This window comes from Nelumbo nucifera, chromosome 7 (genome assembly GCF_055504915.1).
Source record: "Nelumbo nucifera cultivar China Antique chromosome 7, China Antique-T2T, whole genome shotgun sequence".
Lineage (NCBI taxonomy): Eukaryota > Viridiplantae > Streptophyta > Magnoliopsida > Proteales > Nelumbonaceae > Nelumbo > Nelumbo nucifera.
The window spans coordinates 11,429,174-11,490,121 of record NC_142655.1 but is presented as its reverse complement, the minus strand read 5'-3'; the positions used below and the strand labels follow the sequence as shown (position 1 = coordinate 11,490,121).

The following is a 60,948-nucleotide window of genomic DNA, read 5'->3' as shown; positions in this document are numbered from 1 at the left end:
AAAACCAAGGAGGCCATCTTCCCCAAAGAGGTTTCCAACCTTTCTGACATGCAGTCTAGTGAGCTTGGCGACAAAGCTATGCACTTCCTCATGATGGCAAGTTTCCAACTTCCTCATTGTGCTATTCTTGAATTGTGTTTTTATACTTAGCTTCTATTTTCCTTTGTAGATGAACACCATGGTCCACTCCCTTGTCAAGCAATCTAAGTGATATTTGGTGAGGGCTAAAATTGACGAGGCAGCGGCAGGCGAGTATCAGTCTCGGGTGGAATGAGCTGTAGGAGTCATCGGCCAGTTAAAGACGAGCTGATGAACAAGAGGAACCGTAACGGTGAGATGGAGCTTCACGTCAAGAAGCTCAAGAAGGAGTTGCAGGAGAAGGATGATCACCTCGCTAAACGCAAGGCCCAATTTCTCGACAAGATCCAAGCTTCCAAGGTCCGAGCCATCGAAGAGTTCAAAGTCTCCCCAGACTTCTTACAAGAGAGGGAAGAGTTCGAAACTAGTGCTTTCTGTCAAGGCATTAAACTTTGCCAAATGTTGGTGAGGTCAGCGATGTACCCTGAGCTCAACCTCTCACCCATCAAGTCCTTGGCCTATACCAATCAAATGTCAGATCAGGTCGATCTGGAGCCCAATTCCAAGGATGAAGAAGATGGGGTAAGTGAGGAAGCTGAGGTCGAAGTCGGTGTGGATGTTGCCGAGGTGGATGCTACCGAAGGAGAAGCTGCCGTCGTGGTTGGTGATGGGAATGAGGATCCCTAGAATGTCTGAGTCCTTTTTGCCTATTTTCTTGGACCCCCTATAAATGCGTAATGTGCCAAGCCTCCGAGCTCAGCCTATGAAATTTTCCTCTTTTTTCTATGACAATGCAATCACTTAAGCTCAATGAAGTAAACTTTTCTCACACCTCGTCTCTTTCTTCTTTCGAACCTAAACAAAAAATATACTAAGTATGGGATTAACCCGAGGTGCCTAGGTGCTAGAGCAACTAGGCATATCAAACTGCCAACATCATTGCCAGGTCGGCATAAGAGGCCTTTATGGTAAAAGTGACTTACCATACCCTTTAAGATGTAGTTTAGCCAATGTGCCCCCATAATGCAGATCGGCTCGACCAGGTTGCCGAGGCGGGTGGTCTTTTATACTTAGTGAAATTTTGAAAAGTTAGTGGCATTGTAGATGCTGAACTCTTGAGCTCAAAGGTAGTTCCTCCTTAACTTATCAACATTTCAAGCACAAGGTACCTGCCTCCCCTCCAACATCTCGAGCTCGTACGTTCCTTCACTGATCACCCTTAGTACTTTGTAGAGACCTTCCTAGTTCAGTCCTAGCTTACCTACATCGAGCTCAGGTACCATAACTTTCTGAAGTACTAGGCCGCTAACTCGAAAGTGGCATTTCTTGAGTCGGGCATTATAGTATTGAACTACTCGTTACTAGTAGGTCACGATCCAAATATAGGCCAGGTCTTGGACTTCTTCCACTAGGTCGAGGTTCGCCCGTGGCTTGTCGTCGTTGTCCTCCTCGTCATACGCCTCAAACCATAAGGTGGGCAACTCGATCTCAGCAAGGATGATTGCCTTCGTTCCGTATGTCAGATTAAAGGGGGTTTCTCCAATTGCCATTTTGATCATAGTCTGGTAGACCCAAAGAATGTTGGGCAGCTCGTCTACCCACAAACCCTTAGCTCAGGAAAGCCGAGCTTTATGTTTGTAGAGGATTGCCCTATCCATTACCTAGGCCTATCGCTTGGGGATGAGCTACTGAGGTGAAGTTTTGCTGGATCCCCATCTCGGCATACCAATTCTGGAACTTGATATCCTCGAACTGCTTCCCGTTGTTCGATATCAGCACCTTTAGGAGTCTGAATCTGCACACTATGTTCCTTTAGAAGAAATTTTGTACATTCTAGGTTGTGATTTACACCAGTGGCTCAACTTCCACCCACTTTGTGAAGTAGTCAACTGCCGTGACCAAGAACCTTCTCTGCCCGGTCGTAGGTGGGAAGGGACTGAGGATGTCTATCCCCCATTGAGTGAATGACCATAGGATGGTTAGGTACTTCAGGTCAGTGGTAGGTTGATGTGGCATGTTAGCATGCCTCTAGCAGTTATAACATGTCTGAACGAGTTTGAGTGTGTCCAATTTCATCATAGTCCAGTAATAGTAGGAGAGCGTGAAAGACCTGTGGTACAACTACTCTCCAATGATGATGTAGCGAGCTGACTGCCGCTCTACCCTCCGAGTTGCATTGCAGTCTGTTAGTAGGGTCTTGTGACATAGATATTCAATGAGTGAATCTATCCACCTCGATTCTACTACCAAAATAGGAGCGACCTCTTCTACCACCCTCTCTATACTTGGTCATGGTAGGTCTTCAACATAGACCATTCTCCTTGTGATTTTTGTTGCATTGGATAGCTTTGAAAGAGCGTCGGCCTCTATGTTCTCAATCCTCAGTATTTATTGAATATACCAAGAGTGAAAGTTGGGCAAGATTTCTCACACCTTGGCCAAATAGGCCGACAAGGCAGGCTCCCGGGCCTCATACTGCCCACTCACCTGGTTTACCACCAGTTGAGAATCGTTGCATACCACAATGTGTTTTGCACTGACCTCCTTTGCCAAAGTCAGCCCGACTATCAGTGCCTCATACTTTGCCTCGTTGTTTGATGCTTCAAATTCAAACTAGAGGGCATATTCCAACTTCACCTCGCTTGGCCTGTAAAGCAACAAACCAGCTCTGCTTTCACATTGGTTAGACGAGTCGTCGACATAGAGGATCTAGGGCTCCTCATTTCAGGCCGGGACTCCCAAGGCTGGGATAGGTGCTACACTGGTTGATGCCTCCAATGTGATAGCATGCTTAGCCACTCCAAGGGTCGGCGTGCTGAACATGCACTTGGCGACAAAGTTGGCCAGGACCTGTGCTTTAATTGTTGGGCATAGCTCAAACCGGATATCATACTCACTCAGCTCGATGACCCACTTCATTAACCTTCCCGAGACCTCGGGCTTCTAAAGAACATGCCTCAAAGGCCGGTTAGTTAGGACTACGACGATATGGGATTGGAAGTAAGGGTGCAACTTTCGAGCTGCCAAAACTAAAGGCCAACTTCTCAATGTTGGGCTACCTAGTCTTAGCTGCATGCAACACTTTATTTATATAGTAGATGGGTCGTTAAACCCTGTCTACGTCTCTAATTAGTACCGAGCTAATCGTCACTTGCCGAGAGGTAGAGTTTTAGCTCGTCTTCGGGTTATGGTCTGGTTAGTAGTGAAGGTGAACTGAAGTACCTTTTAAGCTCGTTGATTGCGAGTTGGAACTCCTTATTCCACGCAAAGTCCTCGTTTTTCTTTATGGCCTTAAAAGAATGGAAGACATTGCCCAGCCAACTTATACATAAATTGGTTTAGGGAGGCTATCCAACCTGTTAATTTTTGTACATCCTTAATTGACCTAGGTGGTCTTATATCTAGGATTGCTTGGATTTTATACAAGTTGGCTTCGATGCCATGTCATTGCACTATATAGCCATGGAATTTGCCCGATATGACCTGAAGACACACTTGTTCGGGTTGAGCTTCATGTTAAACTTTCTTAGAATTTCAAAAATAGAATTTAAATCAGATATTAAAGAGTTTGAAAATTGGGTCTTTATGACCATGTCATCAACATAGGCTTTGATTTTAGTGTCAATTAATGGTGAAAAAATTTTATTTACAAGTTGATGGAAAGTTGCTCCAACGTTTTTCAATAAGAAGGGCATTACTTTATAACAACACAAGCCCAGTTCAGTTACAAATCCAATCTTTTCTTGGTCTTCCAGGTCCATTTGGATTTGGTTATAGCCAGAGTAAGCGTCCATGAAACTTAGCAAATCGTACCCCGAGGTCATACTTACCGGGAGCAAGAAATTATCCTTTAGGCAAACTCTATTATGGTCGGTGTAGTCGATGCATATGCGCCACTTGTCATTTGCTTTTTTCACAAGCATTGGGTTGACTACCCAACTCGGACACTGGACCTCTCTAACAAAGTCTGCTGCGAGAAGCTTCCGATCTCCTCGTCAACATTCCTCCACCTCTCTTGGGAGAGGTTCCTCTTCGTCTGCCTGATTAGTCTAACTATAGGGTCCACATTAAGTCTATGAGTAATGACAAAGGGGTCTATGCTGGGCATTTCTAGTACCAACCATACCAAAGCATCTAAATTATTAAGAAACTTACCAGTTGTGACCGAAGTGGTTCTACAAGGTGAGCTTTGATCTGGACCGTCTTCTCAGGCTTGGTGTCTAAGACTAGGACCAAGACGATGTCCTCCATTGAATGGGCTCTTTCATCGATGTTCTCAGGAAGCAGCTCCAGGTTGACATCTTCTGCTAGTTTTCCCTTTCCTTTTAGCGACACCACGTAGCACTTGTGCGATTCCAGTTGGTTAACTCGTACTACCCCTACTCCATAGCATGCAGGATAGACTAACCTAGGATGGCGTTGTAAGGGTACGGAGTCGCGATCTCCAGGAAGTTATGCTCAAAATAGACTGAATTCGGCTCCAAACATGCTATGACTAGCACTTTAGTCCGGCCTAGATGCCTCATCATGTCTCCGTTGAAGCCAAATGAGTAAGACATCGACTAGATGTAGATCCTTCCTCTCAAGTTTCATCTTCTAAAAGGTGTCTAGAAAAAGGATGTCGACTAAACTTTTAGAGTCAATCAGAATTCGCTTTACCTCGAAGTCATTAATTATCATTTTGAAAATGAGGGCGTCGTCGTGTGGATAATGGATCTACAAGAATCATCCTTAGTGAAGTAAATAACTTCCTCCACACAAGGGCGCCTTGGTAGGTTCTCGTCCTCGTGCTCGAGCTCCCAGACTGAGTTTTTCCCTGCCGCATTGATGCATCTTTCCACAATCGAACCTCCGGTGATCATGTTGATCACTTTGCGAATAGGCCTCTTCGGTTGTGGTGGGTCCCGAGGTGGGTGATCTCGGTCTTGGTTCCTGCTTGACTATGGTACTTCTCTTTTCTAGTTAGCAGGTCAGCTCCAGTTGTCACATTTGATGAACCACTTCAGGTAGCTACGACAAATCAACTCCTCGATCTTGTCCTTACGGTTTCTACAGTTTTCAGTGTCGTGGCCTATATCACAATGGAAGTGATAGTACTTATTCGTGTTCCTGTTGGTGGGGTCGCCTTCATCCTGGTTGGCCATCTCATGTACTACGCCGTTTTTATTTGCATCAAAATTTATCCTCTTTTGGGATTGAGGGTTGTGTAACTCCGGTTCTGGACTGGAGGGGTTCTTAAATGCTGGCCCAATTTGGAACTCCGGTGGGGGGACCTGCTTCTCCTTCTTGGCGACCTACTACTTTATTTGGAACTCCTATGGGGGGACCTACTTCTCCTTCTTGGTGACCTACTTCGCCTGTTGTGGGGTGATCGACTTCTTCTCTTTAGTGACTTACTCTTGCGCCACTGCTTGCTGCTTCCCACCTCTTCAACTAGCTTCCTCTTCTTGGTCAACTCTAATTGGGATCCCATCACCTCCTCCGCCTTGGTGAACTTGTCGGCCTAGTGAAGGAACTCCTCCATGGAAGATGGAGGGTTCAACTCAACTTCCCAACGCAAGTCGAGGTGGTGGACGCCATTGACCATTGCGGTGAGCTGGACTACCGAGTCAAGGTTTGGAATTTGGAGGTGCTCCAAGGTGGAACTCTTGATGTAGTCTCGGAGCTTCTCGTCTAGTCATTGGACCATGTTCAGTAGGCAAGTTGTTGACTTCAGACACCTTTTGCTAGTGGTGAAGTTCATCGTGAAAAGATCTACGAACTAGTTCTAGCTTTTGATTGAGCCCCCGACCAGTCTCGAGTACCACATCCGAGCTATACCCAAAAATTCGTTGGGAAGGCCATACACAAGCTCACATCATTTTCTTGTGAAGCTGCATCAGGGCTTGGAAACTATCTATGTGGTTGACCAGGTTTGTAGTGTTACCGTAAGACTCCAGGCTCAAGGCTTTAAAGTCCTTAGGCTGTAGGGCCGTAAGGATCTCAAGTGCAAGTGGGGAGGTGCAGGTCACCATCTATGCCGCTGGACAAGTAGCAACCTGGCTCACTGATGAGACTTAGAAGAACCTTATTTTGTCTCCTTAATTTCATCCTTTTACACTAATTTAGCACTTAAATGCACTCATTACTCTTGTATTTCGATTTAGGGCAATAAAGAAGGCAATTGGAAGGAAACAGGCCAATTCGGGTGATTTTGCATAGTTTCGGCGATAGTCAATGATCTGGGCCTAACTCACAGTTCCGGACTCCGAATTGGGCAATTCAAAAAGCATTAGAATAAGAAAGAAAGGCCCACAACTATCTCAATTATTGTTATTTTGGTTTAACTGTTTTCACAAATCTTAATGCTATCACTGTTTAACATGGAACGCTATTGTACCCAATTGAGTGGTGATAAGTGTTGATCGAATGCTGGGTTTGGTCAACTGAATTAGGAAAACACAAGGTTTATTATGGCTATCCTAATAAATCTAAGGTTAAATGCTTGAATTGCGAGAATGCTGAAGTGTACCTAGGATCGATGGTCAATCGATTCAACCCGAACCCTTGAACCAAAATTCGGTAAGACTGATTTTCTCTTGTTTGTTTAGTTTGTTATTCTTTTAATTTTAGTTATTTAATTTTCCCACACAATTACTTTACCCATTCGGCTAAGAGATTATTGATTTGCTCCCTGTGGGATTCGACCTAGAACCACTTTTACTGCAAATATTTTATTGTGGGACTAGTAATAATTTTGAGGGCTTCGACAACCCGTCAAAATTTTGGTGCCGTTGCCGGGGAGCAACGTTAATTTCTTAGCTATTACCTTCTTTTTGTTAACCTTCTTGTTTTATGACTCGTGCTTCTCAACGAGGTGAACTCAAGTATAACCCTGAAATTGAGAGGACCACCTGTCGGTTAAGGAATGTGGCTAAGCAAAGGAATGATCATTCACCTAAAAGGGTGAACACAGATCTTGATCTACTCACTTGTGATTTTCCCATCTTTGAAGAAGTAGTAAGAATGGCTGACAGAGAGAGGACATTAAGGGAGTTGGCTGCACCAATTATGACCCAACAGCACTTATGCATCACGTACCCCACTCTTGAGGTAGCCTTTGAACTCAAATCTGGTTTGATTCAATTATTGCCTCTGTTTCATGGTTTCCCAGGTGAGGACCCTCACAAACATCTAAAGGAATTTCATGTCGTCTGTTAAAGCATGAAACCCCACGATATGACCGAGGACCAGGTAAAAGTCATAGCCTTTCTATTTACTTTAAGAGATAAAGCAAAGGATTGGTTGTATATTCTCCCTCCCGGTTCAGTACGCACATGGGATGAAATGAATAGGATATTTTTAGATAAATATTTTCCTGCATCCCGGGCTGCAAATATAAGAAAAGAAATATGTGGAGTTCGGCAGTTTAGTGGTGAGACATTATATGAATATTGGGAAAGGTTTAAGCAACTTGTTGCTAGTTGTCCCCACCACCAAATTCCTGAACAATTGTTAATCTAATACCTCTATGAAGGGCTTCAGCCCATGGATAGAAGTATGGTCGATGCAGCCAGTGGAGGAGCTCTAGTGAACAAGACACCTGAAGCGGCTAGGGAATTAATCTCCAATATGACCGAAAATTCTCAGCAATTTGGTACAAGGACAGAAGGTACCATTAGAAGGGTTAACGAGGTAAGCCATGCAAATTTAGAAAACCAGATTTCTGATTTAATTGCCTTGGTTAAGCAGCTCGCAGCAGGACAGTTACAAACTTCCAAGGTGTGTGGTATCTGTTCGATCCTAGGACATCCTACGGACATGTGTCCATCACTACAAGATGGCCCAATGCAGCAAGTCAATGCCGTGGGAGGATTCCCGGGCCAGCCTCAACGAAAGTATGATCCTTACTCCAATCATTACAATCCGGGGTGGAGAGATCATCCAAACTTTAGCTACGGGACCCAAGGACAGCAGAAATATCAGCCCCAGTTTTTCAGTCGACAGCTCCAGTTTTCAACACCCATCACAGCGCAAGGCCAACCCCCGAATTCAGGTATGTCTTTGGATGAAATAGTTAAGGCTCTAGCTACTAATACTCAACAATTTCAGCAGGAAACGAGAGCTAGCATTCAGAATTTGGGGAACCAAATTAGCCAACTTGCCACTTCCATCAGCAAGTTGGAGGCGCAGAACTCCGGGAAACTACCCTCACAAACGGTAGTTAATCCGAAAGAGAATGCAAGTGCGGTGGTGTTGAGAAGCGGAAGAGAGTTGCAGTCCCAACCAAGTTCACCATCGAAGGCAGCTAAGGAAGAGGAAGGACAAGGGTCAAACGACAACCCCATTGAGGTAAAATCGGACCCCCCTCTCCCTAAGGTTACTAATGTTGTACCACCTTTTCCTAGCAGGTTGGCAAATTCAAAGAAAGAGGAATATGAACAAGAAGTGTTAGAAACCTTCAGGAAGGTGGAGATCAACATTCCCTTGCTAGATGCAATAAAACAAATCCCTAAATATGCAAAATTTTTGAAAGAGTTATGCACTAACAAGAGGAAGTTGCGAATTGATGAAAAGGTAAGAGTGGGAGAGAACGTTTCAGCCATGATCAAGAGGACCCTGCCAGAAAAGCGTGCTGATCCAGGTATGTTTACCCTACCCTGTGTGATTGGTAATAAACGAATCGAGCATGCCATGCTGGACTTAGGTGCATCTATTAATGTCATGCCATACTCGATTTACTGTGCATTGAGACTGGGTCCTTTAAAAGAGACTAGAGTTGTTATTCAATTGGCTGATCGTTCTAATGCATACCCAGAAGGGATTGTTGAGGATGTATTAGTGCAGGTTAACGATTTGATCTTTCCAGCTGATTTTTACATCCTGAAGATGGAAGAAGACATAGCCACGAGTTCAGCCCCACTTCTATTAGGTCGTCCATTCATGAAAACGGCCAAGACCAAAATAGATGTGGACGAGGGTACCCTCTCCGTCGAGTTTGATGGAGAGATTGTAAAATTTAATATTTTTGATGCAATGAAATATCCTAGTGAGTGTCATTCGATTTGCTCTATTGATACTATCGATTCGATTGTGCAGGAAGTCTTTGGAGAGGAGGACATGGATGATGAGCTAGAATATAAGGCACAATCAGACAGGGAGGAGGAGATCGATGCATCCTATGATACTCTGGAACCTGAACAGGAGGTAAGGACTTCTGATGTTCAATCGAAGGTTTCTCACACAAGGCTGCTGCCCTCTGTTTTGCAAGCTCCAGAGCTGGAACGAAATACCCTACCTGATCACCTAAAATATGCCTACTTGGGCGAAAAAGAGACACTGCTTGTGATCATTGCAAAAGGGTTGACTGAGGAGCAAGAGGAGAGGCTCATCAAAGTCCTAAAGGACCATAAGGAGGCGATTGGCTGGACCCTAGCCGACATAAAAGGGGTCAGCCCCTCAATTTGCATGCATAGGATCCTTTTGGAAGATGATGCCAAACCAGTTAGAGAACCACAAAGGAAACTCAACCCGGTAATGAAAGAGGTAGTAATGAAAGAGGTGCTTAAACTGTTAGATGAAGGGATAATTTATCCAATTTCAGACAGCAAGTGGGTAAGTCCTATTCATGTTGTGCCTAAGAAAACTGGGATGACTGTAGTAAAAAATAAAAATAATGAACTAATTCCCATGAGGGTACAAGGTGGCTGGCGAATGGTAATAGATTTTTGAAAACTCAACTTGGCCACTCGAAAGGACCATTTTCCCCTACCCTTCATTGATCAGATACTAGAGAGGCTGGCAGGTAAGGCTTTCTTCTGTTTTCTCGATGGATTCTCTGGGTATTATCAGATTGTTATTGTGCAGGAGGACCAAGAGAAAACGACATTCACTTGTCCATTCGGCACCTTCGCCTACAGACGAATGCCCTTTGGTTTGTGTAACGCTCCGGGCACTTTTCGAAGATGCATGATGAGCATATTTTCTGATTTTATTGAAAAATGCATTGAAGTGTTCATGGATGATTTTACTGTTTATGGAGATTCGTTTGATGATTGTTTGAATAGTTTAAGTAAAATTCTGAATAGGTGTGTGGAAACAAATCTTGTCTTAAACTATGAAAAATGTCATTTTATGGTGAAGGAGGGTATTGTGTTGGGAGATGTAGTTTCAGCCAGAGGAATAGAAGTCGACAAGGCAAAAATTGATTTGATTGTGAGTTTATCTTACCCTACAAATGTTAGGGAGGTTCATTCTTTTCTTGGACATGCAGGCTTTTATCGCAGGTTCATCAAAGATTTTTCAAAAATATCCCTGCCATTGTCCAGTTTGCTGCAAAAAGATGTGCCTTTCGATTTTGATGATGAGTGCAAGAAAGCTTTTAACAAGCTTAAAAATTTATTAACCATTGCACCCATCATTCAACCACCCGATTGGAACTTGCCCTTTGAGATCATGATAGATGCAAGTAATTATGCAGTAGGGGTTGTTCTAGGGTAGCGAATAAATGGGAAGAGCCATGTCATTCACTATGCTTCCAAAATGTTGAATGTTGCACAGAGCAATTACACAACCACAGAAAAAGAGCTATTAGCTATTGTGTTTGCCTTAGACAAATTTAGGTCATATTTGCTTGGCTCTAAAGTGATTATTTTTTCTGACCATGCAGCTTTGAGATACCTACTAGCAAAGAAGGAGTCGAAACCGAGGCTGATAAGGTGGATACTCTTGCTCCAAGAATTCGATCTAGAAATCAAGGATCGAAGGGGAGTTGAAAATTCGGTGGCTGATCACCTAAGTAGGTTGGTGAAAGACGAGGACTCTTCTCCCATTTGTGAGTTGTTTCCTGATGAGCAGTTGTTCCACATGAGAGGTATGACTCCATGGTATGCTGACATTGTGAATTACTTGGTCACAGGAATTTTGCCTAAAGACCTTAGCAGATCCATAAAAAATAAAATCAGGTATGAGGCGAAATATTATGTATGGGATGAACCCTACCTATGGAAATTTTGTTCTGACCAAATGATTAGGAGATGTGTCCCTGAGGAGGAGCAGATGTCGATTCTAAGGTTTTGTCATAATTATGCTTGTGGGGGCCATTTTGGGCCAAAGAGGACTGCTCGAAAAGTCTTGGATAGTGGGCTGTATTGGGCCACCCTATTTTGAGATGCCTACTTGTTTTGTAAAAACTGTGAAAGATGTCAACAAACAGGTACACTATCTCGCATGAATGAGATGCCCCAAACCCCCATTCTTATATGTGAATTATTTGATGTTTGGGGCATTGATTTCATGGGACCCTTTCCCCCCTCTTGTGGTTTTTCTTACATACTTTTGACAGTCGATTATGTCTCAAAATGGGTGGAAGCCAAAGCCACCAAAACTGATGATTCTAAATGTGTTGTAGGGTTTATAAAGTCTAACATCTTCAGTAGGTTTGGCATTCCTCGAGCCATCATAAGTGATCAAGGGACCCATTTTTGCAATAGAACAGTTGAAGCCTTGTTGAGAAGATATGGGGTGCAGCACCGAATTGCCACTGCTTATCATCCCCAGACTAACGGGCAAGCTGAAATTTCCAATAGAGAGCTAAAGTCCATCTTGGAAAAGACGGTGAATCCAAGAAGGAAGGATTGGAACCTACGTCTAGATGATACTCTCTAGGCATATCAGACAGTTTACAAGACCCCAATAGGTATGTCCCCTTACAGGTTAATTTTTGGCAAATCTTGCCACTTGCAGGTGGAAATTGAACATAGGGCCTATTGGGCAATCAAGCAATGCAACATGAATATGGAAGAAGCAGGGAAGGAAAGGAAGCTCCAGTTGCAAGAGCTAGAAGAGTTGAGGTTAGAGGCATACGAGAATTCAAGAATCTACCAAGAAAAGACCAAATCATTCCATGACAATGCACTCTTAAGAAAACAATTTAAAATTGGACAAAAGGTCTTATTGTATAATTCTCGACTTCAACTAATGCCAGGTAAGCTGCGTTCCAGGTGGATGGGTCCGTTTACTGTGACTAATGTTTTTCCCTATGGTGTAGTAGAGATCAAAAGTCTCGACACAGGTAAGATCTTCAAGGTGAATGGACATCGATTGAAGTTGTTCCATGAGGATGCAAATGTCCCCTCTACGGTAGACATCTCGTTGGACATTCCACGGTATTCATTGGATTAAAGGAGCAAAAAGAGGACGTCGAGCATAACGACGTTAAACAATTGCGCTTCTGGGAGGCAACCCATTATGTTTAGTTAATTTTGTTATTTGGTTTTGATATTTGTGTTTAGCAGGAACCTCAAAAAGCGAACAAGGAAGTACCCCCAAATCCTTATACTTTATGCATAATCACATACATTGGGGACAATGTATAACTTAAGTGTGGGGGGATTAGGGAAATCTGATGAAAATTTGGGATACCTTACCGTCTTGAAATTTCTGCTCCCGGAAACTTATCCTAGAATGATTTCAACTTATCAGGAATCATGTGCTTAGGCTGAATAGATAAGATAGGATGCAAGCATGACTAACTAAATCTTTCTTGGCTGCATATGGTACCTCATGATTTTAATCGATCAATACGCAAGATGCATAAGGGTTTGATTGATTTTCACATAATTATCTGTCAAACATGGGTTGATTATTCTAGAACTTGCTGTGTTAGGCATATAGAGACCACGATCAATGAATTCATGGATCAGGCAATGAAACCCCATTGATTCGTGTGAAAAAAAAAGAAAAAAAAAGGAGTTTGAAAATAAAATCGTGACTAATGTGAGATGGAGCATAAAATGCACTCACATATAGAAACAAAAACAAGTGTGAGATGGAGCATAAAATGCACTCACATCTAGAAACAAAAACAAGTGTGAGATGGAGCATAAAATGCACTCACATCTTGAAAAGAAGGCAAGGGTGAGATGGAGCATAAAATGCACTCACCCTAGAACCCCAACCCCATTCTCACCTTCAGATCCTAGGAATTCACACTAAGTGGTGGAGATGTGATACATAGCAAGCTTATGGAAATAAGCACACCTTGTTTTGATTCAAAGAAAAGTAATTGCATCTGGCTGAATTGGTTTGTTAAAAGCAATGAGAACCCGTGCAGTCCAAGGAGTTTCAGCCCTAGAAGGCTTGCCTCCTTGACTATCGATTTAACTTGAGACCATGATGAATGATGATTTGCGATCACTCTTGGACAAGAAAAAGGGGAAAAGAGATGAAAAGGGAAAGGTTACCAAGACTGGACTGAATCATGCATTGGACCAGGCCTCGTGGAAAGGAAAAGAAGAGAGATTCATTAGTTAGGTTCTTCTGTTTTGCTTGAATTTTGCCTTGCTCGAGGACGGGCAAAGTTTAAGTGTGGGGGGATTTGATGAGACTTAGAAGAACCTTATTTTGTCCCCTTAATTTCATCCTTTTACACTAATTTAGCACTTAAATGCACTCATTACTCTTGTATTTCGATTCAGGGCAATAAAGAAGGCAATTGGAAGGAAACAAGCCAATTCGGGTGATTTTGTACAGTTTCGGGCCTAACTCACAGTTCCGGACTCCAAATTGGGCAATTCAAGGAGCATTAGAAAGAAGAAAGAAAGGCCCACAACTTTACTGTTTTGGGTTTTAATTGATTCGGCCCGCATCGAGTACGAAACTGGGCCCGAAGTTGGAGCAAATTCGTAGCCAAGCCCATTTAACAGCTGAAGCCCAACTCGCAGAAGAACCTGGAAGCAGTCCAAGTAGCAGAGAAGCCCAACTCGGATGCAAAAGTCTAGAGTTCTAATTCGAATGTAATCTCCCAAGAGGGAGAGAGTCTTATTAGATCTAAACTTTGAATGTAATCCTATAAGGATAAGAAGGTTGGGGATTAGATAAGAGATAGGATAGGATTAGTTCAAAGAAGATCAAGACTCCCTAAAGATAAGATGATCTCCTAGAAGGAGTTGGAAAACAGCCCTCTCCTTTGGCTATATAAAGAGGGGGGCGAACCAGCTCTAGCATCACTCATTCCAAGATCCAAGAGATCATCAAGAGGCCAAGAAGCTCAAGAAAGCAATTCGGCTATGGAGAAGAAAGGCATGGAGATTGCGCAGATCATGAGTAGCTAAGCTTCTTTTTCTGGTTCAAGGGGGGAGGTTCAATTGTGTCATTGTGAGGTTCTGTAGTTAATTTATTTTCTTGCTTTTTAATTCAAGTATTCATTGATTCTTGTGCATATTTTTATTGGATGTTGATGTTAATTAGTTTAACAAACTGAATTAATGTTGATTTTCCTACTGCTATCCATGATTTCGGTAATCCGTAATTGTCACGAATATTGGTGCAAGTAGCAATTAGGTTGATATCTTTTGGGGTCAATTGTTCGTGATAGCATTTGACCAATGTTTTAACATGATTCAATCTAAAGGAATCGATGGAACAAGATTCAGTAGTTGCAGCTATCTCAATTATTGTTATTTTGTTTTAACTGTTTTCACAAATCTTAATGCTATCACTGTTTAACATGGAACGCTATCATACCCAATTGAGTGGTGATAAGTGTTGATCGAATCCTGGGTTTGGTCAACTGAATTAGGAAAACACAAGGTTTATTATGGCTATCCTAATAAATCTAAGGTTAAATGCTTGAATTGCGAGAATGCTGAAGTGTACCTAGGATCGATGGTCAATCGATTCAACCCGAACCCTTGAACCAGAATTCGGTAAGACTGATTTTCTCTTGTTTGTTTAGTTTGTTATTCTTTTAATTTTAGTTATTTAATTTTCCCACACAATTACTTTACCCATTCGGCTAAGAGATTATTGATTTGCTCCCTATGGGATTCGACCTAGAACCACTTTTACTACAAATATTTTATTGTGTGAATAGTAATAATTTTGAGGGCTTCGACAACCCGTCACTGACAGAAGACACAAGTTTGATCCTGATTAGCATTAAAAAGTTTTGATTTAACAGGGAGGTAATAAAAAATTATGCGCCAAAGAAGGATTTGATAATGAGGGGGACAAGTTAGGCACCAAATCCATTTAATACAGGATTTAGTATGAATGGTTAGAAAAGGTAAACTAGCCTGCATTAAATTTTTGTAACTAGTTGAATTTGAAAATTTGCTTGTAGGATGTTTAGTCCAAATACAATTTGTGGGAGTATTTGGAGGTAAGATAGGGGTTTTCAGGATGGCAAAATCTTGAGAAGCATCAAACATTGAGGAAATAGCTGAGACATTCCAAGTTCCATGAAGAATTAAGTCATTAAACTTTAGATTGGAGATTTCATTGTCTAGAGGTCTCTGGCTCATATAAAAATTCTGATTAGTTTGGATCCAAGGAATTTGAGATATAAAATTTGTTGATTCTTGTGACATAGATAACCTACTTCATGGAAGAGAAGCTGAAGATTGGGGGCTAAGGATTTCTAAAAGAAGAAACTTGACGCAACGTGGAAGCAATGAGAAACTGGGCTGGCTATGCAAGCACCGGGCGATCGCTAGCTTCTAGCGAAGAGCACCGAATTCTCTAGGAGAGAGAAAAGGTGGCAAAAATAGGAAGAAGAGAACTTGAAGAAATTCTGAAAATCTGAAGTATGAATTGATTTCATTAACTAGAAAATAGTAGTATTTATAATACATCTGGAAATTGAAATTGTAAATGAGCTGGAAATTATAAAAGAGCTGGGAAAGAACAACTAGGATAGATCAAAACATCTAATCTAGATAGTATTGAATTCCTCTTTGCCTGATCTCCACCGTCCGATCTCCCTAGATGCATGAATCTTGGATTATCTTGCTAATCTTGATGCTTCTTGGAGTCTTTCTTGATAATCTTGGAAGAGTCTTGCCTTATCTTGCTAATCTTGGAAGAGTCTTGCCTTATCTTGCTAATCTTGAAAGAGTCTTGATAACCTTGGGTTCTTGAATTCTTGATGTATCTTGAATTCCTGAATTATCTTGGATTCTTTGAGTTCTTTGGCTTATCTTGAATTCTTCCCATGAGTTGTCGCCCATATGATGAGATGGGCCTCCATCATTCTCCCCCACTTGTAAAAGACTCAACCCCGAGTCGTGGCTAGGATATGCGAGGGTCGTCTCTGGTAGGTAGCGATGAAGGTCAGCAAGTATTAAAGCACTGGGAAATTGTGTAGTAGCTTCCCCTGAGAAATTGTTAACATAGATTGCAGACGCTCTCTTATCACATATACGGTAGGCTGACCAACATGGATGAAGTGTTTTGGCCACTTGCTCAACATCAATTCCCTTCCCCGATTCTATCATCCAATAAAGGGCTTGTTTCTGATACAGCCTTAGATCACACGTGAGTGTGTTTGGGGGATCCATTTCCTCCAAATTGTATGTATCCGCTGTACCAACAAGTTTATTTAGAGCTGACTCTGAGATAACTTGTTCATCGTTACTTTGCTCAGGATGTTGACCCTCTTTTCTTCGTTTCAAAAGAGGCAAAAGTGTTGTAGTTTCATCTGAATCACCCTCTAGGTTTAAGGAACGTTTTCGCTTGTCAAGATCCTCCGGGGTAAATTCTGCCTTTTAATATGGCTTAATTTTCAGTAGTTTGAAAAGAGTAGGAAGAGGATCGAAGTATGAAGGAACTTCTAACTTCTATGAAGACTTATTACCCTCAGTAAAAATAGAATTGTGAATGTAAAAGCTTACATACAGTACGATTTCTTGCATCAAACTAAGGTTTTCTGGTGTAGCTACACATCGACCACAAACCTTATATCCTTTAAAGAATTTACAAGGGGAATTATGATTCTAGCCCAATCCGTTGGCAGCCTCCTTGTCGCAGCATACAAAATTATGATTCTAGCACCAAGAACAAAATCAATGTGATGTTGTATATCTCGCATAGGTGGGAGTTCATTTGGTAATTCATCTGGAACTATGTCATGGAACTCATCAATTAGTCCCTACACTTCCACTGGAATTTTATTCTCCTCCAGTGTTTCATTCATATTTTTTCCCTTCCACAAATGTACCTCGCGGGTATCCTTACATTCTTTTATGAATTCAGCATGATGATTTGTAATAGTAAGGAAATTTTTCTCATTTGTTTTTGGGGCCTTTGGAACATTCTTTTCAACCATGGGTAACAAAGTGTAACGTATACCCTCTTTTTCAAATTGGTAGGTATTCTTCCTACCCATGTGTCTTGCATCTGTATCAAATTGCCAAGGCCTACCTAACAAAATATGGCAAGCATCCATGTCTACAATATCACAATAGACTTCATCATTGTACTTACCAATAGAAAAGGGTACTTTGCAACGTTCCTCCACTCGTACGCCACCTCCTTCCTTGATCCACCCAATTGTGTATGGGTTGGGATGTTTTGCAGGAAGTAATTGTAACTTTTGTATTACATCCCTGCAAATAATATTTTCTTGACTGCCACTATCAATAATTAAATCAAATAATTTACCCTTGACAGTACATCTGGTACGGAATAATCTGTGCCTTTGAGAAGTATCTTTATTTTTCTGGGGCAGCATTAATTTTCTTACCACACAAGTATACTCTTCATGTTCGTATGGACCCTCTTCATCTTCCCCATCAGGTCCATAGTATACTTCCTCCTCAACATCCTCTTCCTCCTCCCTTTCTATCATATTAACTGCCTTCCTCCTGGGACAGTCACTGGATCTATGCCCAATCTCATTACATTTAAAGCACTTAAAAGGAGCAGGCTTTGCATAGGGATTACTGGGTTTAGGAGGGTTGGAAGGATTACCTCGAGTATGTCCTCCTGTAGTAGCCTTACCGGCGTTACTTGTGCTTGTCGGGTGAGAAGGTTGTACTGCCGGGACTGATTTGTTCCTGTCGACAGTTGTCGGTCTGTTATCGCTCCCGCTGTACCGACGATAATTATCACTACGTGCCTTGTCTTGGAACATTAATTCTGCTTTCAAGGCTAGGTTCCTTGCTTCCTGCACACTGAGAACCATCTGTACACCAATTTTATCTCTGATGGATGGTCTCAAACCGCTTAGATAACGGGCTGCCTGCTGGTTATCGCTTTCAGATAATTGATTTCTCTCATCTAATCTCAAAAATTCAGATGTATATTCATTAACACTGTGAGAACCCTGCGCACACCTCTGATAAGATTCGAACATATATTGTTCGTAGTCAGGAGGTAAAAATGTACCCCTGATTAATTGTTTCATGTGCCTCCAAGTTCGAACAGGACCCCTTCCTTCTCTCATCCGTTCCCACCAAACAGATGTGCCTCCCTTTAATCGGAAAGCTACTAATTTTACCCTTCGTTCCTCTGGTATTTCCATGTAATCAAAGAACCTATCGACTTCTGTGATCCAATCCAAAAGTCCCTCTATACCAAGATCTCCACTAAAAGTAGGAATATCTACCTTGAGTTTAAATTCATCATTATTCCTACGAGGATTGAAATTACCTTGATTGTGCCAATTTCTACCGTTTCTATCGTTGCCGGGAAGAACTGGAGCACCACCAAATTCGAAATCATCATCACTATCGTCGTCAAGAACTGGACGTCGGGACGCAGTAGCGACGGGTGGTCTGTCGTGGTTGTCTCCTTCGATCTGCTGTGGATTTTCCCGGTTTCGTGGGACAACCTCCCGTAACAAGGTTTGCAATTGCTCAGTCACCTCTGCCAACTGCCATTCAATGTTACGTGTGGCTGTATGCTACTCTTCGATTGCTCTCCAAACAGCTGGAAACCCCTAATCTCTGTCACGGGGTGGGTTGCGACTGCTACCATCTGGGTTGGACATGACAGGGCGAATTCCCTACTCTGATACCACCTGACGCAGCATGGAAGCAATGAGAAACTGGGCTGGCTATGCAAGCACCGGGCGATCGCTAGCTTCTAGCGAAGAGCACCGAATTTTCTAGGAGAGAGAAAAGGTGGCAAAAATAGGAAGAAGAGAACTTGAAGAAATTCTGAAAATCTGAAGTATGAATTGATTTCATTAACTGGAAAATAGCAGTATTTATAATACATCTAGAAATTGAAATTGTAAAAGAACTAGAAATTATAAAAGAACTGGGAAGGAACAACTAGGATAGATTAAAACATCTAATCTAGATAGGATCGAAATCCTCTTTGCCTGATCTCCACCGTCCGATCTCCCTAGATGCATGAATCTTGGATTATCTTGCTAATCTTGATGCTTCTTGGAGTCTTTCTTGATAATCTTGGAAGAGTCTTGGAAGAGTCTTACCTTATCTTGCTAATCTTGGAAGAGTCTTGATAATCTTGGGTTCTTGAATTCTTGATGTATCTTGAATTCCTGAATTATCTTGGATTCTTTGAGTTCTTTGGCTTATCTTGAATTCTTCCCATGAGTTGTCGCCCATATGATGAGATGGGCCTCCATCAGAACTTGTTCGAGAAATTTTGTGGGGGAAAATTTCATCCCTCAGGAGATACTTGGATTTCCAGATTTGGGCCCACCATTTATTTTGCTCATTAAGATATTTCCAGGCAAGTTTTTTCAAAAAGACTAAATTGACCAACTTGATTTATCAAAAGCCTAAACCACCATGTGATTTGGGGAGAGTAAGCTTAGACCAAGAACACCAGTGGTAAGGATGGGATCTGGAGGTTGTTTTTCCCCACCAAAACTTTTCTATAATAGAATTTATGGCCGAAATAGTTTTGTGGGGTAGTTGAATTAAGGCCATCACATGATTAGGGATGGTTTGAAGAACAGAGAATAAGAACCCTTTTACCAGCCTGACTAATTGAAGTAGCTTTCCAAGCATTGAGTTTGTGCTTTAAGTTGTCTAATAGGAACGAAAGCTGATGATGTTTTGAACGACCCCAAATCAGAGGGAGCCCTAAATATGTAGAATTTTTAGGAAGATTTTTCATGTGGAGTTGCCTCCTAATCATGTGCTAGTGATGAGGGTGAGCATTTTCACTAAAGTGGATTCCCGATTTTTCAAAATTAATAAGTTAACCCAAAGAATCTTGAAAAACGTTTAAAATACCCTTTAGATTGTCTAACTCATCTCTATGGCATCTGAGAAATAAGAGAATATCATCAACAAAGAGGAGATGAGAGATAGAGGGGGCTCGAATAGAAAGTTGAATACCTTGGATTTGATTTTCTGATTCTACTTTATGAATTAGACGAGTAAGACATTCTATGGCTAGAATAAAAAGATAGGGGGATAAGGGATCCCCCTATCTTAGATCTCAGGAGGGGATGATTTTACCCTCAAAAGCACCATTTATGAGAACAGAATAGGAGACAAAAGAGAGACATTCAAAAATAATTTTACAGAATTCAGAAGAAAAACCTAGGGCTTTGAGTATTTCGAGAAAAAAATGACCATTCCATTTTATCATAGGCTTTTGCCATATCTAACTTAATAGCTACGTAATCTATACCACTTTTATGATGTTTTATGAAATGGAACATTTCATGGGCAATAATGGTATTGTTTGTCATTTGTCTGCCCGGGATAAATGTTGATTGATTGGGAGAAATGCATCTTTTAAGGATAGTACAGAGCCTATTAGCTAGAATTTTTGGAAAGATTTTATAGATAACATTGTAGAGACTCTTGCACTTTAGTACAATTTTCCTTTTTTGGGATGAGATAAATAAAGGTAAGATTTAGTCTCTTTGGAAGTCTCTTGTTTTGGAAGAATTCTTGAGCAAAGGTGATGATTTCAGTGCCCATTTCTAACCAGTATTCTTTATAGACTAGGGTAGGAATACCATCTGGACCAGGGGATTTAAGACTGCCAATACTAAAAAGGGATGCCTTGGTTTCTTCTTTAGAAGGGATAGCAGTAAAAAAAGTATTATCCTCGGTGGTGATAGCAGGGGAAATAACTTCTAAAATAAAAGATAGATTTGAGGAATCTTTGTGGATGAAGATGTCTAAAAAATAAGAAAGGAAAGTACTAGCAATCTTTTTATGGTTTGTAACGCAAGATCCCTGGGAATTTTTGATGCCCTGAATTTCATTTCTTTTCTGACAACAAATAGCATTCTTATGAAAATAATGAGTGTTTTAATCTCCCAAAGTCGGCTAGAGCTGTCGAGATTTATGTCTTTTGAAACTTTTTAATTGAATCTGAATTTCATCATCTTGTTTGTAAAGATTAGTAAGTAGATCCTTGTCTCAAGGATTGGACTGTTCAATTTGAATAATTTGGGGCTCCAAGTGGCTTAATTTAGTTTGAGGATCAGAATACTTTAGTTCCTCTAATTAATTAAATTGTGCTTAATCTGATCCAATTTTGTGGTAATTCGGAAGGTTGCATATCTTGAGGCAGGAGAGTTCTAGCCCTTAATGATTTCAAAATAGCAAGACTCTTTAGAAAGCCACATCTCATAAAATCTGAAAGGTTTAGGATATTGGGTTACTCTAGGGGTGGAATTAAAAATCAGGGGGTGATGGTTTGAGCCCCATCGAGCTGCCAGAGATAAGGATGCATGAGGAATGGCTAAAATCTGGTTTGGGGTTGCTAGGCACCTATCTAGGGTACGGTTTATTGGGCCAACAGTTCTTTTGTTTGACCAGCTTAGGTGACCCTCTTGAATGTCGATTTCCATTAGATTCTAATTCAAAACCATGTGGTGGTACTGAGAGGAGGTAAGCCTAGGTGTGTCAGTAGAAGTTGAGGGATCTTGAATGTTCACGTGATTTGCCTCATTAAAATCTCCAATTAATAAGGTAAGTTGAAAGCGTGAAGGTCAAGATGAAGGTTAGACCAAAAATTGTTTTTGTGAAATTTCACCGAAGGTCCATAAATACAACCTAACAAAGGAGAAGAAATTTCGAAAAAGACATACCTAGATCTGGTGACAAAAAGAGATGCAGACAAAATATTCCAAAAGACGACTATTCCTCCTTCTCGACCTATAGGAGGAATAAAAAAAGAATTAGTAAAATTAAGGCAATTTGATATAAGTTGCATCTTGTCGATAAGGATTTTAGTTTCACATAGAAAAAGGAAGTCAGAACTAAAATCCCTAGTCCTCGAACTGCCTTGGGGCGTGCAGCGCCTTGGCAGTTCTAACTGATGATCAACATTGGTGGTCTTGTGGCTGTTGCAGGCCAGCCACCACCGCCTTTTCTAGAGAAGAGTAAAACGAAAACAAAATGAAGCTCACCTGACTGGTACGATCTGTTAGAGGTTCACCAAATGTCAGAGCTTCAGAAGGCAGATTAGGATTTAAAGGGACTATGTTCACAATCCTTTTAGTTTGATTACTCTAGTTGGAGGATTCTGGTCTGTCATAAATGGGTAGAGTAGGAGAGTCCTCTAACTGTAAGTGCTAAAGTAGATCGATACGAGGGCATTTACCTCGAGACGAAGATGCGCCCATCGGATGTGGCAGAAAAATATTGTTAATGGCAATTTGAGCATAAAGAGCCATGTTGAAAGTTTCCGGGGAAACACGAAGGGTAGGAGTAGTATGGGTAGTTGCATTGGTAGAGGAGGTACCTAATGTGACACTAGCAAGGGTTGAATTCAGAGGATTAAGAGGAACTAAAGTGGGAGAGGGTGAAGAGGTTGGTGATTTAGAGGTTACCGGGGGTTAAGGGTTTTGAACTAGGTTGCGAATGTGAACAAAGTCACGGAAGGAGGGGCGACACCAATTACGATGAATTTGGATCTCGGCTCGAAGCCAAGGACCAGGGAGGTGCATGGAATGACCATTAACATATTGTTCATAAGTTTGGCCGATGAAATAGGGAAGAGGTTGAGAACAACACCGGTACATATGTCCAACTTTACCATAGAGATAACAGGTGTCAGGGAGATCTTCATATCGATAAACAACCCAATTGGTAGCATTGAATAAAGAACCAGTTTTCAAAGGCTGGTCCACAATAATTTAATGAGTGGGACCTGTATGTTCAAAAATTGGACGACCAACATCTATTGAGAGGATTTCATAAGGGATATCATGTAACTGAACCCAGATTTCAATCTGGTTGAGCTGCCATTCATATTGAGGTTGCACTGGCACCAGGGTTTTAGGATTATCCACCGGCAATCTAACATCTAGGGACCATTTTCTCGAATATGAACAACGTCTGCTTCATAATGAAAACGCAGTGAGAAATGACCTCATTGAAAAGGGGCAAGGAAGAGACGGGTGCTATAGAGGCGCCACATATTATAGAGACCTTCTTCCAATTTAGATTCAGAGAACTGATCAATTAAGTGAGGAAAGATACGACAGATAAAGGAAAATTGCCAATCCTCATGGAGGTTTTCAAGGATATGGAGACGTATGTCAATGAAGTCGATTCTAGGGATGGGATCTGCTTGGAGCATATGTTCCCATAGTTGGGGTAATGATACTGAGGAGAATAGACTAGTAGAAAGAAAGGAGCGAGTTAGCTAGTAAGGGTTAAGCGGGGGAAGAGAAGGAGAAGGAAGAAGAAAGTAAATGAAATAGAAGAAGAAAAAATGATTATCAGATCTTCGCAGCCCAAAATGATGATAGTAAAGCACAGGTGGCAGACGTAAACTAATACGAGTCAGGTAGGAATAGGTTAGAGTAATTAAGAGAAGGGACAGATGAAAAGACATTGGAGAGGAGGGAACTAGGAGGGAAACTAAAGAAGGATTTAGTTTAAAAAGCAAACTAGAAAGCAACTAATTAAGAAAAGCAACTAGAAAGAGAATAAACGAGCGAAAGAGAAACTGGGAAGGAAAAGATACACTCGAATTAAAGGCAAAATAAGAATAGTAAAAGAGAGCGATAAAAATCACAAAGAAATAACAAAACACAATAATAGTAATTAGCTAGAAAGAAAAGAAGCAAAGAAGAAATACTTCCTGTAACTGAAACACAAGTAGTAGAACAAGGATACTTTAAGCGCAGAGCTCCGCTCTGAATAAGTTCAAGTTTGTGGAGCTTCACCTCAAATTCATCTTTTCATCGACGTAACTTCTCACTTGAGAAGGAAACTCATCAAACCATACCATACGCCAACTCTCTTCTTTCAAGGCTGTTACATGCATTTCTATAGTTCTCTAAAACTTGCTCTCACTTATCAAAGCCTCCAAGACCTCATCAGGTTTTATTGTTTAAAACTTACCTTCCCTTATATAGGTTTGGGTGGAAATGCCAATGTAGATGAGGATTTTGGCGAGTTGGCGCTGAGAGAGAGGCAAAGTGGAGGGCCATGGAGGGACGATGGAGCTGCTGCATGTGAAACATTAACGATGCTTACCCCAACCATAAGCAAAGACGGTTTGATGCACAAAACCTTCGACAATGCCTCTGTATCTGTAGTCTCTACTCTTTCCTTTTTATATTCTTGGTCTGTGACTGTACGAAAGTTGTTGTAAAGTACCAAAGTCACAAAGTTCCGATGCATTGCCTATAGTTTGCTTCAATCTACGTCATGAGCTTCACTGTCACATGAAACTTGAAAGCACAAAAAACCCGTCCAATAGGGCGGGAATTGCCGCTTCTCAAATTTATTTAACATAGCTATTAGCCTATCTCAACACATTGTAGATCGTGTGAAGGGTTGGTGGAATATAAGTAAAAAGGATTACCAAATTCATAATTTATTTACGTGTATTGTCACATCTATCATTTTGTGGATCATTTGGAATGAGAGATGAAAGCGGGTGTTTGAAGGCAGTGGATCCTAATTAATCCCATTCTCTGATTAACAAAGTAAAAAAATATGGTTAGTTGAGATTGATGCATTACAAGAAGATCCTAAATCAAATGATCCCAAGTCACTAGTGCTTCATTATCTTAACATACACATTAAAACAGCAAAAAGGAATAAAATTAGGTGGGTTTCTTGGAAATTCCCTACTTTATTTGAATTCAAGTTAAATGTAGATGGGGCTAGCTGTGATAACCCAGGAACAAGTAGTGGTGGAGGTGTAATTAGAAAGGTTTATGGTCGTTTGTTGTTTGCTTTTTCTAATTCCTATGACTATACTACCTCTCTTCAAGCTGAATTCCTTCCTCTGTTGGATGGTTTTCGGCTTTGCCGCAATAATGCTATTTTATCAATTGAGGTGGAGAGTGACAATTCAAGTCTAGTTGATATAATGAATGACAAACGTTCCTCCCCTTGGTTGATTTTTTTACACAATGCTTACTGGCATGAATATTGTCAATGGTTTTCAAAATTCGATCAGACCAGATGGTTGGACAGGAAAAATTGGGAACTGGTCAGGCATTTTTCAAACCAGATTTTTAATAAAAAATCGTTGATTTGATCAGCAAATTATTGACTCGAGAGATTGAACTGTTCAAACCATTTGAACTGTCTAACGGTTTTGACTGGTTTTTATTTTTTTAGTTTTTATTTTTATTTTTTTGTCAGAATGGGCTGACTGTTCGACCTGGGAACCAGAACCCTGACCGGTTCGTTCTCTGGGTCAGTTTTAAAAACCTTAATCTTGCCAATAAAAGTATTGAGGATAACAGATTGGTCATATTAGATATAGTCTCTCACCTTCCTCAAGTTCTTATTACTCATTGTCGAGAGAATTATATCAATGTTCCTATATTGGTTTTGGATTTCTGATTGTATGTGTTGAGTTTGGGCTGAGTTTGTATCTTGGTTTTGGGGAAAGGTGGGCTATGACCTTCCCTGTTATATTTTATTTAATCTTTGATAATGATTAATAAAATTTAAGGTGGCCGTCCCTCCACTTGAAAGTAAATTTTGGGTTAAAAAAAGCCTTGATTCCATATATCCAACGATCTCAGATCAATTGTAAATCTCATATACATACATGAGAACCAAAATTAATCATTAGGGTTCTAATGTTCGAGCTAGTCCTCTGGGGATATGTTGGACTGAGTTAAAAACGGAGCTAGCGTCTCAAAAGTATCATGCATTATTCTTATGTGCCTAATTATTTCTTCAACACAGCTCTTACTTGTTAAAAAGGACAATATATATATATATATATATACCATATGCATTTACTTTCTGCTTTTCAGTATCCAATGGAAATTCTTATAAAAGACTGAAGACTTTAACCAATTACATCTTTTCCAAGTGGACTAGGTCTCCGTCTCACTTTTTCATATGGAGTGAACACTCAAATTCCTATTTAATACTGGGGCCCTGGTTATTTGGCATTATAGTACGTAAGAGACAAAATCTAACCAGAATGAAGTGCAACCTACAGGTAAGTTAGTGGGGATTAAAATCACAACCTATTTCTTTATCCATGACAATGGGGTAAGACTCAGTTTGGAAAGAATACAAATATAAATATGTATAGTTCAAATTCATATAAAATAATACAAAGTAAAAGGTTGTTAATGCACTCTACAAATTTGTGTTTGCACTCCTAAACTGAGTTAAGGAATGTGTAAACAGAACACTTAATATTGTAGCATAGATAAAAGAAAATGCTCAATAGATCTATCGCTGACTTTTCAAACTGGAAAAAGTAACAGGTTAATGTATTCATATTGGACAATAAAGAAGAAAAGGTTAAGACTTTTCACTCTATAATATCATTAATTTAAGACTCGGCAAGAGACCAGACAGTCTGACCACGAAAACAGGGAGCTGGTGGAATTTCTGAGTCCCGGTTAAATGATGATTTTTATAGGCTGGACGGGTGAACCACCCAGTTAACCGACAAAACTGGGATCCGTGGAACATTACAGTTTTTAGCTTGAACTGATTGACTGATTGCTTTGTCTTTTTAAATGGTCAAATTAAATAATTAATATATAAAATATTTTATTGTTGTCTTGATAATCCATCCACCTAGGAAATATTTTAAGGTGGCCGCTCCTTCACTGGAGTAAATTTTGGGGTTAAAATAAAAATCAATCCACCAATAAATAGTAATTGACGACGGCCCATTACTAACTGGATAAGCTTTTTGCTTTTGTGCTGTGCTCTGGGTGTGTGTGAGAAATAAAAATGAGTTCTGAATGCTTGGTGAGAAATAAGAATCGCTTTTAAAGTGTCAACCTGTCAATGGGTCCCCATACCTCCCATCGACTTGACTTTTAATCCTGTCTGAGTTTATTCACACTTCTAGGATAGTGTTAATTAGCAGTAAGTTTCTCGCTTATTGGTGACTGTAGATTTGGCCCTCCAATGATATTGTGATATATGGTATTTCAGAACAAGTAGGTGACACTCGGAATCATTTTGGCAATAATTTGTCTTAGTCAAGTTGATGGTGCCTCACCTGACGGCCTGGCCCAAGTGCGACCTGGCGGCCTAGCCCAGGCACGACCTGGCGGCCTAGCACAGGCATCGACCTGGAGGCCTCGCCCAGGCGTAAACTGGCAGCCTGGCACAGGTGCCGACCTGACGGTCTGGCACGGGTGCCAACCTGGCGACCTGGCATAGGCGCCGACCTCGTGACCTACGAGACGTGCTCGCTGACAAATTCAACATGCACATCCTAACACTCCCATGATCATTGGAAGTTGGCCCGCGTGCCGAACGATTTGGAGGGTGGTCAATGTGCATTGCGGTTACCTTTAAGAATCTCGGACCATTTAGACAACCTTGAGGAATCTCGGATGTGGTGTGTGAAGTCCACGCCAAACAATGCCCATATAAAGACGCCAACCCCAATTGCATAGGGGGGGCAAGTAAGCATATTCTAGCTCTCATACTTCGTGATTTTTAGCTCGCAATCTACTATGAGAGTACTGACATAAGCATCGGAGCGACCTCGCCCGGTTAGCCACCCCGGGTCCTCTGGCATTGGTTCCTCGCAGGTCTCTAAAGAACTATGAAGCTCAACAATCAATCAAGCTCGGCACCTGATAGGCAGCTTGGCACTCTAGTAAGCTCGGCACCTAACCTACCTAGCTCGGCCCAGTCAGTTCGGCACCTAACCTGTCCAGCTCGGCTCAGTCAGCTCGGCACCTAATCTGCCCCTAGCTCGGCCTGGACCCAGCATACAGGTCCTCATCCAGCAAAAGTTCTCCACTTCGGCCTCTGAGTCATCGGCCACTTGGAAGCAAACCAAATGATGAGGTACTTAGCACGAAAAATTGATACATCACCAAAAATTACTTCATCAATTGTCGTCGTCTGTGGGAAACGCTACAAAAAGCCAAATTCTCATCGGCTAAGTCCTCTCCTTCCAAAAAGCTAAGTTCTCACCTTTTAGAAACTAAAAGCTCTCACTTTCTAGTTTCCATTTTTTTATGAACTCAAAGGCTATGTGGAAAGTTGATGACCAACAAACTAAGCAGGTCTACCAACTTTATTTCAACTCGGATAAAGCATCATCAGTCCTCTTCGCGAAGTACCCTCTACAAAGATGAGCTCTTCTTGGCTTCCGCGGGAACAGGCGGCCAACAGACTACATGGATGCCCCTACCGGTCGAGCCTTCCAAGACTCCCGTACGAGTTGGTGACCTAAACTCAGTAATGTTACCCTCGTAGATCGAGCACCAGTAACTTCTTGTAAGAATGGGCCGGTTTAGAATCAGACTGGGCCCGCCCAAATTGCACCCCTATGTTAAATGAGCATTTGATAAATATTTTCACATTCGTCAAAAGTGGATATTAATCTTTTTTAAAAGTGGATGAAGGTATTTTAAAGTACAGGTATCAAAAAAATTTTTAAATACTCATTAAACTTGCTTACAACTTCGTGCCTACCTCATCCCAACCCCATCGTTACATAAGTGTTAATTCAAAAATGCTATTTGATAATATTTATAATCATTTGTCTTGATCGATCTGTATAAAAACTAACGGGAAAACATCGTTTTTTAATATTTCTCCCAACACCTATCGACTTATGTGACGCCTAATGGTCTCAAATGGCATCCAACGGTCAAACAATGTCAATAAACGTTTAATCTCGTGTTTCAAGACAAATCTAATGTGCCGATGCATTTCAATAATTTACTAGTAATCACGAGAAGGTAATAAATATTTAATCTGACTGTTATAATTTTTTATTGTCCAAATTTGCAAATAGTAAAAATTAACAAACAATGGACATAGGTCTTAGCCACATGTTAGTAATACTAAAGTCGATGACACAAACCAAAATATACGTCTTAGCTCGAGGGTCTATTATTATATTTTATTTGATTCGAAAGAGAGAAGAACAGTATAACACGAAAAGCTATTACAGCATCGCCATAAACCTAACCCAGAAATATCCTCCATAAGATTTTGAATGATAGAAATAGTACGATTTTCAAATTACATAATTCTAGTAGTAGTATTATCATCCTTTAATTTTTTATTATATTTGCATCTATTCTTTTCTCGGTAGAGTGAGACTGAGAGAAGATAATTGGACTGCATTGGTCCATAAACTCTAAAATTGCTTGAAATAAACTTTTGGCTTGCCATACATGACATTTTATTACACCCAATGCCAAAATAGTAGAAAGAAAATCCAATTCAACTATAATATCCTGATATCCTGGATCCCTGACCCCACCCATGCCTTCATATACCTTCCAAAGGTTAGCCATTTCATTTGTTGTGGTTCCAATGTAGACCCAAATTCTTTCCTAAATGGTCACAAAATAAATTAGCTGCATTGGCTGATTAATTAGTTTGGCTCCCCACACATGCCCCACAGTTCCCAATACAAGCTGAGACGTGCTGTCGCGTGAATTTGGACTACTTTTGTAAATTAAAATAAAATAACTCTTTATTTCTTCAAATATTGCATAAATGTTTCTTTACTATTTGTTTAATATTGTTGTTTATTTTAACTTTATAGAACTGCAAATTAGGAAAGTCCATTCTCATACCTATATTTCTACTAGTGGAAAAGCTATTTATTCATTTAGGAGATGGGCATAAGGTTCAAAATATCGATAAACTGATGTATCAGGTGAATCAATATTCTTTTTGGTGTTTTTGTTTTTTGTCAACTGGTTCAGGGGAGCCGGTTTACGTCTTTGCCACACCCTGAACTGGTCAGACCACCGATACACTCATTGTAAGAGCGTATTAGTGAGGTGCCAAAACGATACGTATTGATCGATACGTGTCAATACTTTGAACATTGAATGGGTATCATTTACCTGGATAAGTGATACACCGAAAATAAACTTTCTTTGATCCCCACATAAATCTAGAAAAAGAACATTGGATTTTTGGTCAATGGGAACCAAAATCACATTGACCAACTTCCCCTCTTTCAAAATCCAAAAATGGGAGGCTCCCCAAAATCTCTACTGTAGCCAGCTAGAAACCTTATTTGATCTAGTATATATAGGATCACTATTGCTAGATTTAATGAAATTTATGGATTTAAAGACCGTCATTCTTGTTTGCTCTTTATTTCCTTTTTCTATGGCACAGTGAGTCTCAACTAGGGAATTATACTTGGAATCATTGTAGGATATTATGCACCTTTGCTGAACTTGGAACCTACCCTATAGGGACGGTGAGCATATGGGTCAGTTTGGTTCGATTCCACGGCATAACCTAGAACCTACCCTTTAGGGGTCATTTCCATGCTTTGGGGTCAATTCCATGGTCTACCCATAGAACATATTCTTTCTTTACTTCCCCCTCCCCCGCTCATTCAAAATAAAAATTAAAAATGCCCTTTAAAATTTTGATTTTCAATAATGATAATATACAGTTTAAAACTTATATTATCTTTATTGATTAAATTGAGTAACTTAATATATGGTTCAAAATTTGTCATTATAATTTAAATTTTGTAAATATTACATCTTTCATTATTTATTATATACATTCAAATATTAAAATGAAAACAAATGATCAAATCACTTAACTAACTCAATAGTAAAATGTGACCATGCCTTTGTAACTATGAGTGTTTGGGTTCAAATCTTTACATCCTTAAATATATTTTGGGGTTTAATTCAAGACAAGTTCAGTTCCGAGGTCATTTCACCAAGGTCGGTTCATTGGGTTGGTTTGGGTAGGGTAAACCCCTTGGCCCTGAAACTGACTTGAGTGGGGTCGGTTCCATGAATTTGGAACCAAACCTTACCTGTAACAGATTGAGTAGGGTCAGTTCAAAGTTGGTTTGAGGTCAGTTCCATTTGGTTTTGGGTAAAACCTATCCATTTGCTCACCCCTATTTACAATTCAATTTTGCAAGTATAAGAATATAATTTAGCATTAATAATGACAATAAATTTGTCTTTGACAATTTTACATTTAAAATGAGAGCAAATTTTTGCATTCAAAGTAAGTTCATGTATAGGTAGATTTTAGTTTTGAAATTCATGTTTGTGTCCATAAGAAATTATATTTGGTAGAAATAGAAAACGTATCAATGCAAAACTAAACTAAATTTGCATTTTCATAAAGGGTCAGTTTGGAAAGAGTACAAATACAAAAAAGAGTACAAATTTGTACTCTTTCCAAACAGAGCTAAAAGGAAAAATATTTGCACTTGCACTCTTGAGAAATGCAAACTTAGACTTAGTGGTGAGATTTTATGGGACAATGTTGATGACAAAAGGCAACATGGGTAGAAAAAGTAGTAGGCCTTCCCGAACCGGAATTGCAGATAAAAGAAAGACTAATTCAATATAAATGAAAATGCGAATAGGATTTGTGGTTGAGGGACCGAATCAATAATTCACAACTATAACATCATAAAGATGGTGTATGCTTTTTTGACAAAATCCACTAAAGAAGAGAATCGGAGGAAGATGATTAATTAATAGTGAGACATGCATTGACCAAGTGTCTCTGTAGCTTCTTTTGTCTTATTAGTCTACTTGCGTAAGAATTTCCAGAGGTCCTGTGTCCTTAATTTTTCAGCATCTAGAACTAGTAGTCTATAAATGAGGGAAGCGGTATACACCCCGTAAGAAAACCAAAAACCAAAAAAAAAAAAAAGGAGAGAAAAAGAAACAGAGATTTATGGTTTTGCTTGTGCTTCTTCAGTTGCTTTGGCTATGGCCAATGGCAACAGCATCAACGGCAAGGACCGGTTGCCAGGAAAAATGTGGAAACATCACCGTTCCCTACCCCTTCGGCATCGGCGATGCAAATTGTTACAGAAAATTGTACGATGTAACCTGCAACCACTCTTTCATCCCTCCCAAGCTCTTCTTGGGCAAAGGTAAAGTGGAAGTTTTAAATATATCATCAGAAGGCCAACTGCGAATCAACAGTACCATAGGCTTCACTTGCTACGATAGATCGGGAGATAAGATTAGTGAGCACTTGTCCTGGATCGATTTGAAAGCTAAGCCATATACATTTTCAGACACCTACAACAGATTCACGGCTCTGGGGTGCGACACAATTGCCACCATAACAGGCTCCAAGGGTTGCGATTTCAAGACTGGATGCTCTATGCTCTGCAACAGCATTGACAACGTCATTAATGGGTCTTGTTCAGGCATTGGTTGTTGCCAAACCTCCATCCCCAAGGGATTCAAGAAATTCGACTTGGAGTTAGGGAGCAATAACAACCACACTGATGTTGTTGATTTCAATTGGTGTAGTTACGGTTTCCTTGTTGACCATGAGTGGTATAACTTCTCGGGGGCCGATCTCTCTCTCTTTTCCACCAGACACGACACACAAGTTCCACTCGTGTTGAACTGGGCAATAGAGGGTTTTGGGTGCGGAAATGCTTCGACGAGTGACCTAAATTACGCATGCGGCAATAACAGTGAATGCATCAACTCTCCCAACGGGCTTGGATATCTATGCAGGTGCTCTCCAGGTTACCAAGGAAACCCTTATCTGAAAGACGGCTGTCAAGGTAGGGACTAATCTCCTCTTTCTTTATACATACAATTAAAAGATGCGATCGAGTACTTCTACTTGGTTAATTTTAGAAATTCCGGGATATATATATATATGTTAAAAAGCTGAGTACATGAGATGTAAATAATGGGTTGCAATCCAACTAAGAACGATTGCTCGGACATTTGCATCAATACGCCTGGAAGTTACAACTGTTCTTGCCCGCCTGGGACGGAGGGAGACGGAAGAAAGCATGGACGATCTTGCGTAGCCCCTCCGCATGCACTAAAGCAATCTATGCTCATACGAGTCACCACAGGTAACAAAGTTCATGCTCTACATTCCACATTAAGTCAACTGTCAACGGGTACCAAAAATAAATAAATAGAATAAATAAAATAAAATAAAATTGGCTCCTCCCTGAGTGCCTGGTAGCACCAAACGAAGGCGGCCCGTGGTCCACACTCCACAGGCCACAGCCCAGCCTGTCTATAGCGCTCTTCCTGTGTGATGCATCTAGCAGACTAGCACAGCCACAGGCCCACAGTAACACCGAGAGTCTTTAAAAACTAACGTGTCATGTGGGAAAGCCATGTTGATTGTCCTGGCTGTTTAGGTGTGCAAGTTGGGTGGATTCGGCAGGTTTTATCGTCTAATTTGATGCATTAAGCTTGGGATTGGGCCCGGGCCAGGCTCAAGTTGGTCACTAAATTTATTCTTAAATTATATATATGCAAATATGTGTATATATATATAGATAGATAGAGTTGGACTGGACTTGGACCGGGTTGAAACTACCTAAGGTCTAAGCCTGAGTCCGATCTTACCCTGTAGATTGAAAAACTAAACCCAACCTGTGTCTGAATTGATTTGGTCTCGGGTTAGACCCGCCGAAATTAACCCCTATGGCTGTCAGACTTGACCAGCCAAACTAGCTTTCCCACTCCAACCTTATACAAAATATTGAGGTGGCTCTACGGATGATAGGGGTGTAATAGAATTTTGAGCTTTGCAGCTTTGACCTGGCCCATACGAGTTTACATGTGGGCAGGTTAGGTCCGGGCCCAAGGTTTTCAATTCTATGCTCAAGCAGCCTTATGGCACTCGTGGGTCAGAGTCGTCAGACCAAGCATTGACTATAGGCATTGTCCGGAAACATATGGTGCATGTACACCCTCTTTAATGGATAGAAATTGTGGGATTTCATGTGTGTAACTGAGGGAGTGAGTTATACCCAAAAAAAACAAGGACAAATCAATATTTTGCCCAAACTAATGGCATAAACGCTTTAAAGACAATTATTTTGTTTTTACTGTTGGAGGGTAGCTTACATTACTTTGGAATTCTACAGTAAAAGTATTTTTCCTTGTCTGATATACAGGATCCTTGTATGACTTGTGGTGATTGTTGTTGTGTCAATGTAGGCACAGGCTTAGGCATTTTGTTCCTACTTATTGGGAGCGCTTGGTTATACTGGGGATACCAAAAGAGAAAGATAATCAATCTCAGAGAGAAATTTTTCAAGCAAAATGGAGGTCTTCTACTGAAGCAACAACTCTCTTCACATGATACAACTGTAGAAGTTGCAAAAATCTTTACTGCAGATGAGCTTGAAAAGGCAACTGACAACTATGATGAGAGTCGAATCCTTGGTCGTGGTGGCTATGGTATAGTGTACAAAGGAATTTTATCTGACAACAGGATGGTCGCCATTAAGAAGTCCAGAATAGTTGATGAAGGACAGTTTGAACAATTTATTAACGAGGTGGTTATTCTCTCTCAAATCCATCATAAGAATGTTGTGAAGCTCTTGGGTTGTTGCTTAGAGACTGAAGTTCCACTATTAGTATGTGAGTTTGTTTCTAATGGAACCTTATTCCACCATATTCATGATGAGGGACACAAATCTTCAATTTCGTGGGAAAATCGTCTAAGGATAGCCACAGAAACAGCAGTAGCACTTGACTATTTACACTCTGCAGCCTCTCCTCCAATCATTCATAGAGATATTAAATCCTCTAATATACTCTTGGATGAAAATTATATGGCAAAAGTGTCAGACTTTGGGGCTTCAAGATTGGTTCCATTAGACCAAACTCAGTTTACTACATTAGTTCAAGGGACATTGGGTTACTTGGATCCAGAGTATTTTCATACAAGTCAATTAACAGAAGAAAGTGATGTTTATAGTTTTGGCATAATTCTGGTAGAACTATTGACTGGAAGAAAAGCACTTGAATTTGAAAGACCTGAAAAGGAGAGAAACTTGGCTACCCATTTTGTAACCTCAATGAAAGAAGACAATGTTTCAGAAATTTTGGAAGGCAGAGTTCTAAATGAATGCAGCAAGAATCAACTCCAAGAAGTCGCTCAGCTTGCTAAGAGATGCTTAAGTGTGAAGGGAGAGGAAAGACCAACGATGAAAGAAGTAGCTATGGAGTTAGTGGGGTTAAAGACGTCGAACAAACACCCATGGGTAGAACAAAATCTTGAAGAAACAGAATACTTGCTTGGTGAGACATCGGTTTCTAATAATGGCAATAATATTGTCTATGATAGTTTAAAGAATCAAGTTGTGATACCTTTGGATAGTGGGCGTTGATCATTTAGTTCTTCAACTAAATGTTCTGCTTCTTACATCTCTTAAGAATTTGTGATATTTGCAATGATTCTTAATTAGCTTCTTTTTTTTTGACAAGTGCATCTTAATTAATTAGTTATGTTTGATTTCCAACAAAATAAATTTCTCAACGACAATGAGTAGTTGCTCTTAAATAAATTATTATCCTCTTCATATTATTTAATCTGTTATCCATAAATTTTCTTTGCCGTTTATTGGTGAGAAAGGATTGTAAAATTACAGTTGGAGGTAGTGTTACATGAATAACTTTCAATTAATTAAATAGGGAAAATTTTCAATAGGTATCCTGTACTTTAGGTCGAGTGCCAATTTAGTACCCAAACTTTAAAGCGCGATAATCTAATATCAGAACTTTCATTTTATGATAATCTAATATCTATCGTTAATAGACCGCCAATTATATATCACGTGATCTCATGTGAGATTTATAACTTTTGAAAATATTAAAATTATCCTTAGACACTATTTATCATCTTTTTTCTTAAGAAAATAAAACAAAATCCAAATACATTATTTATCATCTTCTTTCTCAAAAAAAAAAATAAACATCAGATTCCAAAAAACCCAAATCTCTTGATGGAGGTAAGATGAATTGAGTTCTCCAATTAATGTTACCTCAGAAATGGAGTTCTCCAAATAAATGTCAGGGTGGGGAATCCAGTCGTAATATGAAACAGAAACCTTCATTCAACAGGAAACATAAATTTTAAATAAATAAGGTGAAAGTGTCAAATCAACTGGATCCAGATTACTGAATCAACTAACGATTAATATCTGTAGCCTGTGACGAATTGAAACCCACCATCAAGTTCGGAATATGTGGGTGATGGACCGGGTCAAAAAATTGAAACCTACTGACACTTCACGTTCGCACATGCTCAAGGTTCTTTGACAAGGTCAACTGAGGTAGTCACCAGAACTCCGTTAACCAAAAGTATTAAAATTTCGTAGCCGGACTCATGATGTGGATGTGGGGGTGTGATGTTATCTGATTGCATCACTGGCATGTGTAGAAACCGACAAAAGTTTCGAAATTCGTCAACTCTTCATTTAATTATTTTACAACGAAGTAAAAAATTGGTTCAGTTTGTGAAGAGTACGAACCCATACAAATATAATCACTTTAAAACCTTGTATATTGTATTTGTAAATCTTGTATTTTTGCTTTACATATTTTTATTTATATTATTCGCAAATTGACACTAAGAGATAACTGTTTTATTGCAATTTTCAGGACTGTTTGTTCGGAATACACCTAGCCTGAACGAGGGTTAAACAATACCCTGCAAATTTTTTAATAAGAAAGAATAAATTAAAGATGGCCACCATCTTGTTATTTAGGGTAGTGACATTTTGCTCCTGAGCTTTTATTTGTGATAAATACAAGGTTTTCAAAATACAAAAATTCTATAGTTTTATTTTTTTACTTTTGTAAAATTTTCCCTATTTCCTCAATTTCGTTTTTCTTGTTTTTTTTTTTGCAATTTTATGTTTTCTGTATTTTACTCTTTTTCTCATTTTTTAGTGTATTTTCTGCAATTTCCTTCCTTTCTTTTACTTTTAATTTTTTAATGCATTTTATTAATTTTCTATGAAATAATCTCATTTTTTAATGCATTTTATTAATATAACCAATCCTATGTTAACTAGGATTCACCGCATCTTGAAGTTAGCAACCTCGGCTATAATCACCAGGGCGATCTTGTCTCTTGCGAGGTCCCGGTCTGATCTCTCCGTCCTATGTTCCTCCGTGTCCCTCCTCTTCTTCTAGGGCTTTTCTTCTTCTTCATCCTATAGTTGCGCCTAGGCTTCCTCTGCGTTGATGTACTTATGCGCATGTGCCATTAGCGATGGTCTGAGGGGGGTTCTTGGAGATGGAGAAGTTGAATGGTGATGGGCGGAGTCCGTGCTGAATGGTTGTGACGGCCACCGATTGGTTAATGTTATAGACCTGGAGTGCTTCAGCATTGAACCTCACCAAGTAGTCCCTGAGAGATTTGTTCTTCCTTTGCCGCCCCTACATGAGGCTGGCCTAGGTTTTCCAGTGTTTTTGACTTGATGTGAACTGCACTAGATACAGGCTCTCCAGATTCTCCCATGATGATATAGAGTGTGGGGAAAGAGAGGAATACCAGGTCAAGGGTGGGCCCTTAAAGGTGGCCTCGAGAGCCTTGCACATCAAACCTGAAGGAATGGTAGGATCCATCTAATGGACGCCAAAAGATTGTGGAATGGATGGCCAAATTTCAAAAATTTCCTACCTTCCTCCAACTGGGAATTGTATTCCCTAAATTTAGAATACCATATTCAAGGATCTTATTTGAACCATAATCGAACCAGATCTGAACCACAAGGTAAAAGGGAGGATTATACCTGATCCGGAGAAGCAGTATCTCCCAAAGGTTGGTGTTCATGCCCAAAGAAGAAACCAAGATCCGCTCCTGCTGAAGATGACACAGCTATGGATGGAACAGAAGCAGCAGGGTGCATCCTACACACTGGATCCTTCGCAAGAATCCTCTGGAAACTCTGAACACCGAATCTTCTTCAATCTATCATGCAAGACTGATGTCAAGAACTGATTTCTTAACTTCCTATTGTTGCAAAGATCGAATCTTACAATAGTGAATGGTGGCGGCAGGAGGAGAACTCCAAGGATGAAGATGGCTGAACTGTTTTTCTTCTCTCTGGAGTATGAATGAGATCTAATCTCAATTCGCAGGGAGTTTTTTTTTCACCAAAAACCCTAGTTCGAATTCTGATGTATTTTCTCTTGTATTTTTCCTCCTTTCTTCTTGATTGAGAAACCTCCTAATTAGGAGTTATCCCAATCCAAATCTATATTTGGATAGGGGATTATCTTAATCCTATCTGTAGATTAAGTTAGTTTACTCCTGATCTTATCAGGAGATTACCAGATTCAAATCTAATTTGAATTTGGTCTCCTGGAGTGGATAAGGTTAAAGGCCCAATCCTTTTACTAACATTAATCTCAGATTCGCCCCATAGATGGATGATCATATCAGCCCAGTTCGAAATGGGCTTTTGGCCCATTAGATGTTCAGTGTTTAACTAGTTTCCAATCTGTTGCCCAGTTGGGCTTCTTTGTATGGCGTGGGACCCAAGCATTGATCTACACACTAGCCACATGGGTTCGGCCCAACCTTTAATAAAAGGCCCAGCCGAATTCACTGAAAGACTCAGTAAACCCCTGAGCCCATCATATGGACCCTATGGGCCCAACACTTACATTAAGTGGTCCCTGGGCCAAGCCATCTTATAAAAACCCAGGAACTGTGGGCAGGTGCAAGATTAGCCGATTAGGTACTATTGTAAATGGTCTTACACTTAACCTCTCAGCCCTTAATGATCAAGCACTGCCCGACAATAGAGGACCTCTCCCTCGGCTGCAAGGAACAATGCCGCACTCTCCACTCACATGGATCCCGGGAATTAAAACCATTTGCAAACAATTTGAAACCGTACATATATATATATATAAATATATTAATTTTGCAAAACAAAATTCCAACGATTGAAATCAACTGCCGGCAGTTTGGTTTCCATCAGAGAGAGTGCATTCCCGATCATTACCCTTTGTCCAACAAAGGGGCTGATCCTGTCACTATGATCACCCACTCAGATGAATTCTCAGATTGTCCCAACATACCCAGGTTTTGATCCCCATCTAAGGATCTCACTGATTGGCATATCAAAGACAGTCCGATCCGACACCTAGTGAAATGTCATAATCGAGTCTAGGGGTCAGGTGTAACTTTCCAATTTTGCCCATCTGTCTCCAAAGTCCAGGGCAATACTGGAAATCTGGTCCGGTTCAAGGATTCAAGTAATCCCATACTGCATGTGCCTCGGGTCTTACCCTGGTGGCTGATACAGGCCATCCCAACACTTGGTGGCACACCAGTATCAGCCTTGGCAGGATAAATATCCCCAAACTTATCCAACGGCTATGAATATTTAAAACTAACACGAGTCTCTATAAGTGTCCAGTTTTAGGGTCTTACACAGAATTAAACCAAACAACATGAATCAAACATGCACTTTATTTATTTCCACTAAACAACAAAAGTACATCAAATCGGATTGAAGCTAAGGGCATACAAAACTGTCTAACAGCTCCCACTTGCACTTAGGTCCAATCTGGTACAAGCCGGAGTCCCATACTTTCCACGTGTTTCTCAAACACTTTCTGTGTCAGTGGCTTAGTCAATGGGTCTGCCACATTATCCGCTGATGCTACCTTCTGAATTAGGGCGTCCCCTCTACCAACGATCTCCCGCAGTACATGGTACTTTCTCTCGATGTGCTTTGACTTCGAGTGAGCCCGAGGCTCTTTAGCCTGGGCGATCGCTCTATTGTTGTCACACAACAACGGGATGGGTGATGTGCTGGATGGAATCGCTCCCAATTCGTATATGAATTTCTTCATCCACACGGCTTCCTTGGCAGCTTCACTTGCGGCAATGTACTCGGCCTCGATTGTGGAGTCTACAGTGGACCCCTGTTTGCTGCTTTTCCAACAAACAGCACACAATCCTATCGTGAAAACATACCCAGATGTAGACTTTCTATCATCTGGATCCGACTGGAAATCGGCATCGGTATACCCTAGAACTTGTAGTGAACTACCATCGAATACCAGACAAAACTCTTTTGTCCTTCGAAGGTATTTGAGTATGTTCTTCACAGCAGTCCAATGCTCCTGCCCTGGGTTTGCCTGGAATCTACTTACCACACTCACCGCCTGAGCAATGTCCGGGCGAGTGCACAGCATGGCATACATGATGCTCCCTACGGCTGAGGCATAGGGAACGTCTCTCATGCTCTCAATCTCCTCAGAAGTCTTGGGAGACATCTTCTTGGAGAGTGTGACTCTGTGCCTGAAAGGAACGTTTTCCTTTTTGGAGTTCTCCATGCTATATCTTTTGAAAATTTTGTCAATATAAGCAGCCTGGGATAATCCAATTATCCGCTTCGATCTATCTCTATAGAGTCGAAGACCCAGTATGTATAAAGCTTCTCCAAGATCTTTCATGGAGAACTGTTGTGATAACCATACCTTGACCGAAGTCAACATTCCTACATCATTCCCAATGAGTAGGATATCATCCACGTACAACACCAAAAAGGTGATCTTATCCTCACTGGATTTCCTATAAACACAGGGCTCATCCGGATTCTGCTCAAAGTCAAACATTTTGACTACAGAATCAAAACGGATGTTCCAACTCCTAGAAGCATGCTTTAGTCCATATATGGATCTATTGAGTTTACATACCATGTGTTCCTGACCAGCAGCAATGAAGCCTTGCGGCTGCTGCATGTAGATATCTTCACTAAGATCTCCATTCAGGAACGCGGTTTTGACATCCATTTGCCAAATCTCGTAGTCATGGTACGCTGCTACAGCTAGCAGGATCCTAATGGATTTAAGCATGGCCACGGGCGAAAAGGTTTCCTCATAATCGATGCCTTCTTTCTGAGTATATACCCTTTCGCCACCAAACAAGCTTTGTAGGTCTCAATCCTGCCATCGGGGCCCTTCTTCCTCTTGTAGATCCATTTGCAACCAATTGCTTTTACCCCGGAGGACGGATCTACTAGAGTCCAGACTCCATTGGTCTCCATTGAGTCCATCTCAGCTCTCATGGCCTCCACCCACTTCTAGGAGTCTATGTCTAACATAGCTTCCGCGTATGTCACGGGATCCTCTTCACTAGTCAAAGCTTCCACCAGGTAACTATTCTGGTCATAACCATATCGGACTAGTGGTCTGGATACCCGGGTGGACCTTCTAGGTTGGTCATTACCTGGAACTTGTGGGACATCTCCCACTGCTCCTGAGCTCTCCTCATCAAGAACTATTTCCTGACGATGGATGTCCAGGATGTATTCGGATTCAAAGAATTGGGCGTTTCGACTGCAGAACACTTTCTTCTCACTTGGGTCATAGAATAGATAACCCACCGAATCCTTTGGGTAGCCTATAAACAGGCAACGGCTGGTTTTAGATTCCAACTTGTCCGTACTTGTTCTTTTAACATGTGTAGGACAACCCCAAATCTTCAAGTGTCTTACACTTGGCTTCCTTCCGGTCCAAAGTTCATATGGAGTTTTTGGAACTGATTTGGTTGGAACCCGATTCAGCACGTAGATAGCAGTCTCTAATGCGTATCCCCAAAAGGATGTGGGTAATTCTGAGCGTACGAGAAGTGATCGGACCATGTCCAACAAGGTCATATTCCTCTTTGAAACACCGTTGAGTTGAGGTGTAGCAAGAGGAGCTAATTGTGACACTATTCCATTGTCCTTTAAGTAGTCCATGAATTTATCAGAGAGATACTCGCCACCTCGATCTGATCAAAGGGCCTCAATTTCTCTCCCTAATTGTTTCTCGACTTCATGTCTAAACTCATTGAACTTTTCAAAGGATTCAGACTTATGTCTCATTAGGTACACGTAACCATATCGTAAAAAATCATCTGTAAAAGTGATGAAATACACGTGTTGATTCCGTGTCCTAACACTCAGGAGACCACATACATCAGTATGTATTAGGTCAAGTGTGCCTTCAGATCTTTCAGGCTTACCGTCAAATGGCCGCTTAAACATCTTGCCTTGAAGGCAAGGTTCACAAGTGGGAAGATTTTCTACGGTTAGAAAATCCAAAGGACCATCCTTTACCAATCTTGTGATTCGGTCAACACCGATATGGCCAAGTCGGTAATGCCAGAGGCACGTGGGATTTACTGTATCACGATTCCTTTTCTTGGGATTTTCGACCGACGCAGTTTCGGTTAAGTTAGTTTCCAGAGAAGGATGTAAAACATAGAGACCATTCTCCAGTTCCCTGCATGCAATGAATTTGTTATTTCGTTTAACAGTAATCATATTACTAAAATAAACAGTATATCCATCAGCACACAGTTTAGAAACAGAAATTAAATTTCTTCTCAAGTTCTGTACATGAAAACAATCTTTAAGCACAAGTACTCCTTCTCTAAAAACTAATTATACGGTTCCTATTGCCGCAGCTGCAACACTTGCAGTTGTTCCCAAAAATAGTGTCACTTCGCCTTCACTCAATCTTCCACTAACTTTGAACCCCTACAGTGAGTTACACGCATGAGTTGAAGCCCCGGAGTCAACACACCAGGACACAGAAGTAACTAACATATTAGTTTCTATGACACAAGTTTCGATGTTACCTTTCTTAGATTCCAGGTAGGCAGGACAATTCCTCTTCCAGTGGCCGGTCTGCTTGCAGAAGTGACAGACATCAGATGCCTTGTTCTTCTTCTGCTTCTTAGGTTTGGCAGCTTTCTTCTGGGGCTTCTTTGCCTTTCTCTTTTTCTTGCCCGATTTGTTAGCTTCGGCAAGCATAACCACAGGCTCATCCTTCTTGAGTAGATCCTCAGCTCTCTGCAACATATTGCTGAGTTCCTGGACGCTGACATTCAGCTTATTCATATTATAGTTCATTGTGAACGCATTGAAGGAAGAGGGCAAAGAATTTAGGATGGCATCCACTTGCGTGCCAAGATCTAGCCCGGATCCAAGAGCTTCTAGTTCGTTAATGTATCCCATCATCCGAAGACAATAGTCAGGAACTTTCTGCCCTTTGGACATCTGCACGGTCATGAACAATTTCAGGACCTTCTATCGAGTAGAACGGTTCTTCTCTTCATACATTGTTCTTAGACTGTCCAATATGTCCTTGGCTAGTTCGATCTGATCGAACTGCCTCTGTATTGAGTTGTCTAATGAGGCAATGACAAAGCAGCGGGCTAGGGAGTTCTTATCCTCCCAATCTTGGTAGAACCTCCTACGGGCCTCAGAAGCCCTATCACCCGGACGTTCCGAGGCAGGATTTTTCACCACCTTGTCTAACTTTTCAGAAGTTAGGACCAGCATAAGATTTCTGTACCAGTCGGCATAGTTTGGGCCCTTAAGCTTGTTATCATCCAGCAGCTTTGCAAATTGACCGTTTGCCATTTTCTGATAAAACAGCAAAGACATTAGTCCACAACCTTAGTTTGATTCATGTTACTTACATAGATATGGATTTTAATCTATGTTTCATTCCCATTTGTTCATCTCTGAGATTTCCCTCCATTCTCAGTGACGGAGACGACGTAATGTCTCTGGAAATGTAGGAAATCACATGGGGTGCATGAAGCTAACTATTTCAGCTGCATAACCCCACCACCTTTCTGTGACGGATCATATCCACTCATCAAATGAGTTTCCCTTTTGGCCTCTATCAGACAAGGTTCAGAGCTATTTTTAGGTAAACCTTTCTGTCCAGTGAGTGCTTACCCATCATATTCAGGTTACGTCAAGGTACCATGAGAGAGTTCCCATTTTCTGGTGAAGCCCCTCCCACATCGGTCTATGGCGCCCCTATCATCTTATGAAACACTCTAACAGATCCAACAGCAAATGGATAGCCCAATTTTATGGTGTGTTTCCTCATTACTGAATGACCCATCATTGTGCTAATGATGGAAGGCCTTTAGAGAGTCCATCATATGGATCTCCCTATCATATGCATTCATATTTGCTGGAGGGAACGAAATTACGTCCTAGTTCTAATTTAGGTCAAACCAGAGTGGCTCCCACTGACTTTCATAAAGTTAGATTTCTGGTGGGCCTTAATCGGCTAGGGGTTCCGTACGCATCCCTTTTTAGGGTTGTGGGGCCCACCAAACAAAGAGGGGTCATCTAATGACCTTAAGGGACACCATGGCAATGATGTGCATTCAGCCATGGTGTGCGCAAGAGCCACTAATGAGTCTTCATGGGCCAAGTGCTTATGGCTCATGGTCGTAGCACATCGAACATCCAAACATCACATGTAAATGAGGAATTGATCCAATCAATTAACTGCTATAAAGCCCATCGAATAGCCCATTTAAAATCTAAATCATTAACAATTAATGTCTACTAGGTGTATGGGCTGAATCGCAGTTAGCAGTTCCACACAGTTTATCTCACAATAATGGGCTTTTGCAGTTTTAACCCTTTAAAACTGGGCTTTACAGGTGGGCCGAATTAATCCCTGTTATTGAACATCAGATTTGGAACAGCAAGTGTGAGAAATATGGACTGAAAAACAGTCCCCTTTGAAACCCAGATTCGGTCCAAACATCACATGTAAATGAGGAATTGATCCAATCAATTAACTGCTATAAAGCCCATCGAATAGCCCATTTAAAATCTAAATCATTAACAATTAATGTCTACTAGGTGTATGGGCTGAATCGCAGTTAGCAGTTCCACACAGTTTATCTCACAATAATGGGCTTTTGCAGTTTTAACCCTTTAAAACTGGGCTTTACAGGTGGGCCGAATTAATCCCTGTTATTGAACATCAGATTTGGAACAGCAAGTGTGAGAAATATGGACTGAAAAACAGTCCCCTTTGAAACCCAGATTCGGTCCAAACAGTTTTGGTCCAATCTAGTCCAAAAGGGTCCAAAACTGATTTTCAATTCAAGAATTAATTCATGAAAGATCTGAAATTAATAAACTTGATTTTAAACAAACACAAATCAATTATGGACTGTTCGCACCACCTGCAAAACAGAGGTTAATCACTAATGTTGCAGTTTCACAAACTGCAAATCGCAGGAAGCGATTTCTACATCTGCAAATCTCCAGCGCCGCCATCTTCTTACTTCTTCTTTAATCAAGAAAATAAATAACATAAATCCTATTTCTATTAATTAATTACATTCTTGATCAAATCCTATACATTCAGTCTAGAAAAAAAAATATTTACAGACCGAATTGAATGAAATAAATAAATAGAAAGGAAAAAGGGTGCGCAGACCATCTGCGCCAAATCTGCACTGCGATCTCCAAGTTTGAACAGTCCATTAAATCAAAATAAATAAAGAACAATTCTAAATAAATTTTGGATTTAACAAAATTAATTTCAGATCAATCGCCCTTAACAAGAAACCATTTCTTGAAAAAAAAGAAAGCAATCTGCACAAATCTTGGAAGAACAATTTCTATCCATCTGCGTAGGGTCAGATCTGATTTTCTTTTGGTTCAAGATTCGAACCTGTGGCTCTGATACCACTGAAGGAATGGTAGGATCCATCTAATGGATGCCAAAAGGTTGCGGAATGGATGGCCGAATTTCAAAAATTTCCTACCTTCCTCCAACTAGGAATCGTATTCCCTAAATTTAGAATACCATATTCAAGGATCTTATTTGAACCATAATCGAACCAGATCTGAACCACAAGGTAAAAGGGAGGATTATACTTGATCCGGAGAAGCAGTATCTCCCAAAGTTGGTGTTCACGCCCAAAGAAGAAACCAAGATCCGCTCCTGCTGAAAATGACATAGCTATGGATGGAACGGAACCAGCAGGGTGCGTCCTACACACTGGATCCTTCGCAAGAATCCTCTGGAAACTCTGAACACCGAATCTTCTTTAGTCTATCATGCAAGACTGATGTCAAGAACTGATTTTTTGAATTCCTATTGTTGCAAAGATCGAATCTTGCAATAGTGAATGGTGGCGGCAGGAGGAGAACTCCAAGGATGAAGATGGCTGAACTGTTTTTCTTCTCTCTGGAGTATGAATGAGATCTAATCTCAATTCGCAGGGAGTTTTTTTTTTCACCAAAAACCCTAGTTTGAATTCTGATGTATTTTCTCTTGTATTTCTCCTCTTTTCTTCTTGATTAAGAAACCTCCTAATTAGGAGTTATCCCAATCCAAATCTGTATTTGGATAGGGGATTATCTTAATCCTATCTGCAAATTAAGTTAGTTTACTCCTGATCTTATCAGGAGGTTACCAGATTCAAATCTAATTTGAATTTGGTCTCCTGGAGTGGATAAGGTTAAAGGCCCAATCCTTTTACTAACATTAATCTCAGATTCGCTCCATAGATGGGTGATAATATCAGCCCAGCTCGAAATGGGCTTTTGGCCCATTAGATGTTCAGTGTTTAACTAGTTTCCAATCTGTTGCCCAATTGGGCTTCTTTGTATGGCGTGGGACCGAAGCATTGATCTACACACCAGTCACATGGGTTCGGCCCAGCCTTTAATAAAAGGCCCAGCCGAATTCACTGAAAGACTCAATAAACCCCTAAGCCCATCATATGGACCCTATGGGCCCAACACTTACATTAAGTGGTCCCTGGGCCAAGCCATGTTATAAAATCCCAGGGACTGTGGGCAGGTGCAAGATTAGCCTATCAGGTACTATCCTAAATGGTTTTACACTTAACCTCTCAGCCTTTAATGATCAAGCACTGCCCGACAAGAGAGGACCTCTCCCTCGGCTGCACGGAACAGTGCCGCACTCTCCACTCACATGGATCCCAGGAATTAAAACCATTTGCAAACAATTCGAAACTGTACATATATATATATATAAATATATTAATTTTGCAAAACAAAATTCTAACGATTGAAATCAACTGCCGGCAATTTGGTTTCCATCAGAGAGAGTGCATTCTCGATCATTACCCTTTGTCCGACAAAGGGGTTGATCCTGTCACTATGATCACCCACTCAGATGAATTCTCAGATTGTCCCAACATACCCAGGTTTTGATCCCCATCTAAGGATCTCACTGATTGGCATATCAAAGACAGTCCGATCCGACACCTAGTGAAATGTCATAATCGAGTCTAGGGGTCAGGTGTAACTTTCCAATTTTGCCCATCTGTCTCCAAGGTCCAGGGCAATACTGGAAATCTGGTCCGGTTCAAAGGATACAAGTAATCCCATACTGCATGTGCCTCGGGTCTTACCCTGGTGGCTGAGACAGGCCATCCCAACACTTGGTGGCACACCAGTATCAGCCTTGGCAGGATAAATCTCCCCAGACTTATCCAACGGCTGTGAATATTTAAAAACTAACACGAGTCTCTATAAGTGTCCAGTTTTAGGGTCTTACACTGAATTAAACCAAATAACATGAATCAAACATGCACTTTATTTATTTCCACTAAATAACAAAAGTACATCAAATCAGATTAAAGCTAAGGGCATACAAAACTGTCTAACAAAACCTCCGGACGACCCATGCAACATCATTTGGGCCTTGAGCGCTGCAACGTGGTCTCTAGGATCGGTATTCCCATCATATCTATCCAGCTAAGGTGCTCGACAACTGGCAGGGGGTAACTCGTCCACAATCTCCTAGACACTGGGTAGCTCTTTAGTGGGGTGGGCGGTTGGCTGCACGAGCTGGTCTATAGGCAGTGTCATGCTTCTCTGAACTTGGTTGTGCTCCAACTCTTCCAAACGTTGTCTAAGTTCCCGAATCTCGGCATCCTTGTTGTCTGAGACAGAGTATGTGTGGCCCTCTCCTTCTTGGGCCGTGTAGGGTGGTCTTTTACTAAATTGGACTCGGAAACGGAGACCACACGGGGCGGTGTCTGCTTGCCAAGCCTTTCTTTAGCGAGGATCCATACAGTCTGATGTGTCCTACTACAGTTGTCAAGTTCGCGAGAGCGGGCGGAGGAGACGGAGTTTCTTGCCATATCTTGCTTTTCTTGATGGGACCACACTCCACTCTTGTCCGGCCGGTGCGTTTTGGGGTCCTAGGGGCGAAGGTCGTCCTTCGTACGCGTCAGTGCGTGAGGGGGGACAGCCTGGTTGAGCGGTGCCTCGGACCCTAGCGCCTACTCTCAAAGATCTTGTCGACCTTTTCTTGCATTGCCTGGAATTGCACAAGGTCGACCACGGCTGGAGATTGTTGAGTTTCTTGGTGCATTCCCGAGATGGGGATCGGCCTGTTGATCGCTCGGAATGGTTTATAGGCATCTTGATCGTTTTTTGATTGCGTAGTGAGAGAGAGATTTCAGGAAAGATTTTTTGTGCGTTTCCCATAGACGATGCCAATTTGATGCTGCTCAATTCGAGGTGATGCACAAACCGAGGTTGCAATCAGAAATCCTTGCCAACAAAGCGTAGCTGAGTTAGAAGGATGAAGCCACGCTTCAAGACTTGTGATCAAGAAAAGTGTCAGAGGCTCGAGCAAGTAAGTAGGAGGTGGTGGATGGTCGGGCCGAGCAATGAGGATGTTGGACCAAGCAAAGTGGAAGTACAGTGCTAGAAGTCTGTTGCCCTTACCTTGAGAGGGGGATACTTTTTATAGCCGAAGGTCCATTTCCTAGTTGGATTAGGATTCTAGGGATACCAGAATGAGGTTAACCATCGAGGTCTTTGGGATAGAGTCCTAATCCCCAGTGGAGTTGTCCTCATCCCTTCCTACTCTTGCTCGTACTCATCCGCGTGATGTGGGACTAACGTGGCTGAGAGGATAAGGTGAGGGGCTATGGAGGTAGTGTAGCATAGCCATCACTGTATGCCACGAAGCTGGTTGGGCGATGCCGACATGATCGAGGTGACTAGGCAATGATTGGATAGCCACGTGGCTTTAGAGGCAACTCAAAAGTGAGAAGGAGACCTGGTCCACTTGGAAAAGTTATACTTGGCTAAAGTCTAGTCTTCTCTTCAAGTCTTATATAAACTTTGACCAATAACTACGTGTGGGTTACGAGAAATTATAACATTGAATAGGACCATAGGAAATGCCGGCCAAAATTGTGTAGTTTAGAGATCGTCTGTCCCTAGGGGACAGAAACTTTTCTGTCTCTACCAATAATAATCAACCACGTCTCTCTTTTCCGTAAATTTCAAAATTAATGGAGTCCAGGCCTTAACGGCAGCTGGACTCCAAAACTTATTAATTTTAGTTTAACCGCCCTTTTTGGGATCCCACTTTCCAAGTTTTTTCTTCATTTTCATTTTTGTTCTGTTTTCTCTCCCTCTCCCTCACATCCAAAGTTCGTCTGCACCAACACCATCGCATATCGCCATTGCAATCGAGACGCCAATCATTCGTCTGCAGAAACAACTGGAGTCTTTCTTGACCACCTGTCATTACCCTCGTTGGAGATCACCGGCTTCTTTTCATTATTCTTTCATTGTTGGGATTGGTTTTTGCCGATTGTAATGACTAATGATGGGAGGATCCAGGGGCAGCAGACCATGGAAGAAGAGCTTAATGGAGACGACAGGTGACTGTGACGATGATGAAGAGGAAGATAGGGATAGGTGGTGGCATGGCCGATTCTATGTGTTCTGATCTAAACTAGACATCAGCGGAAGGAAGGTCAAACATAATCCCAATTGCTCCTGCTATACCTCGTCTCTTCTCTTTAATTTCAAAATTTCAATCCTGGAGTTTTGAGCTTCACTTCTTTATTTTTTTATTTGTGTCTATACAATACACCATATAATATGCATGTCAATACAAAATTCAACACCCCATGAAAGAGGGTAACGAAACAGATGTCTTTCCGAATTCATTAGTTTTTGCAATTTATTCTTGAAATAATACAAGCTCTATTGTCTGTTCTACATGATTTAAAAACCTGGCACATTTGTTGTTGTTGGCATATTGCAGTTTCCGGATTAAACATGGGAAAGGGAAACAATTCTCGATTAATTAAATAAGTAACCAATTCAAAAAATCTTAGCTTAAAATTTTGTCATTCAATAAAAGAACAAACACATTGCAATGTTTTGTACTGTTAAGGCTAAACGATATCCAGATTACCTAGTGGCACTATAAAGATAAAAATATCTGATGAATTGACCTTTTGGTTATTAATACACAATGTCACTAACAAATTTTTGTGGATTCAAGAAAAGCAATTGAATGATGTATATACAAAAATTACCTTGATGTTACGGTGCCTCTGGTTTCTGTAGTTGTGCTTAACATCGTTATGGTTATATTGGACCTCAGAGTTCATCTCAATTAGTTGGGTAAAAGCAGGGGCGGAGTCGGGGGGACCTAGGGGAGCCATGGCCGCCCCTATGGCCCAAAAATCCCTACTCTTCTATATAAAATTTCCCCTCCCCACTCCCCACCCCAATGGGTTGGCCCCCTATAACCATCCATATTTATTTTTCCTCCCCCTCGTCCCAATCTACCTTAGGTTTTTGCCCCCCCTGAAGCTTCTCTCTATTATTAGCAAGCCATGGAATATCATCTCCAATGTCCACCGATCCTTTGTGCATATATGGAAGATTCTTGTGTGATGTATCTATAAATCATTTAATTTATGAGAAATCTTAGAAGAAAAAATCTTTACAGTGCAAGATTTTTCCAGACAAGAAATAGAGGGAAAAAGGAAGAAATTTTGAATCTTTAAGCCAAAATACTGCTGAAATGAACGTCGAAGATGAGCGGTGGAAAGATTTCGAAAGCTTGCAGGGAACGAACTCCTGTAGCTCGGCTCGCGAAGGCAGTATTCTCCTACGATGATCTCCGGCAAGGGGATTGAGCGGTGGATGAGAGAGACTCCGGCTGTTGCCGCAGACAAATGACGGTGGCTCGATTGCAATGGCAGTGTGCGATGACGTTGGTGCAAAACTTTCGTTGTGAGGGAGAGGTGGAGAAAATAGAACGAAAATGGAGAAGAGAAACTTGGACAGTGGGATCCCAAAAAGGCTGTTAAAACAAAATTGCTAAGTTTGGGAGTCCAGCTGCCGTTAGGTTCTGGACTCCGTTGATTTTGAGATTTACCAAAGAGTGACACGTGGTTGATTATTATTGGTAGGAACAGAAAAGTTTCTGCAAAGACAATCTCTACTCGAATATAATGGCAAATTTAATTGGCTGGCCCTAAAAATTAATATTTCGATAGGTCAAAAACTGCCGCTAAAAGCGGTTTTTCCTGTAGTAAACACATACATGTGAGTTTGTTCATCAACAGAGAAAACTGGTAAACAAGGATGCATCATCACTATCCCCCATGAACAGAAACTAAACATACCAGTAGCGTGAGTTAATTTGCGAGTGAAAATACGAACTATTACAGAGAACATAGGTTGAAATCATCCAAGCTAAGATTATAGAGGTAAGACCGAGCATGTTGGTAGATGAAACTATGTTCATCTTTCTCTCGTTCTCAATTTGTCTATCTCTACCAGTTTCCTAGCATGATGAAAAACGGATGCTCGCGAAAAACGCCGTGCAACGGCTTTCCCGCCATTCCGTTGCTTGCTTCGGTTTACACTAGAAAGTGCTTCGAAAGGTGTTAGCAGGTGTGGGGAGCCGGAGCCCGGCATGTTCGGCCCATTTGCCCAATTGATTGTGTAGGGTAGGTGATACAGTCATTCCATTGAATTGGGTCACAAATAACTGTTTGGGTCTCAAATTAAAAGGCAATAAACAGTGTATTTTTTGAAGAATAGTTTTGACATTTCAAAAATTTTAAATAACATATATCATCATGTGATACAGATAATTGACAGACTACTAATAATACATACAAATTCGTACATTTTAAAAATTCGGAAACCGGATTGATACGTTTTAAATTTTGAAAACCGAAGTGATACTATGCCCAACATATAAGATATTAATCAGGAATTTTTTCTATGGTGTTCAGTTGTGACCAGGGGTGACAACGAGTCGAGCTTTTCACGAATTGTTCGAGCTTGACTTGGTTCGGTTTCAATCGAGCTCGAGCTCGAGCCTATTAGAGCTCAACTCATGAGGCTCGCGAGCCAGCTGAAATATATATATATATATATATATATATATATATATATATATATATATATATAGAAAATAATATATATAATAAAAATATTATAATTATTATTTTTTAAATATAAAATAAAAATATTTTTATATTTTTATAAGATATTTTTTCTCAAAATCAAACTCGAATCAAACCAAACGTAAACTCAAGATTCTGGTTCGAATCGAATTCAAACTCAAACTCAAACCTTATAGAACAGTCTCAAATCGAGCTTGAACCTCATACTATTCGGCTCGGCTCGACTTGAAACCACCTCTAGCTGCGACCATGGTAGCAGGAAATCCGATTTCTAATCCCCACATCCACTTAATTGTTTGGTCATATTGACTTGTTGCCATCCGTCATTTATCCATCTCCTTAATTTACCTGGTGGTTGCTCAATGAATGAACCATCATCATCTATCTGGATCCCAACTTGCACGATGGGTAACCTACTAACCTTTAATAATCACGTTAGTGAGAAAATTAAATTAAAAATAAATAAGAAAGAGACAATATATGTGTGCTACTGTTGTGATTTAAAAGCTCCATGTCGATAAAAGAAAACAAAATAGAAACCCAGTAACATGCTTCCTTGAAACTTCTTCTTCTTGATAATCTTGCTTAGATGCTTCTGTACCGACTTTGGAAAAAGTGGTAGAGTTCCCAGTATCCACACTTTCACCTCTCCCAAGTCCAAAGTAGTGTTTGAGCTTGACGAGAGTAACGTGGACGTTTTTGGAAGTGAGATTGGATTTATTACTCCGACTCCGAGACTAACGTCTAATGCCAATCTTACAGCATATCGCAGCCGTGCATTAAAAATATCTCCCCTACTTTATTATTATCATTATAAAACTGTGAGGTTGATGTGAGGTGTAATCTTCAAGTAAAAAACCCAAACTAGCGGAGGGGGTTTTGCATTGCAATTCAAATTAGAGATTTGAGTTTAAGTTCGAGTATGATTCGAGTCAAAAGCTTGGAAGTTCGAGTTCGATTATCTTTGATTGCAAATTTCTCAAGTAGTTGAGGTGTCGATTCAAGGTTTTGATCCGAGGTCTCCCTCGATTGTCGAGGTGTCAAATTAAGGCCTCCCTCAACTGCTGAAATGTCGAGCTAAGGTTTCCCTAGTAGGTGAGGTGTCGAGCTAAGGTTTCTCTTAGTTGTTGAGGTGTTGAGCTGAGATCTCCCTTAATGACCGAGGTGCCGAGCCGAGGTCTCCCTCAGTGGTTGAGGTGTCGTCTATCTGGAGCTCGATTCGAATTAGAGACTTGAGCGTGAGCTAAGTTCAAGCTCGGCTCAACTTGAACTAGACTACCTTTGATTGCAGGTCCCCTAACAGTCGAGATGCCGAGCTGAGGTCTCCCTTAGTTGGAGAAAGAGTGGCATTCTTATAATTTATAAGAGGAGAGAGAGAGATGGTAGGAAAGAGAAAGAGATGGCATTATTGTAATTTATAAGAAAGAGAGAGAGTGGCATTCTTGTAATTTGAAAGAAAGAAAAAAGCAAAAGAGAGAATTGGTAGAGAGTGGTATTCTTGTAATTTTGAAGAAAAAAGGCAAAAAATATTGTTAGATTCCATTTCCCTTATCCTTAAGCCTTCTTACGTACACATTTCAGCTCAATATATTTACTAGCAAAGGGGGCCTTGCGTTGCAGAGGCTCACTCATAAACTATCAGGCTCGAGGTCGATTTGAATTAGAGACTTGAGCTCAAGCTCGAGCTCAACTCGAATCAAAAGCTTGGAAGTTTGAGCTCAACTATCTTTGATTGTAGGTTTCTCAAAAAGCTGAGGTGTCGAGCCGAGGTCTCCTTCAATTGTTGAAGTGTCGAATTGAGGTTTCCCCCTCAGACGATGTGTCGAGCTAAGGTCTCCCTTAGTTGGCAAGGTGTCAAGCTGAGGTCTCCCTCAGTTGTCAAGGTGCTTAGCCGATATGTCCCTCAGTGACTAAGGTGCCAAGCCAAGGTCTCCCTCAATTGCTAAGGTGCCAAACCAAGGTCTCTCTCAACTGTTGAAGTGTTGAGCTGAGGTTTTCTTAGTAGGCGAGGTGTCAAGCTAAGGTCTCCCTTAGTTGACAAAGTGTCGAGCTGAGGTCTCCCTCAGTTGTCGAAGTGCTTAGCTGAGATCTCCCTTAGTGACTGAGGTGCCGAGCCGAGGTCTCCCTCAGTGGTCGAGGTGTCATTTAGGTCGAACTCGATTCGAATTAGAGACTTAAGTTTGAGCTTAGAAGTTTGGGTTCGTCTCGGCTCGAACTCGACTACCTTTGATTGCAGGTCCCCTAGTAACCTTGATGTCGAGCTGAGGTCTCCCTCAATTGGAGAAAGAGAGTGACATTCTTGTAATTTATAAGGAGAAAGAGAGAGATGGAATTCTTGTAATTTGTAAGAAAGAGAGAGAGAGAGATGGAATTCTTGTAATTTGTAAGAAAGAGAGAGGGAGAGAGAGAGAGAGAGAGTTGGTAGGAGAGAGAGTGGCATTCTTATAATTTGAAAGAAAAAAAAGCAAAAGAGAGAGAGTTGGTAGAGAGTGGCGTTTTTATAATTTCTATGAAAAAAGGCAAAAAATACTGTTAGATTCCATTTCCCTCATCCTTAGGCCTTCTTACGTACACATTTCAGCTTAATATATTTATATAGATATTTTGAATAGTTAGCAACTTTGGGAGATTGCTGTAAATGATATCTCGTAATGAATGTAGGCAAAAAGTATTTACACTCAGTTTTTTTTAGTTGAAAAGAGAAATGAGGACCTGAATTAGTTGGTGAGGTGTCATGTGTTCTTAAATGAACTCAAATAGCTCAGGTTGGTTATTCAAAACAGCGAACTAGGGGATGTGATGTGGGATGTTGTGGGGTGCTGTCATTTTTGTGTGTGTGTGTTGGGGGGGGCTGATTTGAACTCAATAAAAATACTACCAATTCTGTGCCTTTATGAACGATAAAAGAACGTTACTAATGTACAGCTGCAGTGGTCCCTTGGGACAGCCTTAGAAGCATTTTATTGGTAGCAGATCCCCACCTATTACTCTATCTACTTATCAAGTTCAGATTAATTACCAATACATGGTGTTGTTGCCAAGGATGAAGCGAATTTGACGCTGATGAGTCCAACCTGAGAGTAGGAAAAGAGCACATGTCCAAGGCCCCGGGTGTTATCCCAAGGGCGGAGACTCCGACGGTCAAATTGTCAAGCGCTTAGGAAGGGCTGGACTAGGCTAGGGACGAGGGCTCAAACGAGGCCACTCGAGAGCAAGTATGCAAGAGAGCAAGAGTGAGCAAGATGATCTTGCCTTGATTTGGGCACCCCCTTTTATACTTGACCTTGCCATGGAGTAAGTGGAGGCAGTTGAGATAAACGACCAAGATCTTGTTTGGTTGATGCCACATGGCACCATCTGGGGCCTTGCTATGTGCGCCTACATCACTTGCCCCCATTATTGAGGCCGTGGTGGTCGAGGTTGAGTGGTGTGTTGGGAAGAAACCTTAGATTTAGTCGAAGAGAGAATTATGATGCTTTGTGGAGGCATTAGAGGGCTTGTTGGGCAGAGGCCTCGTCTTCGGTTGGAGAAAGTCTCATACAATGACGTGGAGGCATCAACCTCAGCTGTTGAGATCTCTCCATGGTAACCCTATGGTGACTGCTTCCTTGCTGACTTCTAGCCCCTTTGGAGAATTGTGGTGGGCTGAGAGTGCGCAACCGTGTCCGGCACGGGTGTGAGGCATATGTGTTTGTCAATCATGCTCCCTATGGGTATCGTCACGAATCTGTGCGCGGGATGGGCATTGACATTGATTAGCTATGGCCATGCATGGGATGGTACTATGAGGCCTGATTGAGGTTGCTCCTGACTCAAAGTCGACAGGCGGACCGACTCGTTTGCTCAACGTCGGTTCGGGCTGTTAGGTTGGCACCTCCACGACTGTTGGACTGAAGAAATCTGAGCCATACATTTTTCTTTAAAAAAGGGAGATGGCTGAGGCAACCTTCACCATTTGATTGCCGCTACTTGGGATCTTAGAGACCTTGGCCACCAATCCAATTGATCCCTTGCTCATTTCCTTCAACCTCACAGACTAGGTAAAAGACTTATCCTTGAACCATGTCATATTCATACTCCGGACCCGAGTGTTATGATCTTCCTAACATGAGTGACACCGGTAGTTCTTCTTCCACCTCATCCAGTAGTGGGAGTACCAATAGTGAATCTAAGAGCTCCCCTCGAGTGCCTAGAGTCCAGGTACTGAGGGAGAGGGCCACCCTTGGAGGTGCCGAGTGTGACCAGCGGGGCAAGGAATCTCCTAATGAGAATATTGGCTCCATGAGGCCAAAGGGTGATGCCACGGGAATGCCCTAGTGCATCCCGAGGTGGTTGGGCCAAAGGAAGCTAGAAGCCCTACTCCTGAGGAGCTTGCCGAGGCCGAGGGCCGAGGTATTACCTTGATGTGTTTCCCATGCTTTGACCTGGATAGTGAGCTCAATAAGGAGCAAGTGAGGGCCCTTTTTGAGATGTATCATGTACCAAGGGGATGTGTGTTTGCACGAGCACTATCTCAACTTTGGTCTTCGTTTCCCTGTACATCCCATCATCCCTGATATTCTAACTTATTAGAACATTTCCTTTAGTGAGTTAGCTCCAAATGCGGTTAGGACTATGATAGTCATGCTGGTAATGGATTGCTTTAGAGGAGTGTCATCCCAATTGGGGACTTCCTATGGTACGTCTAGGGCCAACAGGGCAAGGTGGTGAACAACCTGTCTGTCCACAACTGGAAGAAGAAATATTTCTTTGTCTCCTATCCGAAGGGGTGTCCATTCAGGTCTGACTAACGGAAGCCCAATTCTTTGGCCGAGAGGATTTAGCCTTACAATAACGATGAGGAGTAGGCCGTGATGACCCAAATATGGCTAACGAGGATGATTTACACTGAGCCCCTAGTGGTAGAGGAATCTTTGGTTTGGGCTGGTCTCAACTCCGCCTACCTTAGTATGGGCACTCCTATCGTTGGCTATCTATGTCTTCTTCTTGCTTGCTTGATCTCTCTTCTGACTTATTTATTGGTGTGTCATAGAGATGGATGGTGGCATCAAGGAGCACATCATGTAGATGGGTAAAGTCCACTTAGAAGGGCTCGGGCGAGGGGCCATCGAAGAAGCCCACCCCAAAGGAACAACCTCAAGCGAAGGTCCCTATCGAGGCTAAGAAGGGGAGAGTAGACATGCCCAAGACATTCGTCGAGGCCCTTCAAGCTCCGTAGGGGAAGAGATTGGCGATTAGGGACTGCCAAGCCGAGGAGATGCCAAGGGCTCTCATTAGATGAAGCCTCATTGATCTGACCACCATGATGACATGCCGTTAGCGGCTTAGATGGTTTTCTGCCCAAGATGTTGTGTCAGGGAGGGCAACACCCTTAGTACCCCCTCGACCGGGAAAGCCTTGGTGATCGGGATGGTACCAGTAGAGGACAAGAATTCCTTAACCCACATGACCACCCATGGGTCTGGGATACTCTACTAGATTCGCTAGTCAAGGTGAGGTTTCTTTTCTTTACACTTAGACATTTTCTTCTTCATCTTGCTTTCACTTCTGACGATGTTTGTTCCTCGCAGATGTCTTCTACCGTCATTGGCCTATGTCACAAAGTAGTGGTCCTTCTTCAATAGCTCAGAAACTCCAAGGAGGAGATTGACTAGCTAAACTGTCAACTATTTGAGGCACAAGCTGGCCAAGAGCCCTCTGTTGTGGTGGCTTGTGAGGAGCGTGACCGTTGAAAGGAGCTGGAAGCTGATGTTTTGGCGAAAAGGGAGAAGCTGAGGGCTACCCAAGATTCTTTGAACGAGGCAGAAGAGAAGCTCAAGGAGGATGAGTAAAGTCCACTTAGAAGGGCTCGGGCGAGGGGCCATCGAAGAAGCCCACTCCAAAGGAACAATCTCAAGCAAAGGTCCCTATCGAGGATAAGAAGGGGGGGGGGGGCAGATATGCCTAAGAGATTTGTCGAGGCCCTTCAAGCTCCGCAGGGGAAGAGATTGCGATTAGGGACTGCCAAGCCGAGGAGATGCCAAGGGCTCTCGTTAGATGGAGCCTCATTCATCTGACCACCATGATGACATGCCGTTAACGGCTTAGATGGTTTTCTACCCAAGATGTTGTGTCAAGGAGGGCGACACCCTTAGTACCCTCACAACTGGGCAAGCCTTGGTGATCGGGGTGGTCCCAGTAGGGGACAGGAATTCCTTGACCCACATGACCACCCATGGGTCTAGGATACTCTACTAGATTCGCTAGTCGAGGTGAGGTTTCTTTTCTTTACACATAGACATTTTCTTCTTCATCTTGCTTTCACTTCTGACGATGTTTGTTCCTCGCAGATGTCTTCTACCGTCATTGGCCTATGTCACAAAGTAGAGGTCTTTCTTTAATAGCTCAAGAACTCCGAGGAGGAGATTGACTAGCTAAAGTGTCAACTATTTGAGGCACAAGCTGGCCAAGAGCCCTCTGTTATGGTGGCTTGTACGGAGCGTGACCGTTAAAAGAAGCTAGAAGCTGATGTTTTGGCAAAGAGGGAGAAGTTGAGGGCGACCCGAGATTCTTTGAACGAGGCGGAAGAGAAACTCAAGGAGGATGAGTAAAGTCCACTTTGAAGGGATCGAGCGAGGGGCCATTGATGAAGCCCACCCCAAAGGAACAATCTCAAGCGAAGGTCCCTATCGAGGCTAAGAAGGGGGGGGGGGCAGATATGCCCAAGAGATTCGTCGAGGCCCTTCAAGCTCCGCAGGGGAAGAGATTGCGATTAGGGACTGCCAAGCCGAGGAGATGCCAAGGGCTCTCGTTAGATGGAGCCTCATTCATCTGACCACCATGATGACATGCCGTTAGCGGCTTAGATGGTTATCTGCCCAAGATGTTGTGTCAGGGAGGGTGACACCCTTAGTACCCCCGCGACCGGGCAAGCCTTGGTGATCGGGATGGTCCCAGTAGGGGACAAGAATTCCTTGACCCACAGGACCACCCATGGGTCTGGGATACTCTACTAGACTCGCTAGTCGAGGTGAGGTTTCTTTTCTTTACACTTAGACATTTTCTTCTTCATCTTGCTTTCACTTCTGACGATGTTTGTTCCTCGCAGATGTCTTCAACCGTCATTGGCCTATGTCACAAAGTAGTGGTCTTTCTTCAATAGCTCAGGAACTCCCAAGAGGAGATTGACTAGCTAAAGTGTCAACTATTTGAGGCACAAGCTGGCCAAGAGCCCTCTATTGTGGTGGCTTGTGAGGAGCGTGACCGTCGAAAGGAGCTGGAAGCTGATGTTTTGGCAAAGAGGGAGAAGCTGAGGGCTACCCGAGATTCTTTGAACGAGGCGGAAGAGAAGCTCAAGGAGGATGAGTAAAGTCCACTTAGAAGGGCTCGAGCGAGGGGCCATCGAAGAAGCCCACCCCAAAGGAACAATCTCAAGCAAAGGTCCCGATCAAGGCTAAGAAGGGGGGGGGGGGGAGGGCGGGGCAGACATGCCCTAGAGATTCATCGAGGCCCTTCAAGCTCCGCAGGGGAAGAGATTGGCAATTAGGGACTGCCAAGCCGAGGAGATGCCAAGGGCTCTCGTTAGATGGAGCCTCATTCATCTGACCACCATGATGACATGCCGTTAACGGCTTAGATGGTTTTCTACCCAAGATGTTGTGTCAAGGAGGGTGACACCCTTAGTACCCTCACGACCGGGAAAGCCTTGGTGATCGGGGTGGTCCCAGTAGGGGACAGGAATTCCTTGACCCACATGACCACCCATGGGTCTAGGATACTCTACTAGATTCGCTAGTCGAGGTGAGGTTTCTTTTCTTTACACTTAGACATTTTCTTCTTCATCTTGCTTTCACTTCTGACGATGTTTGTTCCTCGCAGATGTCTTCTACCATCATTGGCCTATGTCACAAAGTAGAGGTCTTTCTTTAAAAGCTCAGGAACTCCCAGGAGGAGATTGACTAGCTAAAGTGTCAACTATTTGAGGCACAAGCTGGCCAAGAGCCCTCTGTTATGGTGGCTTGTGCGGAGCGTGACCGTTGAAAGAAGCTAGAAGCTGATGTTTTGGCAAAGAGGGAGAAGTTGAGGGCTACCCAAGATTCTTTGAACGAGGCGGAAGAGAAACTCAAGGAGGATGAGTAAAGTCCACTTAGAAGGGCTCGAGCGAGGGGCCATCGATGAAGCCCACCCCAAAGGAACAATCTCAAGCGAAGGTCCCTATCGAGGCTAAGAAGGGGGGGGGGGCAGATATGCCCAAGAGATTCGTCGAGGCCCTTCAAGCTCCGCAGGGGAAGAGATTGCGATTAGGGACTGCCAAGCCGAGGAGATGCCAAGGGCTCTCGTTAGATGGAGCGTCATTCATCTGACCACCATGATGACATGCCGTTAGCGGCTTAGATGGTTATCTGCCCAAGATGTTGTGTCAGGGAGGGTGACACCCTTAGTACCCCCGCGACCGGGCAAGCCTTGGTGATCGGGATGGTCCTAGTAGGAAACAAGAATTCCTTGACCCACATGACCACCCATGGATCTGGGATACTCTACTAGACTCGCTAGTCGAGGTGAGGTTTCTTTTCTTTACACTTAGACATTTTCTTCTTCATCTTGCTTTCACTTCTGACGATGTTTGTTCCTCGCAGATGTCTTCAACCGTCATTGGCCTATGTCACAAAGTAGTGGTCTTTCTTCAATACCTCAGGAACTCCCAGGAGGAGATTGACTAGCTAAAGTGTCAACTATTTGAGGCACAAGCTGGCCAAGAGCCCTCTATTGTGGTGGCTTGTGAGGAGCTAGACCGTCGAAAGGAGCTGGAAGCTGATGTTTTGGCGAAGAGGGAGAAGCTGAGGGCTACCCGAGATTCTTTGAACGAGGCGGAAGAGAAGCTCAAGGAGGATGAGTAAAGTCCACTTAGAAGGGCTCGAGCGAGGGGCCATCGAAGAAGCCCACCCCAAAGGAA

General features: G+C 41.8%; 1 non-coding gene and 1 pseudogene across 1 annotated transcript; one reads left to right on the top strand and one right to left on the bottom strand.

Moving 5' to 3' along the window:
• Nucleotides 1–7,452: 7,452 nt before the first annotated feature.
• On the bottom strand, nucleotides 7,453–7,559 carry LOC148790166 (small nucleolar RNA R71). The gene has a single exon (XR_016079007.1). It is a non-coding gene; the product is annotated as a small nucleolar RNA R71 (small nucleolar RNA).
• Nucleotides 7,560–31,883: 24,324 nt separating this feature from the next.
• LOC104608919 (wall-associated receptor kinase 5-like) lies at nucleotides 31,884–35,376 on the top strand (annotated as a pseudogene).
• Nucleotides 35,377–60,948: the final 25,572 nt, after the last annotated feature.